A 72,089-nucleotide genomic window follows, 5' to 3' on the forward strand; every position below is an offset into this window, starting at 1 on the left:
TGGTTCTCAACTGACCTGATGCCAGACTTTGGGTCAGAGAGGCCAGAGAGGATGTCTCTGGACCAGTCATCAAACTGTTCCTGTTCGTAGGCCCGTAGAACCTCCAGCAGGTCGTCACAGAACCGCAGGAACGAGCGGAACCCTGACAGGTCTGACAGCAGAGCCTGCGCTATCTTGATGGAGTCCTCCACCTCAGGTACAAACAGTCAGCCGATCAATCAACACACACTGTGCTCTCTCACACACACACACACACACACACACACACACACACACACACACACACACAGAGAGAGAAAGCGACGAACTGCACACACACCTTATGGAGAAGCTGGCGGACCCATACAATGTTGTTGACGACCTCAGGGAGATTCCGGCCAGCCAGGGGGCCGGACTTTTCTCCCGGGGCGCCATGGCAACGACCCTCAAAGTCTGTCCGCAGCACTGGGAGGGATCAAAGGTCAATTCATGATTAGGACATGAGGGGTGACATCACAAACAACATTATGACAGTCTCTGAAGTACTGAACTCCTACTGACCCTTGATGTATTCCAGCAGTCTGGCCAGCAGAGTCTCCCTCTCTGACTGCAGCTCCTTGCTGACGTTGGGTCGTCTGATCAGCTCCTTGTGCTTCTGAAACACCTGCAGAAGCTGTAAACACAAGTTCAATGAATTAATAATGAAGTCAGCATTTTCAAAACAATGAAATTCAACTTCATGTAACTAGACAAGTGATGTTCTGACCTGCTGTGGGTTGTCCTGTACATCTGCTATGTAGGCCTTCAGTCTGCCTGCCACCTCCTGCTCTGCTGGGGCGATGGCTCGCTCAAACTGGGCTACTGCCGCCCTCCACAGAGGCTACAGCAGAGAGAGAGAGAAACATCAACCAGCTCAGGTAACTCCGTAAACATTAAAGCTTCTAATATGTAGTTCTGTCATTTTACATACTCCCTCTCTCTCTCTCTGTCTTTCAATTCAATTTAAGGGGCATTATTGGCATGGGAAGCATATGTTTACATTGCCAAAGCAAGTGAGGGAGATAAACAATTCAAAAATGAACAGCAAAATAAATCTCAATTTCAATTCAAATGTTCACATTGGCAACGCAAGTCATATTATGTCTATACACAGTGTTGTAATGATGTAAATGGTTAAAGTACAAAAGGGAAAATAAATAAACATAAATATAGCTTGTATTTACAATGGTGTTGGTTCTTCACTGGTTGCCCTTTTCTTAAGGCAAAACGGTCAGAAATCTTGCTGCTGTGGTATTTCACCCAATGGATACGGGAGATGATCAAAATTGGATTTGTTCTTTGTGGATCTGTGTAATCTGAGGGAAATATGTGTCTCTAATATGGTCATACATTGGGCAGGAGGTTAGGAAGTGCAGCTCAGTTTCCACCTCATTTTGTGGGCAGTGAGCACATAGCCTGTCTTCTCTTGAGAGCCATGTCTGCCTACGGCGGCCTTTCTCAATAGCAAGGCTATGCTCACTGAGTCTGTACATAGTCAAAGCTTTCCTTAAGTTTGGGTCGGTCATAGTGGTCAGGTATTCTGCCACTGTGTACTCTCTGTTTAGGGCCAAATAGCATTCTAGTTTGCTCTGTTTTTTTGTTAATTCTTTCCAATGCGTCATGTAATTATCTTTTTGTTTTCTCATGATTTGGTTGGGTCTAATTGTGCTGCTGTCCTGGGGCTCTGTGGGGTCTGTGTTTGTGAACAGAGCCCCAGGACCAGCTTGCTTAGGGGACTCTTCTCCAGGTTAATTTCTCTGTAGGTGATGGCTTTGTTATAGAAGGTTTGGGAATCGCTTCCTTTTAGATGGTTGTAGAATTTAACGGCTCTTTTCTGGATTTTGATAATTAGTGGGTATCGGACTAATTCTACTCTGCATGTATTATTTGGTGGTTTACGTTGTACACAAAATATATTTTTGCAGAATTCTGCATGCAGAGTCTCAATTTGTGAATTGTTAGTTGGTGAGCAGACTCCAGACCTCACAACCATAAAGGGCAATGGGCTCTATGACCAATTCAAGTATTTTTAGCCAAATCCTAATTGGTTTGTCGAATTTTATGTTCCTTTTGATGGCATAGAATGCCCTTCTTGCCTTGTCTCTCAGATCGTTCACAGCTTTGTGGAAGTTACCTGTGGCGCTGATGTTTAGGCCGAGGTATGTATAGTTTTTTGTGTGCTCTAGGGCAACAGTGTCTAGATGGAATTTGTATTTGTGGTCCTGGCAACTGGACCTTTTTTGGAACAACATTATTTTGGTCTTACTGAGATTTACTGTCAGGGCCCAGGTCTGACAGAATCTGTGCAGGAGATCTAGGTGCTGCTGTAGGCCCTCCTTGGTTGGTGACAGAAGCACCAGATCATCAGCAAACAGAAGACATTTGACTTCAGATTCTAATAGGGTGAAGTCAGGTGCTGAAGTCTGTTTGTTGCCAATTTGTTGACATACCTCAGTATAGGGGTTGTAGTGTAAGGGGTTGAGGCCAGAGAAGGGTTCAAATACGCGAGCCGAGGCCAAGGCCTGCTGTTTTCCTCCAGGCAGCAGACGAAGCAGCTTCTCATGGACCGTACGGATCGTCACCACCTGAGACACATCCACACACACAGGTCAGAGTTTGTCAAGAACTGTACGGATCGTCACCACCAGAGACACACATCCACACACACAGGTCAGAGTTTGTCAAGAACTGTATGGATCGTCACCACCAGAGACACACATCCACACACACAGGTCAGAGTTTGTCAAGAACTGTACGGATCGTCACCGCCTGAGACACACATCCACACACACAGGTCAGAGTTTGTCAAGAACTGAACGGATCGTCACCTCCTCAGAAAGAGAAGTGGTGAAGGATGAGTCACGGACAGTCATACATGTCAAATATACAGTACACACACACGTCATTAAGTCATATGGTAAAGCTTCATCAGTAACCTCAGGATAGAATATCAGGAACATTGTCACTTAAGAAAAAAAGGAAGTGGGGTGTACTGACTTAGTCAAAAGGATCTATGAAGAGGGAGTGCATGGCTATCCTATACTTCCTGATATACAATTATGACAATGATGTTAATGACACTGAGAAGGATTGACAGCTGGTGCATCTGACCTCATCCAGTCTCTGAGCCAGGCTGTGCAGGGCCTGTGGGCGATGCTTGTCTCCCTTCCAGGGGTAAGGGGCGTATCTCTTCCACACCTGTCCACTCAGGTGCTCACAGGCCGACACCCACTGCTCACAGATGACCAGGCCGACTCTCAGGCTCTCCCTCACAGACAGGAACGGGTCCAAAAAGAGTTTCACACCACTCAGTTTCTTCTGCACGTACCTGCCCAGCGCACCACCTGACACACATAAACACACAGTCAGAAACACAAGCCATGGCAGGCCTTCTGGAATAACGCACCACCACCATAATAAATACAGTAGCTCTCTGACAGCTCATTTTCAGCTCTAGGCGTGGGCATCTGTGAGCAGTGGGTGTGGGCCTGTGTGTGTGTGTGTGTCATACCGATGACGTCCATGAGTCTGAGCATGCGTGTCTCAGGAAAAGGATCATGGTCGTTCTGCCTCCACACGTCATCCAGTGTGTCTCTGCTCACCTCCACCAGCTCCACAGCATCAGCCAGACAGACACCATCCAGACCACTGTAGTCCTGATACACACAGAGGGATGAGACGGTCAACATGCTCACTCACCCCTTCCTTCCTTCCTCTTTTGTCCATCATAGGTTGATGGTGACCATGACATGATTGATTGGGATGAGTCTGGGGTATGGTGAGTGAGCAGATGGCTGATGAGGACAATCTGAGCCGGGAACATTCTTTACTTTACTGCCTTTATTGTCCCCTTGGGGGAGATTTGTGGCAGTATCATACACAATAAAAATGGACAATACACAATAGAACTTCATGACAGTAATATACAGTATGAGAAGCCTGCTGGTCTTTGTGATTGGATCGGGACATTAGCCCATGCTATTTAGGAGGGATATCACATTTGGCACAAATGATTGTCTAGTCCTGTTTTTTTTCACTCTTTGGCACACTGGACATGATATAATGGTAGTAGACATGCAGTCCATGCCTTCTCTATGGGCTTGAAGAGCTCAGAGAAGTGTGCGGCCCTCTCTCTCACAGTGCTCCTGTCCCCAGACTCAGAGAGATCCGCCCAGTACTGGAATTCATCCACCGGGGTCAGGATACCTGCACAGACAGAAGAACACACCAACAGGAGGTTTTAAACTTTTAACTATGATTAGACCGGGGATCGTTGTTGCTCTTGTGTCTTGATATTATTTGATGTAATTCCCCTGTTACATTTTGATGTACTAGTAGATATATCCTAGGCGGAGGGGTTTGCTAAAGCTCATAGAGATCCAGATCCAGGCTATTCTGAATCATGTGATGAGCAGTGTGCACCCACCCAGGATGTCATCTTCCCCTGGACTCCTCTTGCCAGAGTCTTCTGTTCCAGCCCTGCGGACCACAGAGCCTAGCCCCTGCTCCAGCTCACTTAGCAGGCCCGCAAGCTTAGGGTCAAATGCTGAGCTCCACCGCTCATCCTTGAATAAGGGAATAATTTTTTAAAAATCTATAAAACACACCTGTAACACACACCTGCAAGGTATAAATGTATTACCTCTTTAGTACACAGGTATATATGTTCATCACACAGGCAACCGATCCCACCTTGAGTAGCATAGGGGCGAACACCTGTCGCACGGCCTGGTAGAGGGTACTGATAGGAGACTCTAGCATGGAGGACACCAGGACATTCTGGTGCAGGTTCTCCTCTGTTATCACTGTGGGACGCAGCTTGAAGAACACTAGCACCTTCTCTCTGCTGTACCCAGCCTCAATCTTTAAACAGCCATAACAAAAAGCAGAAAAAAATAGGATATTGGTTTGCGGTTAGGTCAATTTCGATTATGTAGGAACAAAATTATAAAGTCCATAGCTAAGTTCCTGGTTAACAAGAAAACGTCTGTTCTTATCTTGGTAGATATGAACAAAGAAAGAAGTGTATGTTCATCAATGTGTGTGTTTTACAATAATACTAATTGGATATGATATGTTTTATTGTCTAGTATACCTTGTTTGACAGGCACAGGTCATTCTCGTGTTTGTTGACAGCAAGCACGAATTCGTTCCCATCATCTAAGAAGTTGTTGAGTTCCTCAGACCCAACCAGGGATGCAGACGGCTTTAGGCCGAAGTAGTTCCCTGTCGTGGTGAGGACGAACTGCTTGCGGGCGTCATCCGAGCCGTGAGGCATCTCTCACTTCTTGTTTTGTGGCCAATTGAATAGATTGTTTTCGGATTCACTGGTGAAAAAAACAGCTAATGTCATACTCTGACGATGTCACACATCCCTACCTGGGCTAACAAAAAGTATGTCAAGCCAAACCACTTGTTACTCACTAGCTAGCTGCATTTCTAAGCTAGCTATTTATCTTAAAAACCGTAGTCCATAAACGTCCAATAACGTACCGTCAGCAAACTAACGGCCAGTTGTAAAGACGAAACGCACTGGCATCACTGAGGTATATATGAACTGGCATGTTATGGCGTTTGCGATCTACATGGAAAGCTAACGACCTGGGTAGGTAGCTAGTTAGCGTAGCTATCATGCTACCTATAGCTAGCAAGTTCATAACAGTTTCATCTAGCTAGCTAGATACCGTACTTACGGGTTAAAGAGGTCGCTTCGACTGTAAGACCGAATGTGGACATCAAAGCACTAAATTATATCTGCAACGTAAAAACTAACATTACTATCCCAATTTTAGGCGAGTGGGTACTTCTGCACAATCTGCAGTCGATGTCTTGTTTCTGCACCAAGAGTGAAGCTGGCGTAGTTACCATTGAAACTACGGCAGCTACGTAGCTAGCTATCTGAACTGCAGTGCTCACTGGTTGGCTACGTAAAATGTTTTAAAGTGCCTTAGCTATCCGTGGTAAGCCACTGGCAGAGAGAAGGGCTTCGACTTTAGTGTTGTCATGTAGACCGAATACATACAGCAGGTCTAAAACTGTACAGTGAAACTAGCTTTTATGAGGTCTTTCCAACAATGCAGAAGAACAGTAATGGATTCTCTAGCGGAAAAAGCAGCTAATATCAAAGTGAATCACACTGTCACACATCCTGCAAAAAAATATGGCAAACTTTTAGGGTAGCTACTTTGCTAAGCTAGAGATTTTGCTTAAAATAATAAAAACACACGTGAAGTACAAAAAATTAAATGAAAACAGAATGCAGTTCAGTGTTGCCAACTAATTTTCAGGGTAAGTTGCTAGAGGCAGGTTGATTTGTTGCTAAAAATTGCAAAATTACTTTGGGATGTCATTGCGTGCTAACGTAAAACTGCATAATTACGTAGAATACACAATAACATTACTCAAATTGACTGGCCATCTCGGCGAAAAATATGATTTGACATTTGTTCATGTACAGACTCCAACTCTTTTCTGTACTTCTGGCTGTAGAATTTTGATTGAGACATGTTGTTTGATGTTGTAAGTTCTGTTCAAGAGTCATACATACGTGACCAACTATATCCATTTGGGTTTGGCTCATCGAACCCGTACTACTACTACTGCAGTCAGCCAACAACAATTTGCCTGTGCACGAGCTGAGCGCCTGCTGCTGACGTCACTCACAATGCACTTTTGCAGCCAGGCACGTGTATTGTAACTGAGTGTGTGACAGAGAAAATCGTTTTTGTGTCATTTAGAGGGAAAATGCGTGCATTTTAGCTTTTGAGTGACTTTTCAAAAGCTGTTAAAAGTTCCAAATACATTTTTAAAAGTAGCTAAATTTGCTGCTCGGTGCTGTTTGATTTTTTTTTTTGCCAGGGTAGTCTGAAAAGTTGCTAAATCTAGCAACAAAATTGCTAAATTGGCATCACTGAGTTACTGTATACAGTATATACAGGTCATTGCCATTAATACAACATGCAGGTATACTGAAGTGATTGACGAACAGTACCTTCAGAAAGTATTCACGTCCCTTGACTTTTTCTACATTTAGTTGTGTTACAAAGGGGGGTTAAAATTGATTTAATTCATCAACAAAAACATTCTACAATTTACACAAAATACTCTGTAATGTCAAAGTGGAAGGAACATTTTTACTCTGTAGATCTGGCTTCTACACGGAATTCCAATTTCAGAAAGTTCAACAGCAATAAATAAAATCACCATCATGAAATTAAATAAAAACAAGCTCCATTCATCTAGTCCTTCATCACTGGCCCGGCAACAAGCCACTGCTTGCAAGTCAATGCTATAAAGTACCTATCTGATGTATGCCAGCCGGCATGATGTAACTGAGACAGGAATGCATGTAGGGTAGGAGAATGCTTTGTTGTTTCTGAGTTTCCTAGGGCACGGCTTACCCTCTTTGACAGCCTCAAATGGCAGGATTCAGACTCAAAAGTTTCACCCAGCAGGGCCCATTCGGGACAAAGGAGAACAGCCCCTGACTGAGATATTATAGACCAGAGAAAAATCACATGGGTGGCATAATGATGGTTATTGGAGAAGCTAAAGCAAATGGAACATATCAGGTGGCTTTTTCATAGTTTAGCTTGGGGTTTCAATTCTCTCTCTGGATTGTATAATGTAGTAGTGTAATTTATAGTTGTGCAACATGGTTCACATCAGAATAGTTTTCAGAATTTTTGAATCAGTCTTTATGAGGGAAGAACACATCAAGGCTAAAATGGCAGTCATAGTTGTAATAGTGAGTCCTTGTAGAGATTCAGCACAGTCTAGTGTAGTGTGGATGGTCCTGCTCGTGAAAAATTTCAGACCATTTTTTATTGAATATCAAATCACTTTCATAAACAGTCAGGTCAGGACTAAGATAGTTGTTTATTCTACTTTTTATTATGTTTTAAAGAGGGAACGAGGAAGAAAGTATAGTCTGCCTTCTGCAGAGGAAGTTCTTATGACATTATGAATACGGAGAGGTCAGCAGTAGAGCTCTGTTTCTCATTTTTTTTTAATGTAGGAAATTAAGGGAATCCCTTTCAATAAAAATAGATGGCCACCCTTTCCCAGAAGCCCCTGCTTTGTTTTCTTTTTAAGTTATTGTTGTGGTTTTTATGATCTCATCCCTCAGCCGCGGTGTAAGAGCTCCTCCTCACTTCCTGTAACGTGCGTGTGCGCGTGTGTATGTATGTGTGTGTGCGTGTGTGTATGTATGTGTGCCGAGGCAATAGGTGCGATGAGTTGGTAGGGAGTTTCTGCAGTCCATGTTAATACTGAGGTTTACCACACCTCTGTTCGTGTCTGAGTTTATCCCTCATGCTGCATACTGTGTCAGCATGGTCTGATCTGATCGTCTGATATCTGTAGCCTGTATGGAGGGGAGGAAAGCCTCATCCTAACACATTATTTTGCAGTTAGGTACGTGGTTTGGGGGTATGAGTACTTGGGTGGGTATACTTACAGCTGAGTCCTGAGTCCTGGGTACAGACACTGCAGTTGGTACGCACCTGGCTAGTGTGTTGCTGAACAGCTGAGTCCTGGGTACAGACACTGCAGTTGGTACCCACCTGGCTAGTGTGTTGCTGAACAGCTGAGTCCTGGGTACAGACACTGCAGTTGGTACCCACCTGGCTAGTGTGTTGCTGAACAGCTGAGTCCTGGGTACAGACACTGCAGTTGGTACCCACCTGGCTAGTGTGTTGCTGAACAGCTGAGTCCTGGGTACAGACACTGCAGTTGGTACCCACCTGGCTAGTGTGTTGCTGAACAGCTGAGTCCTGGGTAGAGACACTGCAGTTGGTACCCACCTGGCTAGTGTGTTGCTGAACAGCTGAGTCCTGGGTACAGACACTGCAGTTGGTACGCACCTGGCTAGTGTGTTGCTGAACAGCTGAGTCCTGGGTACAGACACTGCAGTTGGTACCCACCTGGCTAGTGTGTTGCTGAACAGCTGAGTCCTGGGTACAGACACTGCAGTTGGTACCCACCTGGCTAGTGTGTTGCTGAACAGCTGAGTCCTGGGTACAGACACTGCAGTTGGTACCCACCTGGCTAGTGTGTTGCTGAACAGCTGAGTCCTGGGTACAGACACTGCAGTTGGTACCCACCTGGCTAGTGTGTTGCTGAACAGCTGAGTCCTGGGTACAGACACTGCAGTTGGTACGCACCTGGCTAGTGTGTTGCTGAACAGCTGAGTCCTGGGTACAGACACTGCAGTTGGTACCCACCTGGCTAGTGTGTTGCTGAACAGCTGAGTCCTGGGTACAGACACTGCAGTTGGTACCCACCTGGCTAGTGTGTTGCTGAACAGCTGAGTCCTGGGTACAGACACTGCAGTTGGTACCCACCTGGCTAGTGTGTTGCTGAACAGCTGAGTCCTGGGTACAGACACTGCAGTTGGTACGCACCTGGCTAGTGTGTTGCTGAACAGCTGAGTCCTGGATACAGATACTGCAGTTGGTACCCACCTGGCTAGTGTGTTGCTGAACAGCTGAGTCCTGGGTACAGACACTGCAGTTGGTACCCACCTGGCTAGTGTGTTGCTGAACAGCTGAGTCCTGGGTACAGACACTGCAGTTGGTACCCACCTGGCTAGTGTGTTGCTGAACAGCTGAGTCCTGGGTACAGACACTGCAGTTGGTACCCACCTGGCTAGTGTGTTGCTGAACAGCTGAGACCTGGGTAGAGACACTGCAGTTGGTACGCACCTGGCTAGTGTGTTGCTGAACAGCTGAGTCCTGGATACAGATACTGCAGTTGGTACCCACCTGGCTAGTGTGTTGCTGAACAGCTGAGTCCTGGGTACAGACACTGCAGTTGGTACCCACCTGGCTAGTGTGTTGCTGAACAGCTGAGACCTGGGTAGAGACACTGCAGTTGGTACGCACCTGGCTAGTGTGTTGCTGAACAGCTGAGACCTGGGTAGAGACACTGCAGTTGGTACCCACCTGGCTAGTGTGTTGCTGAACAGCTGAGTCCTGGGTACAGACACTGCAGTTGGTACCCACCTGGCTAGTGTGTTGCTGAACAGCTGAGTCCTGGGTACAGACACTGCAGTTGGTACCCACCTGGCTAGTGTGTTGCTGAACAGCTGAGACCTGGGTAGAGACACTGCAGTTGGTACCCACCTGGCTAGTGTGTTGCTGAACAGCTGAGACCTGGGTAGAGACACTGCAGTTGGTACCCACCTGGCTAGTGTGTTGCTGAACAGCTGAGACCTGGGTAGAGACACTGCAGTTGGTACCCACCTGGCTAGTGTGTTGCTGAACAGCTGAGACCTGGGTAGAGACACTGCAGTTGGTACCCACCTGGCTAGTGTGTTGCTGAACAGCTGAGACCTGGGTAGAGACACTGCAGTTGGTACCCACCTGGCTAGTGTGTTGCTGAACAGCTGAGACCTGGGTAGAGACACTGCAGTTGGTACCCACCTGGCTAGTGTGTTGCTGAACAGCTGAGACCTGGGTAGAGACACTGCAGTTGGTACCCACCTGGCTAGTGTGTTGCTGAACAGCTGAGACCTGGGTAGAGACACTGCAGTTGGTACCCACCTGGCTAGTGTGTTGCTGAACAGCTGAGACCTGGGTACAGACACTGCAGTTGGTACCCACCTGGCTAGTGTGTTGCTGAACAGCTGAGTCCTGGGTACAGACACTGCAGTTGGTACCCACCTGGCTAGTGTGTTGCTGAACAGCTGAGTCCTGGGTACAGACACTGCAGTTGGTACCCACCTGGCTAGTGTGTTGCTGAACAGCTGAGTCCTGGGTACAGACACTGCAGTTGGTACGCACCTGGCTAGTGTGTTGCTGAACAGCTGAGTCCTGGGTACAGACACTGCAGTTGGTACCCACCTGGCTAGTGTGTTGCTGAACAGCTGAGTCCTGGGTACAGACACTGCAGTTGGTACCCACCTGGCTAGTGTGTTGCTGAACAGCTGAGTCCTGGGTACAGACACTGCAGTTGGTACCCACCTGGCTAGTGTGTTGCTGAACAGCTGAGTCCTGGGTACAGACACTGCAGTTGGTACGCACCTGGCTAGTGTGTTGCTGAACAGCTGAGTCCTGGATACAGATACTGCAGTTGGTACCCACCTGGCTAGTGTGTTGCTGAACAGCTGAGTCCTGGGTACAGACACTGCAGTTGGTACCCACCTGGCTAGTGTGTTGCTGAACAGCTGAGTCCTGGGTACAGACACTGCAGTTGGTACCCACCTGGCTAGTGTGTTGCTGAACAGCTGAGTCCTGGGTACAGACACTGCAGTTGGTACCCACCTGGCTAGTGTGTTGCTGAACAGCTGAGACCTGGGTAGAGACACTGCAGTTGGTACGCACCTGGCTAGTGTGTTGCTGAACAGCTGAGTCCTGGATACAGATACTGCAGTTGGTACCCACCTGGCTAGTGTGTTGCTGAACAGCTGAGTCCTGGGTACAGACACTGCAGTTGGTACCCACCTGGCTAGTGTGTTGCTGAACAGCTGAGACCTGGGTAGAGACACTGCAGTTGGTACGCACCTGGCTAGTGTGTTGCTGAACAGCTGAGACCTGGGTAGAGACACTGCAGTTGGTACCCACCTGGCTAGTGTGTTGCTGAACAGCTGAGTCCTGGGTACAGACACTGCAGTTGGTACCCACCTGGCTAGTGTGTTGCTGAACAGCTGAGTCCTGGGTACAGACACTGCAGTTGGTACCCACCTGGCTAGTGTGTTGCTGAACAGCTGAGACCTGGGTAGAGACACTGCAGTTGGTACCCACCTGGCTAGTGTGTTGCTGAACAGCTGAGACCTGGGTAGAGACACTGCAGTTGGTACCCACCTGGCTAGTGTGTTGCTGAACAGCTGAGACCTGGGTAGAGACACTGCAGTTGGTACCCACCTGGCTAGTGTGTTGCTGAACAGCTGAGACCTGGGTAGAGACACTGCAGTTGGTACCCACCTGGCTAGTGTGTTGCTGAACAGCTGAGACCTGGGTAGAGACACTGCAGTTGGTACCCACCTGGCTAGTGTGTTGCTGAACAGCTGAGACCTGGGTAGAGACACTGCAGTTGGTACCCACCTGGCTAGTGTGTTGCTGAACAGCTGAGACCTGGGTAGAGACACTGCAGTTGGTACCCACCTGGCTAGTGTGTTGCTGAACAGCTGAGACCTGGGTAGAGACACTGCAGTTGGTACCCACCTGGCTAGTGTGTTGCTGAACAGCTGAGACCTGGGTACAGACACTGCAGTTGGTACCCACCTGGCTAGTGTGCTGCTGAACAGCTGAGACCTGGGTAGAGACACTGCAGTTGGTACCCACCTGGCTAGTGTGTTGCTGTATGCTGAGACCTGGGTAGAGACACTGCAGTTGGTACCCACCTGGCTAGTGTGTTGCTGTATGCTGAGACCTGGGTACAGACACTGCAGTTGGTACCCACCTGGCTAGTGTGTTGTTGAACAGCTGAGTCCTGGGTACAGACACTGCAGTTGGTACCCACCTGGCTAGTGTGCTGCTGAACAGCTGAGACCTGGGTAGAGACACTGCAGTTGGTACCCACCTGGCTAGTGTGTTGCTGAACAGCTGAGACCTGGGTAGAGACACTGCAGTTGGTACCCACCTGGCTAGTGTGTTGCTGTATGCTGAGACCTGGGTAGAGACACTGCAGTTGGTACCCACCTGGCTAGTGTGTTGCTGTATGCTGAGACCTGGGTAGAGACACTGCAGTTGGTACCCACCTGGCTAGTGTGTTGCTGAACAGCTGAGTCCTGGGTACAGACACTGCAGTTGGTACCCACCTGGCTAGTGTGTTGCTGTATGCTGAGACCTGGGTAGAGACACTGCAGTTGGTACCCACCTGGCTAGTGTGTTGCTGAACAGCTGAGTCCTGGGTACAGACACTGCAGTTGGTACCCACCTGGCTAGTGTGTTGCTGAACAGCTGAGACCTGGGTAGAGACACTGCAGTTGGTACCCACCTGGCTAGTGTGTTGCTGTATGCTGAGACCTGGGTAGAGACACTGCAGTTGGTACCCACCTGGCTAGTGTGTTGCTGAACAGCTGAGACCTGGGTAGAGACACTGCAGTTGGTACCCACCTGGCTAGTGTGTTGCTGTATGCTGAGACCTGGGTAGAGACACTGCAGTTGGTACCCACCTGGCTAGTGTGTTGCTGAACAGCTGAGTCCTGGGTACAGACACTGCAGTTGGTACCCACCTGGCTAGTGTGTTGCTGTATGCTGAGACCTGGGTAGAGACACTGCAGTTGGTACCCACCTGGCTAGTGTGTTGCTGTATGCTGAGACCTGGGTAGAGACACTGCAGTTGGTGCCCACCTGGCTAGTGTGTTGCTGTATGCTGAGACCTGGGTAGAGACACTGCAGTTGGTACCCACCTGGCTAGTGTGTTGCTGTATGCTGAGACCTGGGTAGAGACACTGCAGTTGGTACCCACCTGGCTAGTGTGTTGCTGAACAGCTGAGACCTGGGTAGAGACACTGCAGTTGGTACCCACCTGGCTAGTGTGTTGCTGAACAGCTGAGACCTGGGTAGAGACACTGCAGTTGGTACCCACCTGGCTAGTGTGTTGCTGTATGCTGAGACCTGGGTAGAGACACTGCAGTTGGTACCCACCTGGCTAGTGTGTTGCTGTATGCTGAGACCTGGGTAGAGACACTGCAGTTGGTACCCACCTGGCTAGTGTGTTGCTGAACAGCTGAGTCCTGGGTACAGACACTGCAGTTGGTACCCACCTGGCTAGTGTGTTGCTGTATGCTGAGACCTGGGTACAGACACTGCAGTTGGTACCCACCTGGCTAGTGTGTTGCTGAACAGCTGAGTCCTGGGTACAGACACTGCAGTTGGTACCCACCTGGCTAGTGTGTTGCTGAACAGCTGAGACCTGGGTAGAGACACTGCAGTTGGTACCCACCTGGCTAGTGTGTTGCTGTATGCTGAGACCTGGGTAGAGACACTGCAGTTGGTACCCACCTGGCTAGTGTGTTGCTGAACAGCTGAGTCCTGGATACAGATACTGCAGTTGGTACCCACCTGGCTAGTGTGTTGCTGTATGCTGAGACCTGGGTAGAGACACTGCAGTTGGTACCCACCTGGCTAGTGTGTTGCTGTATGCTGAGACCTGGGTAGAGACACTGCAGTTGGTACCCACCTGGCTAGTGTGTTGCTGTATGCTGAGACCTGGGTAGAGACACTGCAGTTGGTACCCACCTGGCTAGTGTGTTGCTGTATGCTGAGACCTGGGTAGAGACACTGCAGTTGGTACCCACCTGGCTAGTGTGTTGCTGTATGCTGAGACCTGGGTAGAGACACTGCAGTTGGTACCCACCTGGCTAGTGTGTTGCTGTATGCTGAGTCCTGGGTAGAGACACTGCAGTTGGTACCCACCTGGCTAGTGTGTTGCTGTATGCTGAGACCTGGGTAGAGACACTGCAGTTGGTACCCACCTGGCTAGTGTGTTGCTGTATGCTGAGACCTGGGTAGAGACACTGCAGTTGGTACCCACCTGGCTAGTGTGTTGCTGTATGCTGAGACCTGGGTAGAGACACTGCAGTTGGTACCCACCTGGCTAGTGTGTTGCTGTATGCTGAGACCTGGGTAGAGACACTGCAGTTGGTACCCACCTGGCTAGTGTGTTGCTGTATGCTGAGACCTGGGTAGAGACACTGCAGTTGGTACCCACCTGGCTAGTGTGTTGCTGAACAGCTGAGACCTGGGTAGAGACACTGCAGTTGGTACCCACCTGGCTAGTGTGTTGCTGAACAGCTGAGACCTGGGTAGAGACACTGCAGTTGGTACCCACCTGGCTAGTGTGTTGCTGTATGCTGAGACCTGGGTACAGACACTGCAGTTGGTACCCACCTGGCTAGTGTGTTGCTGAACAGCTGAGACCTGGGTAGAGACACTGCAGTTGGTACCCACCTGGCTAGTGTGTTGCTGAACAGCTGAGACCTGGGTACAGACACTGCAGTTGGTACCCACCTGGCTAGTGTGTTGCTGAACAGCTGAGACCTGGGTAGAGACACTGCAGTTGGTACGCACCTGGCTAGTGTGTTGCTGAACAGCTGAGACCTGGGTAGAGACACTGCAGTTGGTACCCACCTGGCTAGTGTGTTGCTGAACAGCTGAGACCTGGGTAGAGACACTGCAGTTGGTACCCACCTGGCTAGTGTGTTGCTGAACAGCTGAGACCTGGGTAGAGACACTGCAGTTGGTACCCACCTGGCTAGTGTGTTGCTGTATGCTGAGACCTGGGTACAGACACTGCAGTTGGTACCCACCTGGCTAGTGTGTTGCTGAACAGCTGAGACCTGGGTAGAGACACTGCAGTTGGTACCCACCTGGCTAGTGTGTTGCTGAACAGCTGAGACCTGGGTAGAGACACTGCAGTTGATACCCACCTGGCTAGTGTGTTGCTGTATGCTGAGACCTGGGTAGAGACACTGCAGTTGGTACCCACCTGGCTAGTGTGTTGCTGAACAGCTGAGACCTGGGTAGAGACACTGCAGTTGGTGCCCACCTGGCTAGTGTGTTGCTGTATGCTGAGACCTGGGTAGAGACACTGCAGTTGATACCCACCTGGCTAGTGTGTTGCTGAACAGCTGAGACCTGGGTAGAGACACTGCAGTTGGTACCCACCTGGCTAGTGTGTTGCTGAACAGCTGAGACCTGGGTAGAGACACTGCAGTTGGTACCCACCTGGCTAGTGTGTTGCTGTATGCTGAGACCTGGGTACAGACACTGCAGTTGATACCCACCTGGCTAGTGTGTTGCTGTATGCTGAGACCTGGGTAGAGACACTGCAGTTGGTACCCACCTGGCTAGTGTGTTGCTGAACAGCTGAGACCTGGGTAGAGACACTGCAGTTGATACCCACCTGGCTAGTGTGTTGCTGAACAGCTGAGACCTGGGTAGAGACACTGCAGTTGGTACCCACCTGGCTAGTGTGTTGCTGAACAGCTGAGACCTGGGTAGAGACACTGCAGTTGGTGCCCACCTGGCTAGTGTGTTGCTGTATGCTGAGACCTGGGTAGAGACACTGCAGTTGGTACCCACCTGGCTAGTGTGTTGCTGAACAGCTGAGTCCTGGGTACAGATACTGCAGTTGGTACCCACCTGGCTAGTGTGTTGCTGAACAGCTGAGACCTGGGTACAGACACTGCAGTTGGTACCCACCTGGCTAGTGTGTTGCTGAACAGCTGAGACCTGGGTAGAGACACTGCAGTTGGTACGCACCTGGCTAGTGTGTTGCTGAACAGCTGAGACCTGGCTAGTGTGTTGCTGAACAGCTGAGACCTGGGTACTGCAGTTGGTACCCACCTGGCTAGTGTGTTGCTGAACAGCTGAGACCTGGGTAGAGACACTGCAGTTGGTACCCACCTGGCTAGTGTGTTGCTGAACAGCTGAGACCTGGGTAGAGACACTGCAGTTGGTACCCACCTGGCTAGTGTGTTGCTGTATGCTGAGACCTGGGTACAGACACTGCAGTTGGTACCCACCTGGCTAGTGTGTTGCTGAACAGCTGAGACCTGGGTAGAGACACTGCAGTTGGTACCCACCTGGCTAGTGTGTTGCTGAACAGCTGAGACCTGGGTAGAGACACTGCAGTTGATACCCACCTGGCTAGTGTGTTGCTGTATGCTGAGACCTGGGTAGAGACACTGCAGTTGGTACCCACCTGGCTAGTGTGTTGCTGAACAGCTGAGACCTGGGTAGAGACACTGCAGTTGGTGCCCACCTGGCTAGTGTGTTGCTGTATGCTGAGACCTGGGTAGAGACACTGCAGTTGATACCCACCTGGCTAGTGTGTTGCTGAACAGCTGAGACCTGGGTAGAGACACTGCAGTTGGTACCCACCTGGCTAGTGTGTTGCTGAACAGCTGAGACCTGGGTAGAGACACTGCAGTTGGTACCCACCTGGCTAGTGTGTTGCTGTATGCTGAGACCTGGGTACAGACACTGCAGTTGATACCCACCTGGCTAGTGTGTTGCTGTATGCTGAGACCTGGGTAGAGACACTGCAGTTGGTACCCACCTGGCTAGTGTGTTGCTGAACAGCTGAGACCTGGGTAGAGACACTGCAGTTGATACCCACCTGGCTAGTGTGTTGCTGAACAGCTGAGACCTGGGTAGAGACACTGCAGTTGGTACCCACCTGGCTAGTGTGTTGCTGAACAGCTGAGACCTGGGTAGAGACACTGCAGTTGGTGCCCACCTGGCTAGTGTGTTGCTGTATGCTGAGACCTGGGTAGAGACACTGCAGTTGGTACCCACCTGGCTAGTGTGTTGCTGTATGCTGAGACCTGGGTAGAGACACTGCAGTTGGTACCCACCTGGCTAGTGTGTTGCTGTATGCTGAGACCTGGGTAGAGACACTGCAGTTGGTGCCCACCTGGCTAGTGTGTTGCTGTATGCTGAGACCTGGGTAGAGACACTGCAGTTGGTGCCCACCTGGCTAGTGTGTTGCTGTATGCTGAGACCTGGGTAGAGACACTGCAGTTGATACCCACCTGGCTAGTGTGTTGCTGTATGCTGAGACCTGGGTAGAGACACTGCAGTTGGTACCCACCTGGCTAGTGTGTTGCTGAACAGCTGAGACCTGGGTAGAGACACTGCAGTTGGTACCCACCTGGCTAGTGTGTTGCTGTATGCTGAGACCTGGGTAGAGACACTGCAGTTGATACCCACCTGGCTAGTGTGTTGCTGAACAGCTGAGACCTGGGTAGAGACACTGCAGTTGGTACCCACCTGGCTAGTGTGTTGCTGTATGCTGAGACCTGGGTAGAGACACTGCAGTTGGTACCCACCTGGCTAGTGTGTTGCTGAACAGCTGAGTCCTGGGTAGAGACACTGCAGTTGGTACCCACCTGGCTAGTGTGTTGCTGAACAGCTGAGACCTGGGTAGAGACACTGCAGTTGGTACCCACCTGGCTAGTGTGTTGCTGAACAGCTGAGACCTGGGTAGAGACACTGCAGTTGGTACCCACCTGGCTAGTGTGTTGCTGTATGCTGAGACCTGGGTAGAGACACTGCAGTTGGTACCCACCTGGCTAGTGTGTTGCTGAACAGCTGAGACCTGGGTAGAGACACTGCAGTTGGTACCCACCTGGCTAGTGTGTTGCTGAACAGCTGAGACCTGGGTAGAGACACTGCAGTTGGTACCCACCTGGCTAGTGTGTTGCTGTATGCTGAGACCTGGGTACAGACACTGCAGTTGGTACCCACCTGGCTAGTGTGTTGCTGAACAGCTGAGACCTGGGAAGAGACACTGCAGTTGGTGCCCACCTGGCTAGTGTGTTGCTGTATGCTGAGACCTGGGTAGAGACACTGCAGTTGGTACCCACCTGGCTAGTGTGTTGCTGTATGCTGAGACCTGGGTAGAGACACTGCAGTTGGTACCCACCTGGCTAGTGTGTTGCTGAACAGCTGAGACCTGGGTAGAGACACTGCAGTTGGTACCCACCTGGCTAGTGTGTTGCTGAACAGCTGAGACCTGGGTAGAGACACTGCAGTTGGTACCCACCTGGCTAGTGTGTTGCTGAACAGCTGAGACCTGGGTAGAGACACTGCAGTTGGTACCCACCTGGCTAGTGTGTTGCTGAACAGCTGAGACCTGGGTAGAGACACTGCAGTTGGTACCCACCTGGCTAGTGTGTTGCTGTATGCTGAGACCTGGGTAGAGACACTGCAGTTGATACCCACCTGGCTAGTGTGTTGCTGAACAGCTGAGACCTGGGTAGAGACACTGCAGTTGGTGCCCACCTGGCTAGTGTGTTGCTGTATGCTGAGACCTGGGTAGAGACACTGCAGTTGATACCCACCTGGCTAGTGTGTTGCTGAACAGCTGAGACCTGGGTAGAGACACTGCAGTTGGTACCCACCTGGCTAGTGTGTTGCTGAACAGCTGAGACCTGGGTAGAGACACTGCAGTTGGTACCCACCTGGCTAGTGTGTTGCTGTATGCTGAGACCTGGGTACAGACACTGCAGTTGATACCCACCTGGCTAGTGTGTTGCTGTATGCTGAGACCTGGGTAGAGACACTGCAGTTGGTACCCACCTGGCTAGTGTGTTGCTGAACAGCTGAGACCTGGGTAGAGACACTGCAGTTGATACCCACCTGGCTAGTGTGTTGCTGAACAGCTGAGACCTGGGTAGAGACACTGCAGTTGGTACCCACCTGGCTAGTGTGTTGCTGAACAGCTGAGACCTGGGTAGAGACACTGCAGTTGGTGCCCACCTGGCTAGTGTGTTGCTGTATGCTGAGACCTGGGTAGAGACACTGCAGTTGGTACCCACCTGGCTAGTGTGTTGCTGAACAGCTGAGTCCTGGGTACAGATACTGCAGTTGGTACCCACCTGGCTAGTGTGTTGCTGAACAGCTGAGACCTGGGTACAGACACTGCAGTTGGTACCCACCTGGCTAGTGTGTTGCTGAACAGCTGAGACCTGGGTAGAGACACTGCAGTTGGTACGCACCTGGCTAGTGTGTTGCTGAACAGCTGAGACCTGGGTAGAGACACTGCAGTTGGTACCCACCTGGCTAGTGTGTTGCTGAACAGCTGAGACCTGGGTAGAGACACTGCAGTTGGTACCCACCTGGCTAGTGTGTTGCTGAACAGCTGAGACCTGGGTAGAGACACTGCAGTTGGTACCCACCTGGCTAGTGTGTTGCTGTATGCTGAGACCTGGGTACAGACACTGCAGTTGGTACCCACCTGGCTAGTGTGTTGCTGAACAGCTGAGACCTGGGTAGAGACACTGCAGTTGGTACCCACCTGGCTAGTGTGTTGCTGAACAGCTGAGACCTGGGTAGAGACACTGCAGTTGATACCCACCTGGCTAGTGTGTTGCTGTATGCTGAGACCTGGGTAGAGACACTGCAGTTGGTACCCACCTGGCTAGTGTGTTGCTGAACAGCTGAGACCTGGGTAGAGACACTGCAGTTGGTGCCCACCTGGCTAGTGTGTTGCTGTATGCTGAGACCTGGGTAGAGACACTGCAGTTGATACCCACCTGGCTAGTGTGTTGCTGAACAGCTGAGACCTGGGTAGAGACACTGCAGTTGGTACCCACCTGGCTAGTGTGTTGCTGAACAGCTGAGACCTGGGTAGAGACACTGCAGTTGGTACCCACCTGGCTAGTGTGTTGCTGTATGCTGAGACCTGGGTACAGACACTGCAGTTGATACCCACCTGGCTAGTGTGTTGCTGTATGCTGAGACCTGGGTAGAGACACTGCAGTTGGTACCCACCTGGCTAGTGTGTTGCTGAACAGCTGAGACCTGGGTAGAGACACTGCAGTTGATACCCACCTGGCTAGTGTGTTGCTGAACAGCTGAGACCTGGGTAGAGACACTGCAGTTGGTACCCACCTGGCTAGTGTGTTGCTGAACAGCTGAGACCTGGGTAGAGACACTGCAGTTGGTGCCCACCTGGCTAGTGTGTTGCTGTATGCTTAGACCTGGGTAGAGACACTGCAGTTGGTACCCACCTGGCTAGTGTGTTGCTGTATGCTGAGACCTGGGTAGAGACACTGCAGTTGGTACCCACCTGGCTAGTGTGTTGCTGTATGCTGAGACCTGGGTAGAGACACTGCAGTTGGTGCCCACCTGGCTAGTGTGTTGCTGTATGCTGAGACCTGGGTAGAGACACTGCAGTTGGTGCCCACCTGGCTAGTGTGTTGCTGTATGCTGAGACCTGGGTAGAGACACTGCAGTTGATACCCACCTGGCTAGTGTGTTGCTGTATGCTGAGACCTGGGTAGAGACACTGCAGTTGGTACCCACCTGGCTAGTGTGTTGCTGAACAGCTGAGACCTGGGTAGAGACACTGCAGTTGGTACCCACCTGGCTAGTGTGTTGCTGTATGCTGAGACCTGGGTAGAGACACTGCAGATGATACCCACCTGGCTAGTGTGTTGCTGAACAGCTGAGACCTGGGTAGAGACACTGCAGTTGGTACCCACCTGGCTAGTGTGTTGCTGTATGCTGAGACCTGGGTAGAGACACTGCAGTTGGTACCCACCTGGCTAGTGTGTTGCTGAACAGCTGAGTCCTGGGTAGAGACACTGCAGTTGGTACCCACCTGGCTAGTGTGTTGCTGAACAGCTGAGACCTGGGTAGAGACACTGCAGTTGGTACCCACCTGGCTAGTGTGTTGCTGAACAGCTGAGACCTGGGTAGAGACACTGCAGTTGGTACCCACCTGGCTAGTGTGTTGCTGTATGCTGAGACCTGGGTAGAGACACTGCAGTTGGTACCCACCTGGCTAGTGTGTTGCTGAACAGCTGAGACCTGGGTAGAGACACTGCAGTTGGTACCCACCTGGCTAGTGTGTTGCTGAACAGCTGAGACCTGGGTAGAGACACTGCAGTTGGTACCCACCTGGCTAGTGTGTTGCTGTATGCTGAGACCTGGGTACAGACACTGCAGTTGGTACCCACCTGGCTAGTGTGTTGCTGAACAGCTGAGACCTGGGTAGAGACACTGCAGTTGGTGCCCACCTGGCTAGTGTGTTGCTGTATGCTGAGACCTGGGTAGAGACACTGCAGTTGGTACCCACCTGGCTAGTGTATTGCTGTATGCTGAGACCTGGGTAGAGACACTGCAGTTGGTACCCACCTGGCTAGTGTGTTGCTGAACAGCTGAGACCTGGGTACAGACACTGCAGTTGGTACCCACCTGGCTAGTGTGTTGCTGAACAGCTGAGACCTGGGTACAGACACTGCAGTTGGTACCCACCTGGCTAGTGTGTTGCTGAACAGCTGAGACCTGGGTAGAGACACTGCAGTTGGTACCCACCTGGCTAGTGTGTTGCTGTATGCTGAGACCTGGGTAGAGACACTGCAGTTGGTACCCACCTGGCTAGTGTGTTGCTGAACAGCTGAGTCCTGGGTACAGACACTGCAGTTGGTACCCACCTGGCTAGTGTGTTGCTGTATGCTGAGACCTGGGTAGAGACACTGCAGTTGGTACCCACCTGGCTAGTGTGTTGCTGTATGCTGAGACCTGGGTAGAGACACTGCAGTTGGTACCCACCTGGCTAGTGTGTTGCTGTATGCTGAGACCTGGGTAGAGACACTGCAGTTGGTACCCACCTGGCTAGTGTGTTGCTGTATGCTGAGTCCTGGGTAGAGACACTGCAGTTGGTACCCACCTGGCTAGTGTGTTGCTGTATGCTGAGTCCTGGGTAGAGACACTGCAGTTGGTACCCACCTGGCTATTGTGTTGCTGAACAGCTGAGACCTGGGTAGAGACACTGCAGTTGGTACCCACCTGGCTAGTGTGTTGCTGTATGCTGAGACCTGGGTAGAGACACTGCAGTTGGTGCCCACCTGGCTAGTGTGTTGCTGAACAGCTGAGTCCTGGGTAGAGACACTGCAGTTGGTACCCACCTGGCTAGTGTGTTGCTGTATGCTGAGACCTGGGTAGAGACACTGCAGTTGGTACCCACCTGGCTAGTGTGTTGCTGTATGCTGAGACCTGGGTAGAGACACTGCAGTTGGTACCCACCTGGCTAGTGTGTTGCTGAACAGCTGAGACCTGGGTAGAGACACTGCAGTTGGTACCCACCTGGCTAGTGTGTTGCTGAACAGCTGAGACCTGGGTAGAGACACTGCAGTTGGTACCCACCTGGCTAGTGTGTTGCTGTATGCTGAGACCTGGGTAGAGACACTGCAGTTGGTACCCACCTGGCTAGTGTGTTGCTGAACAGCTGAGACCTGGGTAGAGACACTGCAGTTGGTACCCACCTGGCTAGTGTGTTGCTGTATGCTGAGACCTGGGTAGAGACACTGCAGTTGGTACCCACCTGGCTAGTGTGTTGCTGAACAGCTGAGACCTGGGTAGAGACACTGCAGTTGGTACCCACCTGGCTAGTGTGTTGCTGAACAGCTGAGACCTGGGTAGAGACACTGCAGTTGGTACCCACCTGGCTAGTGTGTTGCTGAACAGCTGAGACCTGGGTAGAGACACTGCAGTTGGTACCCACCTGGCTAGTGTGTTGCTGAACAGCTGAGACCTGGGTAGAGACACTGCAGTTGGTACCCACCTGGCTAGTGTGTTGCTGAACAGCTGAGACCTGGGTAGAGACACTGCAGTTGGTACCCACCTGGCTAGTGTGTTGCTGTATGCTGAGACCTGGGTAGAGACACTGCAGTTGGTACCCACCTGGCTAGTGTGTTGCTGTATGCTGAGACCTGGGTAGAGACACTGCAGTTGGTACCCACCTGGCTAGTGTGTTGCTGTATGCTGAGTCCTGGGTAGAGACACTGCAGTTGGTACCCACCTGGCTAGTGTGTTGCTGTATGCTGAGACCTGGGTAGAGACACTGCAGTTGGTACCCACCTGGCTAGTGTGTTGCTGAACAGCTGAGACCTGGGTAGAGACACTGCAGTTGGTACCCACCTGGCTAGTGTGTTGCTGAACAGCTGAGACCTGGGTAGAGACACTGCAGTTGGTACCCACCTGGCTAGTGTGTTGCTGTATGCTGAGACCTGGGTAGAGACACTGCAGTTGGTACCCACCTGGCTAGTGTGTTGCTGTATGCTGAGACCTGGGTAGAGACACTGCAGTTGGTACCCACCTGGCTAGTGTGTTGCTGTATGCTGAGTCCTGGGTAGAGACACTGCAGTTGGTACCCACCTGGCTAGTGTGTTGCTGTATGCTGAGACCTGGGTAGAGACACTGCAGTTGGTACCCACCTGGCTAGTGTGTTGCTGAACAGCTGAGACCTGGGTAGAGACACTGCAGTTGGTACCCACCTGGCTAGTGTGTTGCTGAACAGCTGAGACCTGGGTAGAGACACTGCAGTTGGTACCCACCTGGCTAGTGTGTTGCTGTATGCTGAGACCTGGGTAGAGACACTGCAGTTGGTACCCACCTGGCTAGTGTGTTGCTGTATGCTGAGACCTGGGTAGAGACACTGCAGTTGGTACCCACCTGGCTAGTGTGTTGCTGTATGCTGAGACCTGGGTAGAGACACTGCAGTTGGTACCCACCTGGCTAGTGTGTTGCTGAACAGCTGAGACCTGGGTAGAGACACTGCAGTTGGTACCCACCTGGCTAGTGTGTTGCTGTATGCTGCATCTAGAATGTTTTATCGCTGGAGCAGCACTGATAAACTACATGACTCAAAATCTACCAAGCGGAAGAGTCCTTCCCCCAAGTAAATCACACTTCTTCAGAACACAGAGTGTTCACTTCACTGATTATACCAGATAAGGGTGGGTACAGTGTATTAGGTAGGTCACACTCTTTTCATGCCACTTCGATTCAAAGTTATTTTCGTGGCAGGTTAGGAGAGCATTTTTGCTAACCCTAACCCTTTTTCTAACCTTAACCCTAGTCTCCTAACCTGCTGCGTTAATTCTCCTAACCTGCTACGTTAATTCTCTTAACCTGCTGCATTAATTCTCCTAACCTGCTGCGTAAGTTCTCCTAACCTGCTACTTTAATTCTCTTAACCTGCAGCGTTAATTCTCCTAACCTGCTACGTTAATTCTCCTAACCTGCTGCGTTAATTCTCCTAACCTGCTGCGTTAATTCTCCTAACCTGCTGCGTTAATTCTCCTAACCTGCTGCGTTAATTCTCCTAACCTGCTACGTTAATTCTCCTAACCTGCTGCGTTAATTCTCCTAACCTGCTGCGTTAATTCTCCTAACCTGCTGCGTTAATTCTCCTAACCTGCTGCGTTAATTCTCCTAACCTGCTGTGTTAATTCTCCTAACCTGCTGCATTAATTCTCCTAACCTGCTGCGTAAGTTCTCCTAACCTGCTACGTTAATTCTCCTAACCTGCTGCGTTAATTCTCCTAACCTGCTGCGTTAATTCTCCTAACCTGCTGCGTAAGTTCTCCTAACCTGCTGCATTAATTCTCCTAACCTGCTGTGTTAATTCTCCTAACCTGCTGCGTTAATTCTCCTAACCTGCTGCATTAATTCTCCTAACCTGCTGCGTAAGTTCTCCTAACCTGCTGCGTAAGTTCTCCTAACTTTCTATGAAAGGTCACTTCGGTATCGAAGTGGCTTTAAAAGTGTTTCCCTATATTAGTAGGATATAATTAGTCTGCGCCTGTGTTTCTCTTTGACATCAGGACAGGAAACCAGGAAACCCCGGGACATTTCCTGAGGCATACATCAGTACGCAACACCATTTGTTCAAACAACATTCTCTCCCAAATCAAATCAAATCAAATTGTATTTGTCACATGCGCCGAATACACAGGTGTAGACCTTACAGTGAAATGCTTTTACTAAAATGCTTACTAAAATAAACTGAATATATATATTTTTTAATAAATAAATAAAGAAGCAGCCAAAAACTTACAGTAGCGAGGCTATATACAGGAGGTACGGTACAGAGTAAATGTGAGGAGGCTATATACAGGAGGTACCGGTACAGAGTAAATGTGAGGAGGCTATATACAGGAGGTACCGGTGCAGAGTAAATGTGAGGAGGCTATATACAGGAGGTACGGTACAGAGTAAATGTGAGGAGGCTATATACAGGAGGTACGGTACAGAGTAAATGTGAGGAGGCTATATACAGGAGGTACCGGTACAGAGTAAATGTGAGGAGGCTATATACAGGAGGTACCGGTGCAGAGTAAATGTGAGGAGGCTATATACAGGAGGTACGGTACAGAGTAAATGTGAGGAGGCTATATACAGGAGGTACCGGTGCAGAGTAAATGTGAGGAGGCTATATACAGGAGGTACGGTACAGAGTAAATGTGAGGAGGCTATATACAGGGGGTACCGGTACAGAGTAAATGTGAGGAGGCTATATACAGGAGGTACCGGTACAGAGTAAATGTGAGGAGGCTATATACAGGAGGTACCGGTGCAGAGTAAATGTGAGGAGGCTATATACAGGAGGTACCGGTACAGAGTAAATGTGAGGAGGCTATATACAGGAGGTACCGGTACAGAGTAAATGTGAGGAGGCTATATACAGGAGGTACCGGTACAGAGTAAATGTGAGGAGGCTATATACAGGAGGTACCGGTACAGAGTAAATGTGAGGAGGCTATATACAGGAGGTACGGTACAGAGTAAATGTGAGGAGGCTATATACAGGAGGTACCGGTGCAGAGTAAATGTGAGGAGGCTATATACAGGAGGTACGGTACAGAGTAAATGTGAGGAGGCTATATACAGGGGGTACCGGTACAGAGTAAATGTGAGGAGGCTATATACAGGAGGTACCGGTACAGAGTAAATGTGAGGAGGCTATATACAGGAGGTACCGGTGCAGAGTAAATGTGAGGAGGCTATATACAGGAGGTACCGGTACAGAGTAAATGTGAGGAGGCTATATACAGGAGGTACCGGTACAGAGTAAATGTGAGGAGGCTATATACAGGAGGTACCGGTGCAGAGTAAATGTGAGGAGGCTATATACAGGAGGTACGGTACAGAGTAAATGTGAGGAGGCTATATACAGGAGGTACCGGTACAGAGTAAATGTGAGGAGGCTATATACAGGAGGTACCGGTGCAGAGTAAATGTGAGGAGGCTATATACAGGAGGTACGGTACAGAGTAAATGTGAGGAGGCTATATACAGGAGGTACCGGTGCAGAGTAAATGTGAGGAGGCTATATACAGGAGGTACCGGTACAGAGTAAATGTGAGGAGGCTATATACAGGAGGTACCGGTACAGAGTAAATGTGAGGAGGCTATATACAGGAGGTACCGGTGCAGAGTAAATGTGAGGAGGCTATATACAGGAGGTACCGGTACAGAGTAAATGTGAGGAGGCTATATACAGGAGGTACCGGTACAGAGTAAATGTGAGGAGGCTATATACAGGAGGTACCGGTGCAGAGTAAATGTGAGGAGGCTATATACAGGAGGTACCGGTGCAGAGTAAATGTGAGGAGGCTATATACAGGAGGTACCGGTACAGAGTAAATGTGAGGAGGCTATATACAGGAGGTGCCGGTGCAGAGTAAATGTGAGGAGGCTATATACAGGAGGTACGGTACAGAGTAAATGTGAGGAGGCTATATACAGGAGGTACCGGTGCAGAGTAAATGTGAGGAGGCTATATACAGGAGGTACCGGTACAGAGTAAATGTGAGGAGGCTATATACAGGAGGTACGGTACAGAGTAAATGTGAGGAGGCTATATACAGGAGGTACCGGTGCAGAGTAAATGTGAGGAGGCTATATACAGGAGGTACGGTACAGAGTAAATGTGAGGAGGCTATATACAGGGGGTACCGGTACAGAGTAAATGTGAGGAGGCTATATACAGGAGGTACCGGTACAGAGTAAATGTGAGGAGGCTATATACAGGAGGTACCGGTACAGAGTAAATGTGAGGAGGCTATATACAGGAGGTACCGGTACAGAGTAAATGTGAGGAGGCTATATACAGGGGGTACCGGTACAGAGTAAATGTGAGGAGGCTATATACAGGGGGTACCGGTACAGAGTAAATGCGAGGAGGCTATATACAAGTGGTACCGGTGCAGAGTAAATGTGAGGAGGCTATATACAGGAGGTACCGGTACAGCACTATTGGCCCAGCATCATCCGTGTTTGGCCGGGGTAGGCCGTCATTGTAAATAAGAATTTGTTCTTAACTGACTTGCCTAGTTAAATAAAGGTTAAATAAATAAACTCATTAGGAAGGAAATACATTCCACAAATTAACTTTTAAGGAGGCACACCTGTTAATTGAAATGCATTCCAGGTGTCTACCTCATGAAGCTGGTTGAGAGAATGCCAAGAGTGTGCAAAGCTGCCATCAAGGCAAAGGATGGCTACTATAAAATATATTTTGATTTGTTAAACACTTTTTTGGTTACTACATGATTCCATATGTGTTATTTCATAGTTTTGATGTCTTCATATATATCCTTCCTGTTTGGCCCTGTCCGGGGGTGTCCTCAGATGGGGCCACAGTGTCTCCTGACCCCTCCTGTCTCAGCCTCCAGTATTTATGCTGCAGTAGTTTATGTGTCGGGGGGCTAGGGTCAGTTTGTTATATCTGGAGTACTTCTCCTGTCCTATTCGGTGTCCTGTGTGAATTTAAGTGTGCTCTCTCTAATTCTCTCTTTCTCTCTTTCTTTCTCTCTCTCGGAGGACCTGAGCCCTAGGACCATGCCTCAGGACTACCTGACATGATGACTCCTTGCTGTCCCCAATCCACCTGGCCGTGCTGCTGCTCCAGTTTCAACTGTTCTGCCTTATTATTATTGGACCATGCTGGTCATTTATGAACATTTGAACATCTTGGCCATGTTCTGTTATAATCTCCACCCGGCACAGCCAGAAGAGGCCTGGCCACCCCACATAGCCTGGTTCCTTTCTAGGTTTCTTCCTAGGTTTTGGCCTTTCTAGGGAGTTTTTCCTAGCCACCGTGCTTCTACACCTGCATTGCTTGCTGTTTGGGGTTTTAGGCTGGGTTTCTGTACAGCACTTTGAGATATCAGCTGATGTACGAAGGGCTATATAAATACATTTGATTTGATTTGATTTGATTCACTATTATTCTACAATGTAGAAAATAGTAAAAATAAAGAAAAACCCTTGAATGAGTAGGTGTTCTAAAACTTTTGAACAGTAGTGTATATAGGGAAGTGAGAGTCTTAACTTAACCCCACCCCCTCACCACTCACACAATACGAACACACCCTGTTGTAAGAAGGGACAACATTCTGATAAGCTGCTGTATGCTACAATGGCAACATTAGTAAACTAGAAAAGCAAAAAGGACTTTCCCTGGCTAAAGCCACACCCCCAGAATGCTGAAGGAAGAGGGGCTGGTTGTCTGTGCTGAGAACACATCACACGCCAACTTCTCCGACTTCACACTCGATTACGGCTGTTAAGAAAGGCAAAGCATGACTGTGGTAAGAATGTCTTTATTTCCCCCTCATGGGCTTTATAACTGCTAGAAATATTTACAGCTCTTCCAGACTGGCTTGTAGTGGATGTGCTATTGTTGTCGTAGATTTACTTAGGTAATACAGTGCAGGTTAAGGTGAAGCAGTTTAATTAAATAATGTAATATTATGGTATTCAGTTTAACCTACTATATCATATATCTTGAATGAATGGAGGTTGTTGGTGTTTCAGGTTATTAACCAAAACAATCGCTGTAGAGATGTGACTCCTACTCTTAGGGTTGACTGTAGTATCTGGAGACATGTAGCCAACAGATGATGGAGCCATAAAAACTGACAGGACATTGGCTGCATTTACATAGGCAGCTCAATTCTGATATATTCTGATTGGTCAAAATATGAATTATTGGCAAAAGATCTGATCTGATTGGTCAAAAGACAAATTATTGGCAAAATTGGGCTGCCTGTGTAAAACCTCCGTAGTGTCATATTACATATTTTAAATAAACGTTTATCATCATCTCTGTCGAAATGGTTTAATATGTAAATCGTGTTGCATGGACAGTGCATTATATATTTTTGAAATGACTTATTTGCAAACATTGTCAATCACATGGATAAAGTTAAACATTTTCACACAGTGGATTTCACCTACTTATGGTCAGATTAACTCTGAAGTTTTCATATTTTGTGTTTTGATAAAACTACTAAACATTTCATCATGGATTTCAGTTTTTATTGACTGCTATCTGAGTAACACAGTAAACATGAACACAAACTTCTCACTCAGCATATTTCTAGTACCAACCTTTTTCCACTCACTCTCGCTGCAACATAACAAAATCATCTGTGTCAGGATTACGATCAGTGTGAAACTACTGTTTGCCACATGCTCAGTTGACCATGAAGGCATACACAAATGCATAGGAATGCACACGAATGCACACGTGCATGCTTATGTTGTGTTTATGTATGATTGTTTTCATGTGTGTGCATTATAGCAATATATTTAATATACTGCAACAATGTACAGTTCTTCTGTACTGTTGATACTGTAACCTGTGTTCATGAAACTCATCCTACAAGCTGATACCACAACAACGGAGATGTATATTTCTGGGGATTCCCCCTGGCTTATTAATTAGAAACGTATCTGACAACCAAGCCAGTTCCCTTCGTCTGCCCCCGCACAATCCTCTCGCCTGTCACATTCTACTGATGCAATCGTTTTATATCTTTACACTCAAGTATTTAACACATAACAAAGTCCTTGCAAGACAATGTGTAAAAGACACACGATTGAAGAACAGAATTGTTGTTTGATTCTCTTCAGATTAACATTAAATCAACTCTGAACTTCTATCCTTAACTACCAATCCCTGAGATGAATCAATAACCATGACCACAAATATCTCACGAGGCACTAGTACAGCACCGCAAGATTGTCTAGATAGCGATCTCATCACCTGGACCCAGTTTTTAAAAAGTTATATATCTGGACTTCGCCTATCGGTTAGGATTAAATGCATAGAAATAGAATGAATAGACAAATCATTGACTTGAATGGGGACTCCCGTTCTATTCATTATATTTCTATGCATTTAATCCTATCCTATAGCTGGAATACGAATAGATAACTTTTGAAAAACTGGGCCCTGTGTTTAGGCCTACCACACACAGTAGCAAAGAATTTCCTGAAGTAACTCCCTTGTATAGGGATTTCCCTTAGGGTTTTATTGACTGACTATTAGGGAACAGAGTAACCATGGAGACAGAATTTCTCTCAATGCTCATTAATTTCCTTAACCTGGTTATTATAATAAATATAGAATGAAGATATTTCTTAATTACTTTTTGTATCTCACCATATTAGCTGAGGATTAATAAGCAAACTCCTGTGTCATTTCTGAGTGTATATTTACCCTGATATGAATCTGATCATATGAAACCTGATCATTGGTTGTGAGTGCTGCTGTTTGAACTAATGTGTGTGTGTTTTCTGCAGGACTACGGGATGTGTGCGCGTCGCCTGCTTCGGTAAGTAGTACTCGCTGTGTGACCATGATTATGGCGGGACTGTGGCTTGATTATTTGCAGCTGTTGGCATACTTCGTTTACATGCAACTCTATTGGTTTGTTTTGATACAATGATATGTTTTTTAATAAGAATAATATTTCATTTGTAGAGTGTTATTTCACACTATCTAGAGTCAGATCTCTTCACAGCTTGTTTGCATGAGTGTGTGGTGACAGTATCCGATAGAGAGAATGTCGCTGTGGGTCTCCAGTGGAATTTCAGTTTTCTCTGTGTTTCCTTGGTATACAGTACATTCCTGAAAGCTGGAGGAATGTGTGCCTGCAATTAAAGGATAATATTAATAACATTTAGGAGTGTGTTTCTGGAAACAGGTTATTAGGAAATAAGAATGCTTCCCGTAACCATGCCAGTGACCTCACCTAACAGTACTCAGCTGATTGTAATGTTGTTATGGTTTACAGAAGGTGTGTCATCTTATTCCTGGTATCGGTTCAGTTCATTCAAAGTAAAGGTAAGAATTTAATCAACTGACAAGAATATGACACCTGCCACTTCATCTGATCAGATCTTTACTGATGGAGATACTTCGGTGTGTGTGTGTGTGTGTGTGTGTGTGTGTGTGTGTGTGTGTGTGTGTGTGTGTGTGTGTGTGTGTGTGTGTGTGTGTCTGTGTGTGTGTCTGTGTGTGTGTGTCTGTGTACGATTTCCCTGTAAGATTGGATTTGCAAAAACATCTGAACCATAATGGTATCTATTCAGTAGAAGGGAATGTACCAGACACTTTCAGACGAGAGAAAAGGGCAAACATGTCAGATAGATAAGGGAGGGGGGAAAAAAGGAACTGCCAAATGTCTACCCTTCCAAAACCTCTAACCTCTTTCACCCTCTCTATCAGATGTCACCATGGTGATAGGAGAGGTGGGTGGGGCTGTGACCCTCCCCTGTACCTCTGACATCCAGAGACTCCCAAACCACCTGTATGTACAGAGACCTGACCCAAACAAGTTCATTAATGGCTACCATAAGACGAGGGACCTACCATCCCCTCACCCGGAGTATGCAAACCGTACTCAAGTAGACCACACACAGGGAACAATGAGGCTGTGGAGTATACGGCTGTCAGATGAGGGGCTGTACGAATGCCACATCGGATACCCAACCAATAACAACCAGAAGAACATACAGCTCAGTGTGACAGGTAACATTACCTCAGTTCAAACTCTCTTACCATGTTTGTGTTTAATTCATTTTTCTGTTTTATTCTCCCACTTGTGGAACATATCTTTCTGGGTGAGGGGGAAAAAGCTGATTCTGTTAGATGTGTGCTTGTAATAGGTCAAACCATAGATACATTCACTAAAAAGAGAAGACAAAACGAAAGCTATAATTGGCTATCACTTAGACCGGCTTGTGTTGTTTTGTGTTTTCAGTTAGAGGAAGTAAAACCAAGAAAAGAATCAAATCCTTTCCTTCTCTCGCTCCGCTCTCCTCCCTTTCCATCTCTCCCCCTCTACAGCCAACTACAGCATCCCCAATGTAACAGTGGCCTGTGACAACGGCAGCTGCTTGGTGACATGTTCCTCTGACAACGGTTACCCTCGTAGGGATGTTGAGTGGAGCCTGAACCCTCCTCTTAACCAGAGCCACTGGGGAGTAGTGAACAGCAGTGGGTGGACAGACCCGGTCTCTATGCTGTTCTCTGTCTTCAGTTCCATATCCATCAACTGCTCCTCTGGACCCCGTCTGAACCTCAGCTGTGCTGTAGGGGGCGCCCTCTCACAGGAACACACTGTCTGTGAGGACTGAGATACTGTGTTTCTATCACTGTCATTAAATGTATAACATTGTACATTTCTGTCAAATTAATTAATTTGAAACCTTACATATATTGTATTTATCTACTATAGGCAGGCCTCCTGATATCTCTGTTGTCTCTGTGATCTCTGCTGTCTCTGTGATCGCTGCTGTTCTGCTGTGTTTCCTGGTTCTGGTATCTAGCAGGAAGAAAAAGAAGGCTCAGACAGCCAGAGGTAATCAAGGTAAGGATGACATTACTTGTGATAGAGGAGACAGACTGTATTGTTCCTTGGAAATGGGACCGGCAGGATAAAATATAATTGTCAATAAATTCATAAAACATATAGATGGGTTGGCGGACAATGTTATGTGCATCGATGTGGCATGGAAGGTGTGTATTGCTATAATTCTGAAAGGTCCGAAAGTTAGCAAAAATGACAAGAAGCTGTCATGTGGGGACTCGTAGGTGGCTCGTTTCAGCTCGTTGTATGTTATTGTTGATACCACGTCTTGTTTTGAGATAGCTAACCAACAACTCTAACTATGTATTGAGAGACAAGTGTTCAATGTGAAAATGTATTTCTTTTTCAATAAATATTTAGAGACTAAATATAGTTTACATGTTGTCAACAGTCTATGCCAACCCTGTCTGTTTTGGCGCATAGTTGCGCACACATCCATTTTTTTTGCTAAACAAAAAACCCGTCTATATCTTTCTGTTTCTCCAGGAGGAAAGGGAGCAGCAAGTTCAGAGGAGTGAGTATCTGTTTCACTGTTTAACTCAAACTCACAGGATAAATAAATCCCACTGGGAAAAACTGGTTCAGTCAACGTTGTTTCCACGTCGTGTTAACCCCCCCAAAAATCGATGCGATGACGTTGAGTCAACGTGGAAAACTATTTGGATTTGCAAACAGTAATCAACGTAAGGGCATTTTGTATTTTTTTCATCCAACTCTGAACTTGAATCCAATGTCATGGTGAATTTTCTTGTGAATTCACTTTGAATTCACTTTGAATTCACATTAGTTGACTACTCGACCAAATGTAAATCAGAACTAGACGTTGAACTGAAGTCTGTGCCCAGTGGGATAAGATCAAAAGCTTGACATTGGTTTCGATAACCTGTGCAACTGACCTGGCCAAGTAGTAAAAATAGTTTCGTTTTGTTTCATTCTTCTCCTCTCTTTCTTCCTCTCCTCTCCTTCTTCTTCTCCTCCTCTCTTTCTTCTTCTCCTCTCTTTCTTCTTCTCTGCTTCCCAGAAATGTACAGCTGACCTGAAGGAACCCAGAAACTTGAACATTTGGAAGGCAGAATGTGAAAGGTTCTATCATTTGATAATTATAAATCTGAACTCATTGGATACTGCCTTCTAATGGGACATGATAAAGGGGTTGCTGAGGTGACCTAACCATTGCCTGGACTTGTTGCTGTTGGAAACTATGTTAGCTTTCCTCTACACGCTGCAGTTCAGGGGTGTTTTCACGGTGTTGAGGAGACTGACAATTGTATAAATATTTAACTAGTATGTTCAAATGACTGAGTTCCACAGAAGAACCAATGAAAACTAGAAGTGCAATGACTGTCCTCAATGTGTGCACTAAACCAGGGTATGTAGTATCCAAGGAAACATATCTAGTATTTGTACTGTGTTTGTATTAGGACTAGAGACATGCACTGCACTTTAGAGAAGTGTACACTTATCCAGTGAGCACTTATCAGGGATGGACTGTATTCAACTGATGAATACTGTAAGTGGATACTGTAAGTGGATACTGTAAGTGGATACTGGAAGTTAATACTGGAAGTGAATACTGGAAGTGGATACTGGAAGTGAATACTGGAAGTGAATACTGGAAGTGGATACTGGAAGTGAATACTGGAAGTGGATACTGGAAGTGAATACTGGAAGTGAATACTGGAAGTGAATACTGGAAGTGGATACTGGAGGTGAATACTGGAAGTGGATACTGAAAGTGGATACTGAAAGTGGATACTGGAAGTGAATGTGTCTGTCCGTAATAGATCTTACCTCAGATCCTATACCAGCATCTCCCAGTAGGTCCGAGTCCACCCCACATACAGTTGAAGTCTGAAGTTTACATACACTTAGGTTGGAGTCATTAAATCAAATTTTTCCACCACTCCACAAATGTATTGTTAATTAACAAACTATAGTTTTGGCAAGTCGGTTAGGACATCTACTTTGTGCATGACACAAGTAATTTTTCCAACAATTGTTTACAGACAGATTATTTCACTTATAATTCACTGCATCATAATTCCAGTGGGTCAGAAGTTTACATACACTAAGTTGACTGTGCCTTTAAACAGCTTGGAAAATTCCAGAAAATGATGTAATGGCTTTAGAAGCTTCTGATAGGCTAATTGACATCATTTGAGTCAATTGGAAGTGCACCTGTGGATGTATTTCAAGGCCTACCTTCAAACTCAGCACCTCTTTGCTTGACATCATGGGAAAATCAAAAGAAGTCAACCAAGACCTCAGAAAAATAGACCTCCACAAGTCTGGTTCATCCTTGGGAGCAATTTCCAAATGCCTGAAGGTACCACATTCATCTGTACAAACAATAGTACGCAAGTATAAACACCATGGGACCACACAGCCATCATACCGCTCAGGAAGGAGACGCGTTCTATCTCCTAGAGACGAAATCAATCCCAGAACAACAGCAAAGGACCTTGTGAAGATGCTGGAGGAAACAGGTACAAAAGTATCTATGTCCACAGTAAAACGAGTCCTATATTGAAACAACCTGAAAGGCCGCTCAGCAAGGAAGAGGCTACTGCTCCAAAATCACCATAAAAAAGACAGACTACGGTTTGCAACTGCACATGGGGACAAGATTGCACTTTTTGGAGAAATATCCTCTGGTCTAATAAAACTTTTTGGCCATAATGACCATTGTTATGTTTGGAGGAAAAGGGGGAGGCTTGCAAGCCGAAGAACACCATCCCTATCGTGAAGCACGTGGGTGGCAGCATCATGTTGTGGGGGTGCTTTGTTGCAGGAGGGACTGGTGCGCTTCACAAAATAGATGGCATCATGAGGAAAGGAAACATTATGTGGATGAAACATTATGTGGATATATTAAAACTTGGTCCCAAATGGGTCTTCCAAATAGACAATGACCCCAAGCATACTTCCAAAGTTGTGGCAAAATGGCTTAAGGACAACAAAGTCAAGGTATTGGAGTGGCAATCACAAAGCCCTGACCTCACACCTATAGAAAATTTGTGGGCAGAACTGAAAAAGCGTGTGCGAGCAAGGAGGCCTACAAACCTGACTCAGTTACACCAGATCTGTCAGGAGGAAGGGCCAAAATTCACCCAACTTATTGTGGGAAGCTTGTAGAAGGCTACCCGAAACGTTTGACCCAAGTTAAACAATTTAAAGGCAATGCTACCAAATACTAATTGAGTGTATGTAATCTTCTGACCCACTGGAAATGAGATGAAATAAATAAAAGCTGAAATAAGTAATTCTCTCTACTATTAGTTTGACATTTCCCATTCTTAAAATAAAGTGTTGATCCTAACTGACCTAAAACAGGGAATTTTCACTAGGATTAAATGTCAGGAATTGTGAAACTGAGTTTAAATGTATTTGGCTAAAGTGTATGTAAACTTCCGACTTCAACTGTATTGCTGCCAGTCTAAACTGGTTTTAAAGCTGAGATCCGGTGAAACGGCGCCAATGCCGCATTATTTCGTGTTTTTTTTTTAAACGGGGCAGATGAGCATACACGCGCTGCTCTTCTATCGCATGTGAAATGATGTCAGAGTGGGAAAAACGGTTTTCTTTGTTTGCAGTAACGTCTTTGTTGTTGTAATATCGCAAACGGACGAGGCAGTTTTAACTCTACGGATTCCAGATTTAAGGACGTACAGGTGCTGGTTTTTCAGTGTTTGTGAGCAGAAGACGAATGCTTTACGTTTGTAACAATGTGTCTTGATTCTTTTTGGAATTATTTTCAAAAAAAAATTGTATGTAGGCTAAATATTTATATGAAATATGTTGTTCTCATGTAAGGTCATCTTGAGGGCATATAATATTTGTATTCTTTTATATAAGTTAGGAATAAGTTCTTAATGTTAAATTATGTTTTTCAACTTTTGAATAGCTATTAAAAATGGTCTACTTTGCTATAAATAAGTGGTGGAGCTGTTGACAACACACATCCCTTTTGTAGGACTGTGGATCAATTCTGTTAGGAACTCAGTCGGGGGCTTAATTTACTGTTTAAAGTTAGAATACTAGACTACACAAGGTTATATTTCAAAATTGAGTTTTGAATCTGCATCTTTTCCCAATAAATTTCACTTAGGACCCCCAAAAGGCTAGGTCCGGCTCTGACTGCATGTGTGGGTATGTAGACCCACGAGCCAGTGTGGCCCCTAATGATGAATTCAGTTTTTTTTTGTGGCCCTCACCCCCATCAAAGTTGCCCATCCATGTTATTGTATGGTGTAATTATTACACCAAATTGCAGTATCAGTGTTCACCAGCAGATGTCAGTCTCACCACAGATTTATACTCACCCACTCTACAGACTGAAGAGCCTTATAGTAGTACTTGTGACCTGTCTTATACATGCTGAAAAAGGGTAGTCTGTAGATCCAATGTTGTTCAATGCCATTTCTTCCACCTTGGTGTCTACTGCAAACAGCTCGTCTGTCTGCCTCTGACTGGAATGAAGAGATAAGGGGAAGATGTGAGAGGCAAGAAAAAGAGAAATGACAGTTTCAGTGTTTATTGGGACAAGAGAATGGTGTGGTCTTGCCCCACTTACCTTTTAATCAAACCTACAGACCAGAGCTGACTCGCACAGTAGGGAGAAACCACACATCTCTTTACCTTTCTCTCTCTCTCTCTCTCTCCCCCCCTCCCAACCCCTCCTCTCCCACCCTAGTATCTCTCGATCCCTGTCTATCTCTCTCTCCCTCTCTCCCTCCCTCCCCCCCCTCTCTCCTCTCCCACCCTAGTATCTCTCGATCCCTGTCTATCTCTACCCTCCTCCTCCATCTCTCACATGAATCATTGTGCCAGTCGGTCCCTCCCCTGTGTTTACATTAAACAGTAGAATCACTCCAGCCTGCTTAGACTTCAGGAATGTAACAGTCTCTCTCTCTCTCTCTCTCTCTCTCTCTCTCTCTCTCTCTCTCTCTCCCTCTCTCTACTTCTCACTCTCTCTCTCACTCTACCGCTACTTCTCTCTCTCTCTACCTCTCTCTTTACCTCATCTCCCTCCCTCCCTGGTCTAGCCCAAAGAAAATAAATAGAAACAGAGTGCCTCCACTCATCTTCCTGGTAGACACACACCAGATTATTCTAGGAGCACTAGTAAATTAACCAGTTTGGCCTGTTTCTGCAGACACACACACACACGCAGGAATAGTCAGAGGAGTCAGAAGGAAGCCGATATAATGATGGTGGAGCCCTTGAATAATCGCTCCATTTTACACACGTCTACAGACCACTGAGCTGGCACAACTTACTGTCTGTGTTCCTTTACAGAGAGGCAACCTCTGCTCCAGTCTACTGTGGCCAACACCAAACAACAGCCTAATGAGATTATTCCACTTCAGAATGTCAACTAAATGAGTTTAGGGCTGAGAGAGCCAAAGCACTGTGCTGTAGGACAAGAGATCGATTCAGGAGAGCAGAGCTGAAATCTGATCAGCACCAAGGAAGGTTCTCTATTCCTCTAAAAATAGATCCATGCATTTCACAATCACAACAACACCCAGCATATGATACGTGTGTGTGGGTGTGTGGCATGTCTGTTACTAAGGAGAGAGTGGAAGACAGAGAGGAGGAAAGACAGGCTAATGGAGAGAGAGAGAGAAAGAGCTGGGTGAACTGAACTGACAATGGTCAGAACTGATTCAGAACTGATTCATTGTTTCAGCCATTTTAGGTAGGTATGTTACGGTTCCTATAGGACAACTCTGACCCTTGGAGCAAGAGATGACCTGGAAGTATTTATCACCACTTTGGCTTCTAACCTTTGACCTTTCCACTGAGAAGTGGGAGGAGGGCATACACACAGCTGAGCAGAGGAGGAGGGGGGGGGGGGGGGGGGTGATGAATACTCAGATGGGAATACCACTGAGAGGCTTCAATTCCAATCAGAGATTCTCAGACAAACCCTTTGGGACCGAGCTACAGTCACGAGTGTAGATTCTATGCCTGCTGTGTGTGATGCTGGAAACCTGAGGAGTTGTTAATAAGAGTCCATGTTTATTAATAACACTGCTTAAGACATTTACTGTCATAACAAGTATACATGTACGGTACACACACACACACACACACATATGCGTTATGCGTGGCCAGGAAAAGACACACGCTAAAGGTTAGATATCACTTTGACACAATGACAGCAGGCAGTCTAATCATTCTGAGCTGCCAGTCATATACAGTGCCTTGCGAAAGTATTCGGCCCCCTTGAACTTTGCGACCTTTTGCCACATTTCAGGCTTCGAACATAAAGATATAAAACTGTATTTTTTTGTGAAGAATCAACAACAAGTGGGACACAATCATGAAGTGGAACGACATTTATTGGATATTTCAAACTTTTTTAACAAATCAAAAACTGAAAAATTGGGCGTGCAAAATTATTCAGCCCCTTTACTTTCAGTGCAGCAAACTCTCTCCAGAAGTTCAGTGAGGATCTCTGAATGATCCAATGTTGACCTAAATGACTAATGATGATAAATACAATCCACCTGTGTGTAATCAAGTCTCCGTAAAAATGCACCTGCACTGTGATAGTCTCAGAGGTCCGTTAAAAGCGCAGAGAGCATCATGAAGAACAAGGAACACACCAGGCAGGTCCGAGATACTGTTGTGAAGAAGTTTAAAGCCGGATTTGGATACAAAAAGATTTCCCAAGCTTTAAACATCCCAAGGAGCACTGTGCAAGCGATAATATTGAAATGGAAGGAGTATCAGACCACTGCAAATCTACCAAGACCTGGCCTTTATGGATGAGTGGCAAGAAGAAAGCCATTTCTTAAAGATATCCATAAAAAGTGTCGTTTAAGGTTTGCCACAAGCCACCTGGGAGACACACCATACATGTGAAAGAAGGTGCTCTGGTCAGATGAAACCAAAATTGAACTTTTTGGCAACAATGCAAAACGTTATGTTTGGCGTAAAAGCAACACAGCTGAACACACCATCCCCACTGTCAAACATGGTGGTGGCAGCATCATGGTTTGGGCCTGCTTTTCTTCAGCAGGGACAGGGAAGATGGTTAAAATTGATGGGAAGATGGATGGAGCCAAATACAGGACCATTCTGGAAGAAAACCTGATGGAGTCTGCAAAAGACCTGAGACTGGGACGGAGATTTGTCTTCCAACAAGACAATGATCCAAAACATAAAGCAAAATCTACAATGGAATGGTTCAAAGATAAACATATCCAGGTGTTAGAATGGCCAAGTCAAAGTCCAGACCTGAATCCAATCGAGAATCTGTGGAAAGAACTGAAAACTGCTGTTCACAAATGCTCTCCATCCAACCTCACTGAGCTCGAGCTGTTTTGCAAGGAGGAATGGGAAAAAATGTCAGTCTCTCGATGTGCAAAACTGATAGAGATATACCCCAAGCGACTTACAGCTGTAATCGCAGCAAAAGGTGGCGCTACAAAGTATTAACTTAAGGGGGCTGAATAATTTTGCACGCCCAATTTTTCAGTTTTTGATTTGTTAAAAAAGTTTGAAATATCCAATAAATGTCGTTCCACTTCATGATTGTGTCCCACTTGTTGTTGATTCTTCACAAAAAAATACAGTTTTATATCTTTATGTTTGAAGCCTGAAATGTGGCAAAAGATCGCAAAGTTCAAGGGGGCCGAATACTTTCGCAAGGCACTGTATCAATACATGAATACATCAAACAGAGCTCCCATAGGACCATGGACACCAGCACACCATGGCCTCATCTAGCTACCACTGGGACTTTAGGACCATGGACACCAGCACACCATGGCCTCATCTAGCTACCACTGGGACTTTAGGACCATGGACACCAGCACACCATGGCCTCATCTAGCTACCACTAGGACTTTAGGACCATGGACACCAGCACACCATGGCCTCATCTAGCTACCACTGGGACTTTAGGACCATGGACACCAGCACACCATGGCCTCATCTAGCTACCACTGGGACTTTAGGACCATGGACACCAGCACACCACGGACTCATCTAGTTACCACTGGGACTTTAGGACCATGGACACCAGCACACCATGGCCTCATCTAGCTACCACTGGGACTTTAGGACCATGGACACCAGCACACCATGGCCTCATCTAGCTACCACTGGGACTTTATGACCATGGACACCAGCACACCATGGACTCATCTAGCTACCACTGGGACTTTAAGACCATGGACACCAGCACACCACGGACTCATCTAGTTACCACTGGGACTTTAAGACCATGGACACCAGCACACCATGGACTCATCTAGTTACCACTGGGACTTTAAGACCATGGACACCAGCACACCACGGACTCATCTAGTTACCACTGGGACTTTAGGGCCACGGACCCAGCACACCACGGACTCATCTAGTTACCACTGGGACTTTAGGGCCACGGACACTAGCACACCACGGATTCATCTAGTTACCACTGGGACTTTGGGGCCACGGACACTAGCACACCACGGACTCATCTAGTTACCACTCATCAGCACACCACGGAAACATCTACAACAGATACCACTGGGACTATACAGTGGCGATTTTAGCATATACATCTTGGTGGGGCAAACAGCAGTCCCAACACCCCCTACACCTGGCTATCAGCGGAGCCTTGTCTGGCATGGAAACAGTTCATAGCTGATATGGCTGACTTGCTTAAACAAATGTGGTTTCTACTGACAATTGAGATATAAAAAAATATGGCATAAGGGGATGACAAGCAGATGAGAGGCAATCCGTAATTTCGATAGACATTATTGAGCGAGCCAGGACGGACATAGCTATATTGACTATTTGTTCAGCAGTTTTGAAATGTACAGCAACATAATTCAGAACATGGGTCGTTCTTACAGTGTTCTCCCTGTACACCAAGTCAGAACCACAGGATAAATAAAGGGGGCATATAAGCAGACAATAAAATAAATAACAATATCTCAAAATCAGGTTATAGGCTACATGTGCAGTCAGAACCGTAACATTAGACTAAATTAAGAGGTCAAAAATAGACCAAATTATTAGGGTGAGGCACATGAGCTACTAACATCTTACTACACAACATACACTTAGTATTACTTTCTTAGCTACAGTAACATATGTCCCTGGCATATTACATCATTTATGCAGCAGCATAAACTACATTTTTGGACTCACCTTGTTGTGTTGTGCTCACTTGAACAGGAAGGTGGCTTGGTGGTCCTTCGTGGACAAATATTGTCATCAAAGAAAGAGAAAGAGGCCAGATTTACAATGTCAAGTTCGATGACTGTTCAAAACGTATTTTCCCAGTCTGCACTAATTTATTCCCAACTTCCCAGTTGCAATACTTGCAGTTAGCCACTGTCACCGATTCCTTCCAAACCACTCATTGTTGAATTTGCCATTTCCAACTTGTTGTGTAATGTTTATGACCAATGGCCGATGAGCACTGATACGTTTTATCTATAATTTCTCTTCATTATGTATCTTCATATGACAAGGATTAAAAATAATTTGCCAGTAGATTGTCGAACTGATTTATTATGATGACTGCTAGCTAAGATTTTGAAAGTAAGATGTTGACATGATCAGTCCAATCAAAGCTATGGTAGATACACTGCTCAAAAAAATAAAGGGAACACTTAAACAACACAATGTTACTCCAAGTCAATCACACTTCTGTGAAATCAAACTGTCCACTTAGGAAGCAACACTGATTGACAATAAATTTCACATGCTGTTGTGCAAATGGAATAGACAACAGGTGGAAATTATAGGCAATTAGCAAGACACCCCCAATAAAGGAGTGGTTCTGCAGGTGGTAACCACAGACCACTTCTCAGTTCCTATGCTTCTTGGCTGATGTTTTGGTCACTTTTGAATGCTGGCGGTGCTTTCACTCTAGTGGTAGCATGAGACGGAGTCTACAACCCACACAAGTGGCTCAGGTAGTGCAGCTCATCCAGGATGGCACATCAATGCAAGCTGTCGCAAGAAGGTTTGCTGTGTCTGTCAGCGTAGTGTCCAGAGCATGGAGGCGCTACCAGGAGACAGGCCAGTACATCAGGAGATGTGGAGGAGGCCGTAGGAGGGCAACAACCCAGCAGCAGGACCGCTACCTCCGCCTTTGTGCAAGGAGGAGCAGGAGGAGCACTGCCAGAGCCCTGCAAAATGACCTCCAGCAGGCCACAAATGTGCACGTGTCTGCTCAAATGGTCAGAAACAGACTCCATGAGGGTGGTTTGAGGGCCCGACGTCCACAGGTGGGGGTTGTGCTTACAGCCCAACACCGTGCAGGACGTTTGGAATTTGCCAGAGAACACCAAGATTGGCAAATTCGCCACTGGCGCCCTGTGCTCTTCACAGATGAAAGCAGGTTCACAATGAGCACGTGACAGACGTGACAGAGTCTGGAGACGCCGTGGAGAACGTTCTGCTGCCTGCAACATCCTCCAGCATGACCGGTTTGGCGGTGGGTCAGTCATGGTGTGGGGTGGCATTTCTTTGGGGGGCCGCACAGCCCTCCATGTGCTCGCCAGAGGTAGCCTGACTGCCATTAGGTACCGAGAGGAGATCCTCAGACCCCTTGTGAGACCATATGCTGGTGCGGTTGGCCCTGGGTTCCTCCTAATGCAAGACAATGCTAGACCTCATGTGGCTGGAGTGTGTCAGCAGTTCCTGCAAGAGGAAGGCATTGATGCTATGCACTGGCCCGCCCGTTTCCCTGACCTGAATCCAATTGAGCACATCTGGGACATCATGTCTCGCTCCATCCACCAACGCCACGTTGCACCACAGACTGTCCAGGAGTTGGCAGATGCTTTAGTCCAGGTCTGGGAGGAGATCCCTCAGGAGACCATCCGCCACCTCATCAGGAGCATGCCCAGGTGTTGTAGGGAGGTCATACAGGCACGTGGAGGCCACACACACTACTGAGCCTCATTTTGACTTGTTTTAAGGACATTACATCAAAGTTGGATCAGCCTGTAGTATGGTTTTCCACTTTAAATTTGAGTGTGACTCCAAATCCAGACCTCCATGGGTTGATAAATTTGATTTCCATTGATAATTTTTGTGTGATCAACTATGTAAAGAAAAAAGTATTTAATAAGAATATTTCATTCATTCAGATCTAGGATGTGTTATTTTAGTATTCCCTTTATTTTTTTGAGCAGTGTATAACGTGATTTGACGTCATTTTATCTGTGGCCAATGACCTTGAGCCTTCTTGGAAGGGCCCTACTAATGTAACTCTATGGAAGAAGTCAAAGGACCTGAATTTTCAATGTCTACCCTTACTACCCTTACCCTTACTATTCAGAGGGGTTAGGTTAAATGCAGAAGACACATGTCTGTTGAAGGCATTCAGTTGTACAACTGACTAGGTATCCCCCTTTTCCTTTCCCTTACTTGGCCGTGACGTAGTGTCCCCATGAGCGACAGAAGACTGAGTCAATCACGTCGCAACACTCCTATTTTCTGCTGGCTTGCCCCACCACCAGAGAAATCACTGAGCTAGGCTGAAACATCTGTCTTACTCAAGAAAACAAAAAAGAAACCATGTTTGTACGCGGCTTTAACCTGTTGAATCTAGGGGTCTTTTTTTTTTTTTTTTTTTTTAAATAACGTTCCCAAAGTAAACGGGCTATTTTTCAGGACCAGAAAATAGAATATGCATACAATTGACAGCTTAGGATAGAAAACACTCTAAAGTTTCCAAAAACTGTAAAGATATTATCTGTGAGTATAACAGAACTGATATTGCAGGCAAAAGAACGAGAAAAATCCAATCAGGAACGCAGCGGTTTCTAAATAAGAGTCCCTTCCTATGCTTCCCTATTGAGCAGTGATGGGATATCAACGAGATTCCTTTTTCTATGGCTTCCTTAATGTGTCTAGTATCACAAGACATAGTTTCAGGCTTTTATTTTGAAAAATGAGCGTGTACAACAACATTCGTTGTCCACCTGATGGTACTTTGTGTATTTCTCGAGCAAAAGACAGAGGTAGCCATTTTTCCACCCGGTCTTACTGAAAAAAGCTCTGTCCCGGTTGATATATTATCAAATAGATATTTGAAAAACACCTTGAGGATTGATTATAAACAACGTTTGCCATGTTTCTGTCGATATTATGGAGCTAATTTGGAATATTTTTCGGTGTTGTCGTGACCGCCATTTCCGGTCGTTTTCTCAGGCAAACGTGAAGAACTAACTAACTTTTTGGCTACAAAAATTATTTTTCGGGAAAAAAGGAACATTTGCTATCTAACTGGGAGCCTCGTGAGTGAAAACATCCGAAGCTCATCAAAGGTAAACGATTTAATTTGATTGCTTTTCTGATTTTCGTGACCAGATTGCCTGCTGCTAGCTAGGCATAATGCTATGCTAGGCTATCGATAAACATACACAAATGCTTGTCTTGCTTTGGCTGTAAAGCATATTTTCAAAATCTGAGATGACAGGGTGATTAACAAAATGCTAAGCTGTGTTTGAATATATTTCACTTGTGATTTCATGAATATGAATATTTTCTAGTAAGATTTTTTTGTCCGTTGCATTATGCTAGTTAGTGTCAGTTGATGACAATTCTCCCGGATCCGGGATGGGTAGATCCAAGAGGTTTTAACTCAATGATATATATATTTTTGTTACATTGTTTGCAAACTAATATGTGACTTGTATTAATGCCAAAATAACAGGCAAAACAGGCAAGCCCCACCCCAATAAAATTATTTTTGCTGAAAATGTGGTTCTCAAAACTGGTGGGGCACTGCCACTGGGACTATAGGACACACACACATCTAGTTACGACTGGGACTTTAGGACCATGGACACCAGCACACCACACACACATCTAGTTACCACTGGGACTTTAGGACCATGGACACCAGCACACCACAATGCAGCACGTATTGCACTTAGATGTACACAGAGGGAATATGTTAGTAACATGCATGTCAGCCTTTCCTGGCTCAAAGTTGAGAGATTGACTGTATCACTATTGATCTTTGTGTGAATTATTGATGTTAGGGTTAGTTTTAGGGTTTGGGTTAAGGCTAGGTTTGAGGTTAGGTTAGGGTTTAGGTTAGGCTAAGGTTAGGTTAGGGTTAACCCTTTTGGGATAGGGGGCAGCATTTTCACTTTTGGATGAATAGCGTGCCCAGAGGGAACTGCCTCCTACTCTGTCCCAGATGCTTATATATGCATATTATTATTAGTATTGGATAGAAAACACTCTGAAGTTTCTAAAACTGTTTGAATGATGTCTGTGAGTATAACAGAACTCATGTGGCAGGCGAAAACCTGAGAAAAATCCAACCAGGAAGTGGGACATCTGAGGTTTGTAGTTTTTGGAAATCTGACACAGTGGTTGCATTAAGGAGAAGTCTATCTTTCATTCTGTAAATAACACTAGTCTCTTTTATCAATGTTTACTATGAGTATTTCTGCAAAATCACCGGATGTTTTGGAATCAAAACATTTCTGCATGTAAGGCGCCAATGTAAACTGAGATTTTTGGATATAAATATGCACATTATCGAACAAAACATACATGTATTGTGTAACATGATGTTCTATGAGTGTCATCTAATAAACATAGTGATAGTGATAGTTAGTGATTAATTTGATCCTTTTGTGACTCCTCTCTTTGGCTGGAAAAATGGCTGTGTTTTTTCAACCTGGCGGTGATCTAACATAATCATATGTTGTGATTTAGCTGTAAAGCATTTTTGAAATCGAACATGATGGGAAGATTAACAAGATGTTTATCTTTCATTTGCTGTATTGGACTTGTTAATGTGGGGAAGTTACATATTTCAAAAAAATATTAATGAATTTCGCTCACTGCCTTTTCAGTGGAATGTTGTCCGGAACCCCTGCGCTAGAAAGGTTAAGGTTAGGGTTAGGGTTAAGTTAGGGTTAAGGTTATGTTAGGGTTAAGGTTAGGTTAGGGTTAAGGTTAGGTTAGGGTTAAGGTTAGGGTCAGTTTGTCTCTGTGAATGGCTTGTCCTCTGACAAATCAACTGTACATTTCGGTGTTCCTCAAGGTTCCGTTTTAGGACCAATATTGTTTTCACTATATATTTTACCTCTTGGGGATGTCATTCGAAAACATAATGTTAACTTTCACTGCTATGTGGATGACACACAGCTGTACATTTCAATGAAACATGGTGAAGCCCCAAAATTGCCCCCGCTAGAAGCCTGTGTTTCAGACATAAGGAAGTGGATGGCTACAAACTTTCTACTTTTAAACTCGGACAAAACAGAGATGCTTGTTCTAGGTCCCAAGAAACAAAGAGATCTTCTGTTGAATCTGACAATTAATCTTAATGGTTGTACAGTCGTCTCAAATAAAACTGTGAAGGACCTAGGCGTTACTCTGGACCCTGATCTCTCTTTTGACGAACATTTCAAGACTGTTTCAAGGACAGATTTTTTCCATCTACGTAACATTGCAAAAATCAGAAACTTTCTGTCCAAAAATGATGCAGAAAAATTAATCCATGCTTTTGTTACATCTAGGGTAGACTACTGCAATGCTCTACTTTCCGGCTACCCGGATAAAGCACTAAATAAACTTCAGTTAGTTCTAAATACGGCTGCTAGAATCCTGACTAGAACCAAAAAATATGATCATGTTACTCCAGTGCTAGCCTCCCTACACTGGCTTCCTGTCAAGGCAAGGGCTGATTTCAAGGTTTTACTGCTAACCTACAAAGCATTACATGGGCTTGCTCCTACCTATCTCTCTGATTTGGTCCTGCCGTACATACCTACATGTACGCTACGGTCACAAGATGTAGGCCTCCTAATTATCCCTAGAATTTCTAAGCAAACTGCTGGAGGCAGGGCTTTCTCCTATAGAGCTCCATTTTTATGGAATGGTCTGCCTACCCATGTGAGAGACGCAAACTCGGTCTCAACCTTTAAGTCTTTACTGAAGACTCATCTCTTCAGTGGGTCATATGATTGAGTGTAGTCTGGCCCAGGAGTGTGAAGGTGAACGGAAAGGCTCTGGAGCAACGAACCGCCCTTGCTGTCTCTGCCTGGCCGGTTCCCCTCTTTCCACTGGGATTCTCTGCCTCTAACCCTATTACAGGGGCTGAGTCACTGGCTTCCTGGTGCTCTTTCATGCCGTCCCTAAGAGGGGTGAGTCACTTAAGTGGGTTGAGTCACTGATGTGATCTTCCTGTCTGGGTTGGCGCCCCCCCTTGGGCTGGGCCGTGGCGGAGATCTTTGTGGGCTATACTCGGCCTTGTCTCAGGGTGGTAAGTTGGTGGTTGAAGATATCCCTCTAGTGGTGTGGGGGCTGTGCTTTGGCAAAGTGGGTGGGGCTATATCCTTCCTGTTTGGCCCTGTCCGGGGGTATCATCGGATGGGGCCACAGTGTCTCCTGACCCCTCCTGTCTCAGCCTCCAGTATTTATGCTGCAGTAGTTTGTGTCGGGGGCTAGGGTCAGTTTGTTATATCTGGAGTACTTATCCTGTTTTATCCGGTGTCCTGTGTGAATTTAAGTATGATCTCTCTAATTCTCTCTTTCTCTCTTTCTTTCTCTCTTTCTTTCTCTCTCTCGGAGGACCTGAGCCCTAGGACCATGCCTCAGGACTACCTGGCATGATGACTCCTTGCTGTCCCCAGTCCACCTGGCCGTGCTGCTGCTCCAGTTTCAACTGTTCTGCATGCGGCTATGGAATCCTGACCTGTTCACCGGACGTGCTACCTGTCCCAGACCTATTATTTGACCATGCTGGTCATTTATGAACATTTGAACATCTTGGCCATGTTCTGTTATAATCTCCACCCGGCACAGCCAGAAGAGGACTGGCCACCCCTCATTGCCTGGTTCCTCTCTAGGTTTCTTCCTAGGTTTTGGCTTTTCTAGGGAGTTTTTCCTAGCCACCGTGCTTCAACACCTGCATTGCTTGCTGTTTGGGGTTTTAGGTTGGGTTTCTGCACAGCACTTTGAGATATCACCTGATGTACGAAGGGCTATATAAATAAATTTGATTTGATTTGGTTAAGGTTAGGGTTAAGGTTAGGTTAGGGTTGAGGTTAGGTTAAGGGTTAAGGTTAGTAAAACCAACGTGTTTGTTTGTGTGCTCCCATTTCAGCAATCTTCCCAGGTCCTCAGTATAGTATGTGGTATCACTGAAACAGACCAGAATACACCAGGGCACTGAAACAGACCAGAATACACCACAACACTGAAACAAACCAGAATACACCAAAACACTGAAACAGACCAGAATACACCACAACACTGAAACAGACCAGAATACACCACAACACTGAAACAGACCAGAATACACCACAACACTGAAACAGACCAGAATACACCAAAACACTGAAACAGACCAGAATACACCACAACACTGAAACAGACCAGAATACACCAAAACACTGAAACAGACCAGAATACACCACAACACTGAAACAGACCAGAATACACCAAAACACTGAAACAGACCAGAATACACCAAAACACTGAAACAGACCAGAATACACCACAACACTGAAACAAACCAGAATACACCACAACACTGAAACAGACCAGAATACACCACAACACTGAAACAGACCAGAATACACCACAACACTGAAACAGACCAGAATACACCAAAACACTGAAACAGACCAGAATACACCACAACACTGAAACAGACCAGAATACACCAAAACACTGAAACAGACCAGAATACACCACAACACTGAAAGAAACCAGAATACACCACAACACTGAAACAGACCAGAATACACCACAACACTGAAACAGACCAGAATACACCACAACACTGAAACAGACCAGAATACACCACAACACTGAAACAGACCAGAATACACCAAAACACTGAAACAGACCAGAATACACCACAACACTGAAACAGACCAGAATACACCAAAACACTGAAACAGACCAGAATACACCAAAACACTGAAACAGACCAGAATACACCAAAACACTGAAACAGACCAGAATACACCACAACACTGAAACAGACCAGAATACACCACAACACTGAAACAGACCAGAATACACCACAACACTGAAACAGACCAGAATACACCACAACACTGAAACAGACCAGAATACACCAAAACACTGAAACAGACCAGAATACACCACAACACTGAAACAGACCAGAATACACCACAACACTGAAACAGACCAGAATACACCACAACACTGAAACAGACCAAAATTCACCAGAACATTGAAACAGACCAGAATACACCACAACACTGAAACAGACCAGGTAGAAGCACAGAGTCACAGACTCTCTCAGAGAGCACCCCCTCCCTCTAATCAAAGTCTCTGGAAATAATTGCACTTTTTGTTTATCTCCTTGAAGTCAAACCTCCTATCTATGCTTTGCCCCCCCCCCCCCCCCCCCTGCAACTGTTAGCCCCGATCTCCCCTTCCCTCCAACCTCCCCTACTCCTGCCCCTGCCCTTCTCTGCCCTCCTCACCTCTTCCTCCTCTTCCTCTTAGACTACAGTCTAAACTCCTATTATGTTTTACCTTCAGTCACAATGTGGACATTCCCAATCTGGCCCTCACACCATCATGACCACCTAATCATTCCCAGCTTCCAATTGGCTCATTCATCACCATCACCCTTCCTCTCCCCTGTAACTATTCCCCAGGTTGTTGCTATAAATGAGAATGTGTTCTCAGTCAGCATACTTTGTAAAATAAAAACAATGACAAACATGAAAGAGAGATGGAGAAAGACAGAGGAAGAAAGATGGGGAAAAAGAGAAAGCGAGAGGGAGAAAGAGAGAGTCTTCCGTTCATCATGTTTATATAACGTAAGGGACTTTCACAGTAGCGAGACTCCTACACACAAACACACTCACACACACAGGACCGATGAGTCATATATAGGTAGCTTACGTCTCTCACACTCACAGGAGCTGAGAGCTCTGAGGGCAGCACTGAACTCAAACACACTGTTCATGACTTACAGGCTGTTCTGATCAACACACATGTTGTGGTTGTGTAGACCCACTGTGCTCGCTGTCACTTTGAGTAGAGCTCAATCGCTTCTTCTCTTTTTCTCCCTCTTTCTCTCTCGTTCTCTTTCTCTCTCTCTCGTATGATATTTCTCTCTCTCTCTCCCCCTCTCTCTATCTCTCCCCCTCTCTCTCTCCCTCCATCTCTCTCTCCCTCCATCTCTCTATCTCTCCCCCCCCTCTCTCTCTCTCTCACACACACACACACACACACACACACACACACACACACACACACACACACACACACACACACACACACACACACACACACACACACACACACACACAGAGAGAGAGAGAGCAGGCTGAACACAGCAGACACCAGGGGTCCGGCCTATAAAAGAAGCCAGTGGTGGCTGCCTGCCTGACTCACAAAGTCTGATACAATCTGTGATTTAGTAATACCAGTGTGTAAGAGAGGGTGTGTAAAAGAGAGAGATGCATGTTTTCCCTTTTCTACTTTAACTATTTGTGCATCGTAACAATGCTGTATACTGTATACATATGACATTTGAAATGTCTTTATTCTTTTGGAACGTTTGTGAGTTTGTTTACTGTTAATTATTTATTGTTTATTTCACTTTTGTTTATTATCCATTACACTTGCTTTGGCAATTTAAACTTATGTTTTCTATGCCAATAAACCCTCAAATTGAATTGAAATTGAATTAGAATTGAGGTACAGACAGAGAGAGACAGAGAGAGAGAGAGATACAGACACAGACAGAGAGACAGAGACAGAGAGACAGAGAGCGAGAGAGAGAGAGAGAGAGAATTGACAACCAAACAAACCAAAACAAAGGCAAAGTCTTCTCATGCATTATTGATTTCAAAAAAACCTTTGACTCAATTTGGTATGAGGGTTTGCTCTACACATTGATGGAAAGTGGTGTTGGGAGTAAAACATACAACATTATAAAATCCATGTACACAAGCAACAAGTGTGCGGTTAAAATTGGCAAAAAAACACATATTTCTTCCCACAGGGCCGTGGGGTGAGACAGGGATGCAGCTTAAGCCCCACCCTCTTCAACATATATATCAACGAATTGGCGCGGGCACTAGAAAAGTCTGCAGCAGTCGGCCTCACCCTACTAGAATCTGAAGTCAAATGTCTACTGTTTGCTGATGATCTGGTGCTTCTGTCACCAACCAAGGAGGGCCTACAGCAGCACCTAGATATTCTGCACAGATTCTGCCAGACCTGGGTCCTGACAGTAAATCTCAGTAAGACAAAAATAATGGTGTTCCAAAAAAGGTCCAGTCGCCAGGGCTGCAAATACAAATTCCATCTAGACACCATTGCCCTAGAGCTCATAAAAAAACGATACATACCTTGGCCTAAACATCAGCGTCACAGGTAACTTCCACAAAGCTGTGAACGATCTGAGAGACAAGGCAAGAAGGGCATTCCATGCCATCAAAAGGAACATAAAATTCAACACACCAATTAGGATCTGGCTAAAAATACTTGAATCAGGCCTCCCGGGTGGCGCAGTGGTCTAGGGCACCCCATCGCAGTGCCACCAGAGACTCTGACACATTCCTCTGACACATTGGTGCGGCTGGCTTTTGGGTTGGATGCGCGCTGTGTTAAGAAGCAGTGCGGCTTGGTTGGGTTGTGTTTCGGAGGACGCATGGCTCTCGACCTTCGTCTCTCCGGAGCCGAAGGCAAGATAGTAACTACTAACAATTGGAAACCACGAAATTGGGGAGAAAAGGGGGTAAAATAAAAAAAATAGAACCCTTTATGGTTGTCAAATCAAATCAAATCAAATTTTATTTGTCACATACACATGGTTAGCAGATGTTAGTGCGAGTGTAGCGAAATGCTTGTGCTTCTAGTTCCGACAATGCAGTAATAACCAACAAGTAATCTAGCTAACAATTCCAAAACTACTACCTTATATTATAAGTGTAAGAGGATAAAGAATATGTACATAAAGATATATGAATGAGTGATGGTACAGAGCGGCATAGGCAAGATACAGTAGATGGTATTGAGTGCAGTATATACATATGAGATGAGTATGTAAACAAAGTGGCATAGTTAAAGTGGCTAGTGATACATGTATTACATGAGGATGCAGTAGATGATATAGAGTACAGTATATACATATACATATGAGATGAGTAATGTGAGGAACATTATATTAGGTAGCATTGTTTAAAGTGGCTAGTGATATATTTTACATCATTTCCCATCAATTCCCATTATTAAAGTGGCTGGAGTTGAGTCAGTGTGTTGGCAGCAGCCACTCAATGTTAGTGGTGGCTGTTTAACAGTCTGATGGCCTTGAGATAGAAGCTGTTTTTCAGTCTCTCGGTCCCAGCTTTGATGCACCTGTACTGACCTCGCCTTCTGGATGATAGCGGGGTGAACAGGCAGGGGCTCGGGTGGTTGCTGTCCTTGATGATCTTTATGGCCTTCCTGTGACATCGGGTGGTGTAAGTGTCCTGGAGGGCAGGTAGTTTGCCCCCGGTGATGCGTTGTGCAGACCTCACTACCCTCTGGAGAGCCTTACGGTTGTGGGCGGAGCAGTTGCCGTACCAGGCGGTGATACAGCCCGAAAGGATGCTCTCGATTGTGCATCTGTAGAAGTTTGTGAGTGCTTTTGGTGATAAGCCAAATTTCTTCAGCCTCCTGAGGTTGAAGAGGCGCTGCTGCGCCTTCTTCATGATGCTGTCTGTGTGGGTGGACCAATTCAGTTTGTCTGTGATGTGTACGCCGAGGAACTTAAAACTTACTACCCTCTCCACTACTGTTCCATCGATGTGGATAGGGGGGTGTTCCCTCTGCTGTTTCCTGAAGTCCACAATCATCTCCTTAGTTTTGTTGACGTTGAGTGTGAGGTTATTTTCCTGACACCACACTCCGAGGGCCCTCACCTCCTCCCTGTAGGCCGTCTCGTCGTTGTTGGTAATCAAGCCTACCACTGTTGTGTCGTCCGCAAACTTGATGATTGAGTTGGAGGCTTGCGTGGCCACGCAGTCGTGGGTGAACAGGGAGTACAGGAGAGGGCTCAGAACGCACCCTTGTGGGGCCCCAGTGTTGAGGATCAGCGGGGTGGAGATGTTGTTGCCTACCCTCACCACCTGGGGGCGGCCCGTCAGGAAGTCCAGTACCCAGTTGCACAGGGCGGGGTCGAGACCCAGGGTCTCGAGCTTGATGACGAGCTTGGAGGGCACTATGGTGTTAAATGCCGAGCTGTAGTCGATGAACAGCATTCTCACATAGGTATTCCTCTTGTCCAGATGGGTTAGGGCAGTGTGCAGTGTGGTTGAGATTGCATCGTCTGTGGACCTATTTGGGCGGTAAGCAAATTGGAGTGGGTCTAGGGTGTCAGGTAGGGTGGAGGTGATATGGTCCTTGACTAGGCTCTCAAAGCACTTCATGATGACGGAAGTGAGTGCTACGGGGCGGTAGTCGTTTAGCTCAGTTACCTTAGCTTTCTTGGGAACAGGAACAATGGTGGCCCTCTTGAAGCATGTGGGAACAACAGACTGGGATAGGGATTGATTGAATATGTCCGTAAACACACCAGCCAGCTGGTCTGCGCATGCTCTGAGGGCGCGGCTGGGGATGCCGTCTGGGCCTGCAGCCTTGCGAGGGTCGACATGTTTTAATGTTTTCTTCACGTCGGCTGCAGTGAAGTAGAGTCCGCATGTTTTAGTTGCGGGCAGTGTCAGTGGCACTGTATTGTCCTCAAAGCGGGCAAAAAAGTTATTTAGTCTGCCTGGGAGCAAGACATCCTGGTCCGTGACGGTGCTGGTTCTCTTTTTGTAATCCGTGATTGACTGTAGACCCTGCCACATACCTCTTGTGTCTGAGCCGTTGAATTGAGATTCTACTTTGTCTCTATACTGACGCTTAGCTTGTTTGATTGCCTTGCGGAGGGAATAGTTACACTGTTTGTATTCGGTCATGTTTCCAGTCACCTTGCCCTGATTAAAAGCAGTGGTTCGCGCTTTCAGTTTCACGCGAATGCTGCCATCAATCCACGGTTTCTGGTTTGGGAATGTTTTAATCGTTGCTATGGGAACGACATCTTCAACGCACGTTCTAATGAACTCGCACACCGAATCAGCGTATTCGTCAATGTTGTCGTCTGACGCAATACGGAACATATCCCAGTCCACGTGATGGAAGCAGTCTTGGAGTGTGGAATCAGATTGGTCGGACCAGCGTTGAACAGACCTCAGCGCGGGAGCTTCTTGTTTTAGTTTCTGTCTGTATGCAGGGATCAACAAAATGGAGTCGTGGTCAGCTTTTCCGAAAGGAGGGCGGGGCAGGGCCTTATATGCGTCGCGGAAGTTGGAATAGCAATGATCCAAGGTTTTTCCCGCCCTGGTTGCGCAATCGATATGCTGATAAAATTTAGGGAGTCTTGTTTTCAGATTAGCCTTGTTAAAATCCCCAGCTACAATGAATGCAGCTTCCGGATATGTGGATTCCAGTTTGCAAAGAGTCAAATAAAGTTCATTCAGAGCCATCGATGTGTCTGCTTGGGGGGGAATATACACGGCTGTGATTATAATCGAAGAGAATTCCCTTGGTAGATAATGCGGTCTACATTTGATTGTGAGGAATTCTAAATCAGGTGAACAGAAGGACTTGAGTTCCTGTATGTTGTTTTGGCCACACCACGTCACGTTAACCATAAAGCATACGCCCCCGCCCCTCTTCTTACCAGAAAGATGTTTGTTTCTGTCGGCGCGATGCGTGGAGAAACCCGCTGGCTGCACTGCCTCCGATAGCGTCTCTCCAATGAGCCATGTTTCCGTGAAGCAAAGAACGTTACAGTCTCTGATGTCCCTCTGGAATGCTACCCGTGCTCGGATTTCATCAACCTTGTTGTCAAGAGACTGGACATTGGCGAGGAGAATGCTAGGGAGTGGTGCACGATGTGTCCGTCTCCGGAGTCTGACCAGAAGACCGCTTCGTTTTCCCCTTTTCGAAGTTGTTTTTTGGGGTCGCTGGCTGGGATCCATTCCGTTGTCCTGGGTGAAAGGCAGAACACAGGGTCCGCTTCGCGAAAATCATATTCTTGGTCGTACTGATGGTGAGTTGACGCTGCTCTTATGTTCAGTAGTTCTTCTCGACTGTATGTAATGAAATCTAAGATGACCTGGGGTACCAATGTAAGAAATAACACGTAAAAAAACAAAAAACTGCATAGTTTCCTAGGAACGCGAAGCGAGGCGGCCATCTCTGTCGGCGCCGTTGTGAAGTCTGGGGTCCGCTCAAAGAAGCAACTTCTCTCCAGGAAACACATCAGGAACAGACTGATATTCTGCAAAAGATACAGGGATTCGACTGCTGAGGACTGGGGTAAAGTCACATTCTCTGATGAATCCCCTTTCCGATTGTTTGGGGCATCCGGAAAAAAGCTTGTCCGGAGAAGACAAGGTGAGCGCTACCATCAGTCCTGTGTCATGCCAACAGTAAAGCATCCTGAGACAATTCATGTGTGGGGTTGCTTCTCAGCCAAGAGAGTGGGCTCACTCACAATTTTGCCTAAGAACACAGCCATGAATAAAGAATGGTACCAACACATCCTCCGAGAGCAACATCTCCCAACCATCCAGGAACAGTTTGATGACTAACAATGCCTTTTCCAGTATGATGGAGCACCTTGCCATAAGGCAAAAGTGATAACTAAGTGCCCCGGGGAACAAAACATCGATATTTCCCATTGAGAAGTTGTGGTCAATCTTCAAGAGGTGGGTGGACAAACAAAACCCCACAAATTCTGGCAAACTCCAAGCATTGATTATGCAAGAATGGGCTGCCATCAGTCAGGATGTGGCCCAGAAGTTAATTGACAGCATGCCAGATTGCAGAGGTCTTGATAAAGAAGGGTCAACAATGCAAATATTGACTCTTTGCATCAACTTCATGTAACTGTCAATAAAAGCCTTTGACACTTATCAAATGCTTGTAATTGTACTTCAGTATTCCATCGTAACATCTGACAAAAATAGAGACACTGAAGCAGCAGACTTTGTGAAAATTTATATGTGTCATTCTCAAAACTTTTTGCCACGACTGTAGATACAGTGGGGAGAACAAGTATTTGATACACTTCCGATTTTGCAGGTTTTCTTACTTACAAAGCATGTAGAGGTCTGTCATTTTCATCATAGATACACTTCAACTGTGAGAGACGGAATCTAAAACAAAAATCCAGAAAATCACATTGTATGATTTTTAAGTAATTTATTAGCATTTTATTGCATGACATAAGTATTTGATCGCCTACCAACCAGTAAGAATTCCGGCTTTCACAGACCTGTTAGTTTTTCTCTAAGAATCCCTCCTGTTCTCCACTCATTACCTGTATTAACTGCACCTGTTTGAACTTGTTACCTGTATAAAAGACACCTGTCCACACACTCAATCAAACAGACTCCAACCTCTCCACAATGGCCAAGACCAGACATCTGTGTAAGGACATTCGGGTTAAATTGTAGACCTGCACAAGGCTGGGATGGGCTACAGGACAATATGCAAGCAGCTTGGTGAGAAGGCAACAACTGTTGGCACAATTATTAGAAAATGGAAGAAGTTCAAGATGACGGTCAATCACCCATTGGTCTGGGGCTCCATGCAAGATCTCACCTCGTGTGGCCTCAATGATCATGAGGAAGGTGAGGGATCAGCCCAGAACTACACAGCAGGACCTGGTCAATGACCTGAAGAGAGCTGGGACCACAGTCTCAAAGAAAACCATTAGTAACACACTATGCCGTCATGGATTAAAATCCTGCAGCGCACTCAAGGTCCCCCTGCTCAAGCCAGCGCATGTCCAGGCCTGTCTGAAGTTTGCCAATGACCATCTGTATGATCCAGAGGAGAAATGGGAGAAGGTCATGTGGTCTGATGAGACAAAAATAGAGCTTTGTAGTCTAAACTCCAATCGCTGTGTTTTGAGGAAGAACGATGAGTACAACCCCAAGAACACCATTCCAACCGTGAAGCATGGAGGTGTAAACATCATTCTTTGGGGACGCTTTTCTGCAAAGGGGACAGGACGACTGCACCGTATTGAGGGGAGGATGGATGGGGCCATGTATCGCGAGAACTTGGCCAACAACCTCCTTCCCTCAGTAAGAGCATTGAAGATGGGTGGGCCAAAATTCCTGCTGCTTTGTGTGCAAACCTGGTCAAGAACTACAGGAAATGTAGGATCTCTGTAATTGCAAACAAAGGTTTCTGTACCAAATATTAAGTTCTGCTTTTCTGATGTATCAAAAACTTATGTCATGCAATAAAATGCTAATGAATTACTTAAAAATCATACAATGTGATTTTCTGCATTTTTGTTTTGTTTGTCTCTCACAGTTGAAGTGTATCCATGATAAAAATTACAGACCTCTACATGCTTTGTAAGTAGGAAAACCTGCAAAATCGGCAGTGTATCAAATACTTGTTCTCCACACTGTATACATTATGACGTTTGTAATGTCTTTATTCTTTTGAAACTTCTGTATGTTAAATGTTTACTGTTTATTTTATTATGTATTTCACTTTTGTATATAATCTACCTCACTTGCTTTGGCAATGTTAACATATGTTTCCCATGCCAATAAAGCCCCTTGAATTTATTGTAGGTTTAGCATTAGGCAGACCTCTGACCAGAGTCCTGCAGAGGGACTGAGCAATGTTCAGAGCTGCTTAATGTGGAATCAAAAGACAGAGAGAGAGAAAGAGAGAAATAGAGAGAGAGAAAAAAAGAAAGAGAGGGAGAGAAAGAGAGAAATAGAGAGAGAGAAAGAAAGAAAGAGAGAGAGAGAGAGAGAGAAAGAGAGAGCGAGAGAAAGACAGAGAGCGAGAGAGAGAGAGACAGACAGAGATACAGAGACAGACAGAGAGAGAAAAACAGACAGAGAGAGAGGGGGGGGGGGGGGGGAGAGAGAGGGGGGGGGGAGAGGGGGGGGGGGGGGGGGGGGGGGGGGGGGAGAGGGAGGGAGGGAGGGAGGGAGGTAGGTAGGGTTTCCCCACTTCGACGGGACAGAGGAAGCTCCAGAATACCATTTGTGTCTGAGAACAGAGGTAGAACAAGACACACACCTCCAGCCTGAAGCCATGCATCACTGTGGATCCATTGTGGGAAAGAAAAGGTCCATCAACGGAGGTAGAGTCCGAATCCCCCCTTCACCCTCTCCCTGGTGGTATACCTCCCTGAATACGGCAGACAGACACTGTTGACTTGTTAATCCATCTATCCTTCCATCTGTCCGTTCTGCTGTTGACAGTCACACCCAGTAGAGGCCATGTTGAAGGCCCACCCCCCCAGCAAACCAAAATTGGTTCTGTAAAAGTTCCCAGAACATTCGTTAGGTTGCGGCAAATGTTCTCATAACACAAAAACTGTCCAGTTGTACTGATGATTATACGTTTGTATAAAATATACGCCTGACGTTGCTCTCACATTTTATTGCGGCAGTATGTTTGTAAAACATTACTGGTACATTGTGTCATTACTTTACCTGGTAACCTAATCAGAACGTTTTGGGAATGTTCTGTGGTGGTTGTGACAGATGTAGTGATGTTAGAACATTCCAAGGATATTTTCGGGAGTTTGTTGATATGAAAAACAAAAACATTTTATTATCAACATTTCTTGAATGTTTTTGGGATGTTATCATCCTAATGTTAAATAAAACCGTAACTAGAACTGAATGGGTATCTTAGTTAATGTTCTGGAAATGTTCCCAGGTTGCAGGGATTCTACTAAATAAGGATTATCATTCATTAACAATCCCATGGTCCATGACACTAACTAGCTCCACAGTCCAGCCACATCACATCTGCTGAGCCGGGCCCCTTCAGGTCCTCACAGAGCCGTTTATGAACTGACGAAGAGGGGAAAGAATCACACAACTTCCCCTTAGACCAGTCCAGTCCAGTCTGCCTCAGCCTGAACAACAACACAGAAGGGGAAAGTCATTGGAACTAGTCCAGCAGTCCAACAAGCTACAGTCTAATTATCTTCTCTGTTTCCTTAGTTACGGACCTAACTTCCCCTGTAAACATTTAGCCCAAAGAAATCTGGTGATGTTGATGAGAGGAGTGTATTGTGATTTATCAGTGATTATGCATGAAACACATAACCCAGAGGATTCATAAATAGTCATGAGTGCTCATGTCAAGGTCAGGAAAAGCATGCTCAAGACATTCTAGAAGGCAAGGCACATTGTTAGGCTATATTCTGAAGCACTAGAACATTACATCACATTCTAGAATGCCAAAACACACATATAATTCTTTACAGTAGGCCTAATGCTAAACCTACAATAAATGGCTTACTTGTACACTACGACCTATTCCAGAGTTACTGTAAAGCAGCTCACTAGTGGAGGTTACAGTAAATTACTCATATCAAGCTGTTCTGTTGCTCCCTCTCCCTCACACGCACACAAACCCGTAGGCACACACACACACACACACACACACACACACACACACACACACACACACACACACACACACACCTGTATCCGGCTTTTCCTGTTTAGTGTGAAACACTATTACCTTGACGAATACCATCTCTGAGCCAAACAGGGAGCGTGAGCGCACACACACACACACACACACACACACACACACACACACACACACACACACACACACACACACACACACACATACACATACTCACACACACCCGTATCCAGCTTTTCCTGTTTAGTGTGAAACACTATTACCTTGACGAATACCATCTCTGAGCCAAACAGGGAGCGCGCGCACACACACACACACACACACACACACACACACACACACACACCCCACCGATTGGCTCCGATGCAGAACTTTGAGACACACCCCCCCCTCATCTCCTATCCCCCTGTCTCCATGGCTCCTCTGTCACGATTGGTCGGCTCTGGAAACCTGAGCTGGGGTCCAGCTCCCCCCATCACACACCCCCTCACCCCCTATCCCCCTCCAGCCCACTGCTCTCCCCATTCCCTCCTTGCAGCCCACTGCTCTCCCCCATTCTCCCCTCCAGCCCACTGCTCTCCCCCATTCTCCCCTCCAGCCCACTGCTCTCCCCCATTCCCTCCTTGCAGCCCACTGCTCTCCCCCATTCTCCCCTCCAGCCCACTGCTCTCCCCCATTCTCCCCTCCAGCCCACTGCTCTCCCCCATTCTCCCATCTAGCCCACTGCTCTCCCCCATTCCCCCTCCAGCCCACTGCTCTCCCCCATTCTCCCATCTAGCCCACTGCTCTCCCCCATTCTCCCCTCCAGCCCACTGCTCTCCCCATTCTCCCATCTAGCCCACTGCTCTCCCCCATTCTCCCCTCCAGCCCACTGCTCTCCCCCATTCTCCCCTCCAGCTCATTGCTCTCCCCCATTCTCCCATCTAGCCCACTGCTCTCCCCCATTCTCCCATCTAGCCCACTGCTCTCCCCCATTCTCCCATCTAGCCCACTGCTCTCCCCCATTCTCCCATCTAACTCTTTGAAATGTGTGTCAGGGCTTCAGAAGCGTGGCCAAGGCAAACAGCTGGCCTAGTCCAGAGATCTGCTACATTTCAGTTTCACACACACACACACACACACACACACACACACACACACACACACACACACACACACACACACACACACACTCACACTCACACTCACACACACACACACACACACACAAACACACACACACACACACACACACACACACACACACAATCATGTTATATTTCATAATCCAGTGTGATGAGGCCTACCAGGAAACCTCTCTATGCTATTCATAGGCCTACACACACACACGCACGCACGCACGCACACACACACACACACACACACACATTAACAGATGCACGCACATACAACTGTCCTAACTGTTTGAACGGTGTGTGGGTCACAGACAGACGTCCTTGGAGCTTTTGTTGCTGTCGTCTGTATTATCATCCTCAGTGTTTCATTGTGCTAGGAGTGAAGAAGAAAGAGACAGTAATCTGACAACTCCCTGTCTGGCCTCACTCACAGCCCCCTGTCTGGCCCCACTCACATCCCCCTGTCTGGCCCCACTCACAGCCCCCTGTCTGGCCCCACTCACAGCCCCCTGTCTGGCCCCGCTCACAGCCCCCTGTCTGGCCCCACTCACAGCCCCCCGTCTGGCCCCACTCACAGCCCCCTGTCTGGCCCCACTCACATCCCCCTGTCTGGCCCCACTCACAACTCCCTGTCTGGCCCCACTCACAGCCCCCTGTCTGGCCCCGCTCACAGCCCCCTCTGGCCCCACTCACAGCCCCCTGTCTGGCCCCACTCACAACCCCCTGTCTGGCCCCACTCACAGCCCCCTGTCTGGCCCCGCTCACAACCCCCTGTCTGGCCCCGCTCACAGCCCCCTGTCTGGCCCCACTCACAGCCCCCTGTCTGGCCCCACTCACAACCCCCTGTCTGGCCCCACTCACAGCCCCCTGTCTGGCCCCGCTCACAACCCCCTGTCTGGCCCCACTCACAACCCCCTGTCTGGCCCCACTCACAACCCCCTGTCTGGCCCCACTCACAACCCCCTGTCTGGCCCCCCCCTGTCTGGCCCCGCTCACAACCCCCTGTCTGGCCCCACTCACAACCCCCTGTCTGGCCCCACTCACAACCCCCTGTCTGGCCCCACTCACAGCCCCCTGTCTCGTCCCACTCACAACCCCTTGTCTGTCCCCACTCACAGCCCCCTGTCTGGCCCCACTCACAGCCCCCTGTCTGGCCCCACTCACAACCCCCTGTCTGGCCCCACTCACAGCCCCCTGTCTGGCCCCGCTCACAACCCCCTGTCTGGCCCCACTCACAACCCCCTGTCTGGCCCCACTCACAACCCCCTGTCTGGCCCCCCCCTGTCTGGCCCCGCTCACAACCCCCTGTCTGGCCCCACTCACAACCCCCTGTCTGGCCCCACTCACAGCCCCCTGTCTCGTCCCACTCACAACCCCTTGTCTGTCCCCACTCACAGCCCCCTGTCTGGCCCCACTCACAGCCCCCTGTCTCGTCCCACTCACAACCCCTTGTCTGGCCCCACTCACAGCCCCCTGTCTCGTCCCACTCACAACCCCTGTCTCGTCCCACTCACAACCCCCTGTCTCGTCCCACTCACAACCCCCTGTCTCGTCCCACTCACAACCCCCTGTCTCGTCCCGCTCACAACCCCCTGTCTAGCCCCACTACCCCTGTCTCTCCCATCCTCCCTGTCTCCCCCATTCTTCCCCTGTCTCCCCATCTCCCCCGTGTGGGTCTCTGTGGGGGTTTCTGGTCTCAGCGCTCTGGGGGACTCTATAGTGACACCCCCTCACACACACACACACACGCACACACCTGTGAGGACAAGCTCCTCATTCTCTAGACCATGGGAACCCGGGAGTACCTCCCTCTGACTCAAAATGTTTAACCCCAATTCCTTCGGCCCCACTTTCATTCTTTCTCTCCCTCATTCTCACTCTCTCTAGATGACAGGTACATGATAAACTGCCAAACCCAAGCTCCTCAGTGGCCTTGGTAACAAAGGGAGTGGGAGGAGAGAGAGGAGGAGGGAGAGAGAGACTGGCAGGTGGGGCGTGGGAGGCGACTCCCCTTCCCCCTACCCTCCTCCTCTCTCTCCCTCTGCCCTCCTCCCCCACTGCATCCTCCCTTCTTCCTTCCTCTCTCCCTCCTCTCTCCCTCCCTCATCCGCTCCAGGGAGGCCAGAGGAAACTGGAGCTGTTAAAAGCTTCTCTGGTAACAGAACCCTGAGACACCTTTCCCCAGGTGAGGCCCTCTGCTCAACCAATCAGGCGCCGGCACCTCTCCATTTTGGACTGTTTTGTTCCGGAATCTATTTGAACAGGATCCGGCACCCCTCCATTTTGGACTGTTTTGTTCCGGAATCTATTTGAACAGGATCCGGCACCTCTCCATTTTGGACTGTTTTGTTCCGGAATCTATTTGAACAGGATCCGGCACCTCTCCATTTTGGACTGTTTTGTTTCGGAATCTATTTGGCCGGATCCGGTACTTCTCGAGGCATGAACAATTATTTTCACTTTTTGCAATGTAAAATACTTATAAAAGCGATCATAATTCTCTCCTTAATTCTCCTGCACCCACAAAAAAACCTTATGTCAAAAAGTAGATTTTCAGCTTGACCCCATGGCTCCTGCTTAGAAGGGGAGACTATGCAGAGAGAGAGAAGAGAGAGAGAGGCTTTTGGCACTAGCACATCGGCCATCACCAAAAGCATTTTTTGCTGTTGTATATATTTCAATTTATTTTCAATCTATATTTTATATTTTAATTTATTTTCAATCTTTTTTATTAAATATACCTTCCGGTAACCCGCCTCACCCAATGTGACACGGATCCGCTATTTTTTTTAGACCTTATAGCCAGAACCTCCATCAGCAGCTAGCCAGCTAATTAGCTACTAGCTATTTAGCCATTGTTAGCCACTGCTAGTGACCTTTCCTGCACAGACATCAGCCATTTATTTTTTTAGCCTGGATAATACTTCCCAGCATTGGACTGTTTTCTCCACTACAACTCCGGATTCCTGCCGTAAACCCTGGACCATTATTCCTGATCATCACAGCTAGCGAGCTGCCACCGAGTGACCCAGCCCTGCCCCAAAGCTAGTACCACTTAGCCGGAGCCAGGCGCATCTCCCGGCTAGCAAAATAAATTACTACAACTACAATTACCTCTTTCGCCATCTGGTCTGGACCCTTTGTTAACGCGACGCCCTGCCGTACCACCACAACTGGTCTGCCGGCTTAACTCCATCGCTGTGCCCTCAACCGCCATTCGCCGGACTTCAGAGCAGATGCTTCTCCTTACCCCGGTCTTACCCCGGCTAACTTTAAATGCCGTGTCTCCCGCGTGCTAGCATAGTAACGACTACCCCACAGTTTCCCTGTTCCATTTATTGCAGTTCACTGGACCCTATGATCACTTGGCTACATAGCTGATGCCTGCTGGACTGTTCATTAATCACGGTACTCCATTTTGTTTATTTTTTGTTTATCTGTCGGCCCAAGCTCAGGCCCTGTGTGTAGTTAACCAACCCTCCCATTCATCGCCATTTTACCTGTTGTTGTTGTCTAAGCTGATTAGCTGTTGTTGTCTTACTGGTTGCTGCCTTAGCTAGCTCTCCCAATCAACACCTGTGATTGCTTTATGCCTCGCTTTATGTCTCTCTCAAATGTACATGTCTCTCTCAAATATACCTCACTTTATGTCTCTCCCTGTCTGTACATTATGCCCTGAATCTATTCTACCACGCCCAGAAATCTGCTCCTTTTATTCTCTGTCCCCAACGCACTAGACGACCAGTTTTGATAGCCTTTAGCCGTACCCTCATCCTACTCCTCCTCTGTTCCTCGGGTGATGTGGAGGTTAACCCAGGCCCTGATTGTACCCAAGCACTCTCATTTGTTGACCTCTGTAACCTCTGAAAAAGCCTTGGTTGCATGCATGTTAACATGTTTTACTCACTGCTTTAGCACACTCCACCAACCCTGATGTCCTTGTCATGTCTGAATCCTGGCTAAGGAAGGCCACCAAAAATGTTGAGATTTTCATACCCAACTACAACATTTTCCATCAAGATTGAACTGCCAAAGGGGGAGGAGCCCTGTGCCCTGGACACCATATGGGAAATGATTGCACCCCATCTATCTTCAGAGTTCATTCTGCTAGGTGACCTAAACTGGGGTATGCTTAACACTTGATGCCCTCAATCTCACACAAATGATCAAGGAACCCACCAGGTGCAATCCATAAATATGGGCACCCTCATAGATATTATCCTGACCAACTTGCCCTCCAAATACACCTCTGCTGTTTTCAATCAGGATCTCAGCGATCACTGCCTCATTGCCTGCATCCGCTATGGGTCTGAGGTCAAACAACCACTGTCAAACGCTCCCTAAAACACTTCTGAGAACAGGCCTTTCTAATCGACCTGGCCCAGGTATCCTGGAAGGATATTTACCTCATCCCGTCAGTCGAGGATGCCTGGTCGTTCTTTAAAAGTAATTTCCTCACCGTCTTAAATAAGCATGTCCCTTTCAAAAAATATAGAACTAAGAACAGATATAGCCCTTGGTTCACCCCAGACCTGACTGCCCTTGACCAGCACCAAAACACCCTGTGGCTGACTGCACTAGCATCGAAAAGTCCCCGCGATATGCAACTTTTCAGGGAAATCAGGAAGCAATACACGCAGTCAGTCAGGAAAGCAAAGGCTAGCTTTTTCAAACAGAAATTTGCATCCTGTAGCTTTAACTCAAAAAAGTTTTGTGACACTGTAAAGTCCATGGAGAACAAGAGAACCTCCTCTCAGATGTCCACTGCACTGAGACTAGGTAACACTGTCAACACCGATAAATCCACGATAATCGAGAATTTCAATAAGCATTTCTCTACGGCTGTCCATGTTTTCCTCCTGGCTACCCAACCCCGGCCAACAGCTCCGCACCCGCCGCAGCTACTTGCCCAAGCCTCCCCAGCTTCTCCTTCACCCAAATCCAGATAGCAAATGTTCTGAAAGAGCTGCTAAACCTGGACCTGTACAAATCAGCTGGGCTAGCCAATCTGGACCCTCTCTTTCTAAAATTATCAGCCGCCATTGTTGCAACCCCTATTACCAGTCTGTTCAACCTCTCTTCGTATCGTCCGAGATCCCTAAAGATTGGAAAGCTGCCGCGGTCATCCCCCTCTTCAAAGGGGGTGACACTCTAGACCCAAACTGTTATAGACCTATATCCATCCTGCCCTGCCTTTCTAAAGTCTTCGAAAGCCAAGTTAATAAACAGTTCACTGACCATTTTGAATCTCACCATACCTTCTCCGCTGTGCAATCCGGTTTCCAAGCCAGTCACGGGTGCACCTCAGCCACGCTCAAGGTCCTAAATGATATCACAACCGTCATCGATTAAAGACTGTGCAGCCGTCTTCATCGACCTTGCCAAGTCTTTCAACACTGTCAATCACCGTATCCTTATCGGCAGACTCAGCAGCCTTGGTTTCTCAAATGACTGCCTCGCATGGTTCACCAACTACTTTTCAGACAGATTTCAGTGTGTCAAATCAGAGGGCCTGTTGTCCGGACCTCTGTCAGTCTCTTTGGGGGTACCACAGGGTTCAATTCTCAGACTCTTTTTTTTTGTTGTTGAATTTCACCCCTTTTTCTCCCCAATTTCGTGGTATCCAATTGTTGTAGTAGCTACTATCTTGTCTCATTGCTACAACTCCCGTACGGGCTCGGGAGAGACGAAGGCTGAATGTCATGCGTCCTCCGATACACAACCCAACCAGCCGTACTGCTTCTTAACACAGTGCGCATCCAACCCGGAAGCCAGCCGCACCAATGTGTCGGAGGCTACACCGTGCACCTGGCAACCTTGGCTAGCGCGCACTGCGCCCGGCCCGCCACAGGACTCGCTGGTGCGCGCGATGAGACAAGGAGATCCCTACCGACCAATCCCTCCCTAACCCGGACGACGCTAGGCCAATTGTGCGTCGCCCCACGGACCTCCCGGTCGCGGCCGGTTACGACAGAGCCTGGGCGCGAGCCCAGGGACTCTGATGGTACAGCGCCCTTAACCACTGCGCCACCCGGGAGGCCCCAGGCCGACTCTTTTCACTGTATATATCAACAATGTCGCTCTTGCTCCTGGTGATTCCCTGATCCACCTCTACGCAGACGACACCATTCTGTATACTTCTGGCCCTTCTTTGGACACTCTGTTAACTAACCTCCAAACGAGCTTCAATGCCATACAACACTCCTTCAGTGGCCTCCAACTGCTCTTAAACGCTAGTAAAACCAAATGCATGCTTTTCAACCGTTCGCTGCTCGCCCCCGCCTGCCCGACTAGCATCACTACTCTGGACGGTTCCGGCTTAGAATATGTGGACAACTACAAATATCTAGGTATCTGGCTAGACTGTAAACTCTCCTTCCAGACTCATATTAAACATCTCCAATCCAAAATTAAATCTAGAATCGGCTTCCTATTTCGCAACAAAGCCTCCTTCACTCACGCCGCCAAACTTACCCTCGTAAAACTGACTATCCTAAAGACCCTCGACTTCGGCGATGTCATTTACAAAACAGCTTCCAACACTCTACTCAGCAAACTGGATGCAGTCTATCACAGTGCCATCCGTTTTGTCACTAAAGCCCCTTATACCACCTACCACTGTGACCTGTATGCTCTAGTCGGCTGGCCCTCGCTACATATTTGTCACCAGACCCACTGGCTCCAGGTCATCTATAAGTCTATACTAGGTAAAGCTTCACCTTATCTCAGCTCACTGGTCACGATAACAACACCCACCCGTATCATGCGTTCCAGCAGGTATATCTCACTGGCCGTCCCCAAAGCCAACACCTCTTTGGCCGCCTTTCCTTCCAGTTCTCTGCTGCCAGTGACTGGAACGAATTGCAAAAATCACTGAAGCTGGAGACTTATATTTCCCTCTCTGACTTTAAACATCAGCTATCTGAGCAGCTAACCGATCGCTGCAGCTGTACACAGCCCATCTGTAAATAGCCCACCCAATCTACCCACCTCATCCCCATATTGTTTTTATTTACTTTTCTGCTCTTTTGCACACAAGTACTTCTACTTGCACATCATCATCTGCTCATCTAACACTCCAGTGTTAATTTGCTAAACTGTAATTACTTTGCTACTATGGCCTATTTATGCCTTACCTCCTCACTCCATTTGCACACACTGTATATAGACTTTCTTTTTTTCTATTGTGTTATTGACTGTACGCTTGTTTATTCCATGTGTAACTCTGCGTTGTTGTTTGTGTCGCACTGCTTTGCTTTATCTTGGCCAGGTTGCAGTTGTAAATGAGAACTTGTTCTCAACTAGCCTACCTGGTTAAATAAAGGTGAAATAAAAATAACAAACATGAAAAAAAACTATAAGACTATAATTTGCTCCTCACATTCTAGCCTACAATACAGTATGTCTTCACACACCTAGGCCTAAGCCAATGGTTCTTAACCTTGTTGGAGGTACTGAACCCCACCAGTTTCATATGCACATTTACCGAACCCTTCTTAAATTGGAAAAATAAAATATGATTTTTTCAAATTCAAAACATAGGTATATATTTTACTGGTGCACAAAATGAACCGTGCATCATCAAAACATGACTTTCACACAAAAACAAAAACATAATAATGAATATTTACTGCAAATCAGTGTGACTTCTGCTGTTGCCTTTCAGAGACCAGTTCAGAAATGCGCGGCTTCACCTTGGCAAGTGCCACTCTCATGTCATTTTCGCAAACAAAGTCGGTTCCTTTTCTTCGTTTTTATGTCCAGCATCCTCGAAAAGGATTGCTCGCAAAGATATGTTGTAACAAACGGTATGAAAATCTCCAGAGCTTTCTTAGCAATAACAGGGTACGTTACCATTTGTTGACACCAAAACGTTGAAAGCATTGTTGTTCTGAAGAGTTGCTGTTGAACCTGGCTCTGCTGAATTTCAATGATTTCATCGAGGTATTCATCATTGACATCTGTTGTCTCAACACTAAACGTGAACGGCTGTCTCACCCATGCTGGATATGACTCTCGTAGGGAAGTATCCGTCGAGAGACTTTGCAAGCTCACCTAAGTGCGTGGCAATTGCTTGCTTCAGTTCCGCGGGTACAGAAATGTCTCCGATTCCAGATACATCTTCAATCTTACTTACAGTCGTCCTGCAGGGGAAAGTTTGCGAAGTTATCGTTCTCTGTTCGTCGTTTCCATAACGGTAGATTTTTTAAAAAGCCTTCAGGTTTTCCTCCGCTTCGATGATGTTGACTCCACCACCCTGCATCTTTTGATTGAGATGATTGAGAGCTGTGAAGATATCAGCCATGTACGCTAAAATGAGAATGACCTCAGAATTTTTAAAGCAATCTCCATGACAAAAACAGGGCTAATTCCACACACACGGCAAAAACACGATTCAGCACCTGTCCCCACCGAACGTTAGAATGGTACAGAAGTACCTCGAATTCAGAGCCCATTTCTTTACACAGCTCACTGAAGATGCGGTGCCTCAGAGTACTAGTTGGCAAATAGTTCACGCATTCCACTACAATTTGTAATACTTCTACCAGTTTTGGAGGCAAGGTTTTTGTTGCCAACTCATGTCTGTGCAGAATACAATGCGTAACAATGATGTGTGGTGCATCGGCTTTCACTAGCACACCAAAACCAGACTTTCTTCCCAGCATGACTGGAGCTCCGTCCGAACAAACTGCAGAAACCATATCCCACGAAAGATTGTTGTCTTTGAAGAAGTCATCCACAAGTTTCTTCACATCGGCAGCCTTAGTTGTTGTTGTAAGAGGCTTACAAAATAAAAAAATCTTTATCACGTCGTCTTTCACATAGCGCACGAATACAGCAAGCTGGCTTAGATTGGAAACGTCTGTGGTCTCATCGAGTTGAAGGCTGAATTTTGCCGGGCTTGAAATCAGATCTGCAACTACTTGAGCCAAGAGGTCTTTGCTAATGTCCTCTATTCTGTCGCTGATGGTGTCATTTGAAAGAGGAATTTGGGATAACTTAACTTCAGCCTCTTTTCCCAGCATGATATTCGCCATCTTCAACACAGCTGGTTTTATGAGTGTTTCACCAATGGTGTGTGGTTTGGCCTGCTTTGCGATCAGGTAAGCAACTTCGTACGATGCTGTGAGGATCAGTTTGTTGATGGGTTCAGCGAGCGTTGTGTTCTTGTATTTTCCATCTCCATGCAGCTTAAGGAAGTGTTCTCTTAGTTTTGCCGAGGCTAGACTAGAATTGTTCAACTTGGCATTGCAAATCATGCAGTTAGGACGCTGACTCCCATCACGTTCCGTTATACATGTGAATCCATATTGTACATATTCGTCCGACAACTTTCTTTTTTTGCTCGACATAGTAAGAATGAAGTGATTCAAATAAAGAAAGAAATCACAAGACGTACCATCACGACAGTCACAAGTCGACTACTGAGCGCACCAAATTCCCTGCAGCACAGATAGGCCAAGCGATGTAGCGTGATCACCTGCAGCCAATGATGGCCAAGAGGGGCGTGTCAACACGAATCATATGAGTCTCCGCCGAACCCCTGAGACTGACTCACCGAACCCCTGGGGTTCGATCGAACCCAGGTTAAGAACCACTGGCTTAGGCTATTGATGGATTCTCTTATTGTCAACGTAGCCTGCCATTTCAATTATTTGTGTGTATTACAAAATAATCAACCAAAGTCTCCAGTCATGTAAAATTATGTAGAATTGCATGAAATGTGTTTATAAAAGGACCCATTTTTCCCGGACCCTAGGCTACTAAAAATGTTCCCAATGTGTGCACCTTCTGTAAGGGCCTAAACACTGTAAAAAATGTTTTTGGTGTCGAGTAGATTTGGTACCAAAAAAACAAACAAATATACTCATTAAAGTCTTTCTATATCAGTGCAGTGATGATTTACATTGATTTAATTAAAAACATGAAGACTAAATCCTACTTAAAGGCTAATTAAAATATAATTGATCTAAGTCACTCCAAAGATGGAAATATCTACTCAATTGGAGTCATCAGGATTTAATATTCTGCACTTCCTGTCTGCTGCAAATTGCGCTCTTCTATCAGCTCTGCCTTCCACACATGCTCATTGTGCTGGTTTGCTCTCAGGTAAGGTTATTTTCTTCAGTTACTAAGAAGTAAGCATTGAAAATGTTTAGCTAATAGCAATATAAATTACGGCATGTTTACGATGTTTGTAACGTTAGCTTACTACCAGCGAAACAATTCTCGCAAGGTTAGCTAGCTAGCTAATGTTAACGTTTCTAACTAGCTTGATGCGATGACGATGGCCAAAAATCAGCCGCATTTGGCAGTCAAATCTATGATGGAGAAATGTGCATTATTGTAACAACAGTTTTTTGATAACATGATTTGTTTGCACATTTGTTGGAGTATATGTGACCAATGGTTAGCGATCTCGTTTGGTTGTGTGTTACTAGCTAACGTAACCTAGACTAGCTAGCTAACTTGTAATGATTTATTTCTTCTTCTTTTTCGTGCTAACTTTAGCTAGTAAGTAGCTAGCTAACATGAGCTAGCTTGCGCTATCTAGATGACTTTCTAAACTAGGCTAACGTTAGCTAATTTAG

At 46.8% G+C, this 72,089-nt stretch overlaps 2 protein-coding genes and 1 long non-coding RNA gene across 4 annotated transcripts in view; 1 reads left to right on the forward strand and 2 right to left on the reverse strand.

Annotated features, from left to right (window-relative positions):
- Window positions 1-5,885, reverse strand: part of LOC139382646 (dynein cytoplasmic 2 heavy chain 1) — a 263,106-nt gene extending 257,221 nt beyond the window's left edge. Inside the window, exons 1-12 of the mRNA XM_071126737.1 lie at window positions 5,712-5,885; window positions 5,114-5,345; window positions 4,711-4,881; window positions 4,445-4,583; window positions 4,106-4,224; window positions 3,530-3,674; window positions 3,130-3,362; window positions 2,469-2,603; window positions 746-859; window positions 541-652; window positions 320-444; window positions 16-191 (exon numbers count right to left, since the gene is read on the reverse strand). Of these exons, the coding sequence (XP_070982838.1) occupies window positions 16-191; window positions 320-444; window positions 541-652; window positions 746-859; window positions 2,469-2,603; window positions 3,130-3,362; window positions 3,530-3,674; window positions 4,106-4,224; window positions 4,445-4,583; window positions 4,711-4,881; window positions 5,114-5,296 (1,652 nt within the window). The 5' untranslated portion in view covers window positions 5,297-5,345; window positions 5,712-5,885. The remainder of the gene's footprint in view (window positions 1-15; window positions 192-319; window positions 445-540; window positions 653-745; window positions 860-2,468; window positions 2,604-3,129; window positions 3,363-3,529; window positions 3,675-4,105; window positions 4,225-4,444; window positions 4,584-4,710; window positions 4,882-5,113; window positions 5,346-5,711) is intronic.
- A 22,875-nt stretch (window positions 5,886-28,760) lies between these two features.
- LOC139382271 (T-lymphocyte activation antigen CD86) lies at window positions 28,761-37,054 on the forward strand. The gene is made up of 8 exons (XM_071126140.1): window positions 28,761-28,858; window positions 30,858-30,889; window positions 31,352-31,401; window positions 31,786-32,088; window positions 32,407-32,685; window positions 32,798-32,929; window positions 33,416-33,443; window positions 33,951-37,054. Exons 1-8 carry the CDS (start codon window positions 28,850-28,852, stop codon window positions 33,967-33,969), a joined length of 852 nt encoding a protein of 283 aa, XP_070982241.1. The 5' UTR covers window positions 28,761-28,849; the 3' UTR covers window positions 33,970-37,054.
- Window positions 32,048-38,358, reverse strand: LOC139382272 (uncharacterized). 2 transcript variants are annotated; one of them, XR_011628624.1, is made up of 5 exons: window positions 38,209-38,358; window positions 37,252-37,384; window positions 33,826-33,965; window positions 32,774-32,884; window positions 32,048-32,692 (listed from the first exon to the last, which is right to left on the reverse strand). It is a non-coding gene; the product is annotated as an uncharacterized lncRNA (long non-coding RNA). The 2 variants fall into 2 exon arrangements; XR_011628623.1 differs by having other exon boundaries at window positions 32,048-32,884.
- Window positions 38,359-72,089: the final 33,731 nt, after the last annotated feature.

The sequence above is a fragment of the Oncorhynchus clarkii genome, chromosome 24 (assembly GCF_045791955.1).
Source record: "Oncorhynchus clarkii lewisi isolate Uvic-CL-2024 chromosome 24, UVic_Ocla_1.0, whole genome shotgun sequence".
Classification (NCBI taxonomy): domain Eukaryota; kingdom Metazoa; phylum Chordata; class Actinopteri; order Salmoniformes; family Salmonidae; genus Oncorhynchus; species Oncorhynchus clarkii.

Bases quoted from the DNA above. Each gene is read 5' to 3' on its own strand.
- LOC139382271 (XM_071126140.1), top strand. The intron at 31,402-31,785 runs GTAAGAATTTAA...CCTCTCTATCAG, and splicing joins TCAGTTCATTCAAAGTAAAG to ATGTCACCATGGTGATAGGA. The intron at 32,930-33,415 runs GTAAGGATGACA...CTGTTTCTCCAG, and splicing joins GACAGCCAGAGGTAATCAAG to GAGGAAAGGGAGCAGCAAGT.